Genomic DNA, 72,089 nt, shown 5'->3' with positions numbered 1-72,089 from the left:
TAGATACTTTAAGAGGTACTTGTTTATGCCAAATTAACTCAGAATTTTGATGAAGATGGGGCTGTTCTTGCACTGTCAATAAGTCATACACACCACGGACTGAGTACCCACCAATCCGGTCCGGTAACCAAAGCCACCTGTCAGAAGAAGATTCCTACAAAGTAACTGTAAGTAAAAGCTCCCTACACTCCTCTACCAAATCTTCCTCCCACGCCTACAAACGATGACGCCACTGCCATGCCTCCCCACCAACCTCCACACCTAAGTCGAATATGTTCATCACCGTGATTGGCTTGTTGACAGCCAAGTCATATAGGCGTCTAAAACGCACACACAACGGAACATTTCCACACCAACAATCACGCCAAAAATCAATATTGGCTCCATCCCGCACCCTCCTACTAACACACGACGCAAACCATCCCTCCCCACCCTCGCCTATCCCATCTCTAATCTTCACAATCTCCCGCCACCAAGAAGAACAACTCCGGCCCCCATCCTCCAAACCTCCACCCTCCACACCATACCTAGCCACTAACACCTTACGCCACAACCCTTCACTCTCTACTAACAACCTCCAACACCACTTTCCCAACAAAGTGACATTAAACTCCCTCAACCTCCTATCTCCCAACCCTTCATACTCCCTCCGCAAACATAGAGAAAACCACCTCATTAGCTATCAGAATTCCATCACGAATTTGTCTATTTTTTACAAAGGCAGATTGCACCTCAGACACAACACTGCCAATCACATGTCTCAACCTGTTTGCTAAAATTTTTGCCATAATTTTATAAAGACTACCCACCAATGAAATGGGCTGAAAATCATTCAAAGACTATGGACTCTCAACTTTAAGAATGAGAACAATGAACGTAGAATTTATACCTTTCGACAATTTTCCATTCCTGTGAAATTCTGAAGTAAACCGTAAAATATCATCTCTCATCTCATGCCAAAAAAATTTAATGTACCCAAAGTTGATTCCATCCGGTCCTGAAATGTCTTAGCTATGATATGAATTGATTGTATGGATAGAAAAGAGGCGTTGCTATGTGAATAGGACTCTTTGGCTTTGGTAAGTATTGCCAGTGAACAGTAGCAATGTAGCATATATAGAGGAACATATACATAAACGATTACTATATAAGTATATGCTATCTACGTAACCCATGAAGTATCTTATAAATACTTGATAAAATATTTTTTAAAAAATTTAAAAATTAATTCTGATACTTTTTAAATACGTACGCGCGTGAAAATCTGATACGGTTAAATTTGTATTATTTAAGTATTCCAGCTTCATAGAATGCTATTATAGTTTGCTGCTATATTCCCTTCATATGCTACTATAGTTGGCTGCTATATCCTTTTAGTTACACTTTATATGGTGGTGGTTTGGTTTTGTGTGCCTCGTGTAATGCGTGTCTTTTGTTTGTATGTGACAGGATTCTAGGTAGTATATCTTGCTACTCTTTTATGTCGGTGTATAGAAGTGCATTCGTATGGTGCCTACTTGTATGACATCAAAGTCACCAAACTCAGACATTTAAGTGGAACCCTTGAATGAAAAATATTTGTGCGAGTTTTAGGCTATGTTTGGTTTCAGAGAAACTATAAGGAAAGAAGAGGAAGGAGAGAAAGGTTGTAAAATATTCTCTTTTCCATAGTTTGGTTTGCTAAGGAAAGAAAGTTTTGAGGTGAGACCCACGCTCAAAACCTTTCTCCACCTCCAAGCACAGAAACATGAAAAAGACACCAATATCATGAGAAAAAGTCCAAAATAACTTTGATGTAATATATTATTTGCATTATGCCATTTTTTTTTAAGGCATATTAAGTATTAATGTTGTGCATCATGTCATGCATCCTAAGCAAGTTATGATTTTGACACATATGTACAAATTTCCTCTCCCAGCGTAAAAAATAAAATAAATTAAATTGTTATATTTAAATTAAAATAAATTTAAATGTATAGATAAAATATTTTATTTAAAATAGTAAAAAAAATCAAGGATGTAATTGTCTTTTCACAAATATACACATCATTCTTTCCTTCCACTTTCTATTCACTCTCTTTTGTACCAAACACCTAAAAAGATCTTCTCACTTTCTACTATCATTCTTTCCTTATACTTTCATTCCTTTAACTTTCTTTCCTTACACTTTCTTATGCAAACCAAACATACCCTTAGTGATTATAGTATATTTAGTTGACAAATGAATTATTAAAATAAATTATTTTGATGTGATAAAATGATTGGTTAGTAGAGAGAAAGAGAAAAGTTTATATTTGGAATAGCAATGGACAGCTAAAAACGCACGTCCATATTAAAGCTGGAATTTCCGACTTTGTAAAATTCACATTAAAGTGACGTTGGAAAGCGAGAATTGTGATAAAAACGTCAAACCAAACACCGCTAAAGTCATCAAATACAAAGGCACCCAATAGAACCCCTTGAGAATTCAATCCCTAGTATTTTTCATGATTGTTTGGTGTCTAGCACGCGATAGTGTAGATCCTTTGTGATCCTTCGTAGACGATAGATAACAAGTATCTTGAATTGAACGTTTTTACTACTTTGTAATAAATTTCGTTTACTTATTGAAAAATGTCTATTATATGTACAATAATCACGTGATATGATGAATATCTATCGTATCACTATATTATCATGTTAAAAAAATATATCACTTCTTGACCCAAAAAAAATAAATATCACTATTTTATCAAATTTTTATATGTACAATAATCACATGATAAAATAAATCATTTTCCTATCCTATCATGATTTTCCTTTGTAATTTCTATGTCGAGTATATGCTGAGTTAGAAATTATCCTGATGGGATTAAAAGATCATTCCTTATTTATTATCTTGATATTCTGCCATTTTTAAAATATTGTCATTTTTAAAATAATGATAGCATGTATTTTCTATTATAATTAACATATCATTTTTACAATATTTAATTAATTATGAGAGCAATTTTTTCATTTAATTATAATGATATCCTGTTTGTTATCATGTGCGCATCAAACACATGATAGTATTATGCGCATCAAACACATGATAGTATTAATGTTTATCATGTCCTTATCATATTCTATCTCTATCCAGCTTTATATCACATACTGCATCTATCACATCCCGACCATCAAACGGACCCTAAATTCAAATGATTGATATATGCTTCACAAAATAACAAATCCTTAAAAGAATTCGAGTTCGATTTTCGAGTTAAACAATTTTAGTCAGACTTTATTTACCTCTTTTCTTTTAAATAACACTGTTTTGCAGGATAACGTTACTAACAAATGGAGATGGCTGTTAGACCCTGTAAATGGTTATTCAGTGAAAATCTTCTATAGATATTTTACTTCCACAAGTCATATTTCAGACAGGTCTCTAGTTGATGATGTGTGGCATAAACATATTCCATCAAAGGTTTCTGTGTTGGTGTGGCGCCTCCTTCGCAACAGGCTTCCTACTAAAGACAACCTGGTGCATCGGGGGTTTCTTCTCTCAACAGATGTGGCGTGTGTAAGCGGGTGTGTTGACATTGAATCTGCTACACACCTCTTTTTACATTGCAATGTTTTTGGTTCACTTTGGTCTCTTGTGAGGAATTGGCTTGGTATTTCATCAGTGCCTTTTGGTGAGCTTCGAACACATTTTATTCAATTTACCAAAATGTCTGGCATGCCAAGAGTTTCTCATTTATACTTCAGGATAATATGGTTTGCAACTATTTGGGTGATTTGGAAAAAAAGGAACAACCGTATATTCAAAAATTCGGTAACCGTTCCTTTTGTTCTCATTGATAAAATTAAGCTTCATTCATTCCTTTGGTTGAAATCTAAACAGGTGGATTTCGTTTATAGTTACATAGATTGGTGGAAAAATCCGTTGCTTTGCATGGGTTTTCTTTTGTAATTGTTTTATTTTCTGGATGGTGTTTTTTGTCACCAATAGCTGTAACTCTGTAAATATTTGTGGTGTTTCTTTCTTTTGCGCGCCTTGTGCGAGGGAAAACACATTGTGGTAATATATCTCATTTTGATTTCTTCAAAAAAATATATTAATCTATAATATTTTTAAGGATCTGATAACTTTTTATTAAATAAATGTATTGTATTTCCTATTCCTATAAAAAAGATCAATTTAGATATTTACTTAATAAAACATTAAAGAGATTTATGGAAACAATATATTTTTTAATTACTGAAAAAGAAAAATTAACGAGATTTATGGAAACAATATATTATTTTAATCACCCTCACAAATTTTTTAATAACAACCTGCAAGCCACGGTAAGCAAACTACACAAAAGAAGAACAAAACCCAAAAATGAATCAAAAATTGAAAAAAAATCAGACACAAAACTAACTCAGAATTTCGCTTTCAACTTCACAACGCAACGCTCTCTTCAATTTCATATTCTGGTTAGTTACTTTCTTTCTCTCTTCATTTCTTCAACAATTTCAAAACGCACAATCCCCTGTCGTTTTACTCACACTCTGCTTTAGTTTACACCACACTCATAAACAAAAAATATATACAGATCTGTTTTTTAGATTTATTATTATTTTAAAGAGTCTCGCGGCGAAACTACACACTCCGAGAAGTGGGGAATTGCGTGTTTAAATCCGCTCCCCAGTAAATTAAATGTAAATGTAGTCTTTTACCATCTGAGTTGTAACTCGTAGTTACGAAACTTAGTTTATGCTTAGAAAAGATAATATGAGGATTAACTGAGTCTCGTAAGTACAACTCAGATGGTAAAAGACTCTAGAGACATTTGATATACTGAGTGCGGATTCATAGTTCCCCGCTTCTCAACGTGTGCAATTTCAACTTACGGTGAATTATTTGTTAAGTAGATTTTAGATTGATATTAATAGTGAATAATTTTACTTGTTTAGATGTCAAAAGTTGTTGAGAAAAACCCTACTAGTAATATGAATGTGAATGATGGTGTTGCCGGAAACTGGTACACTTCAATTGTTCATCAAGTTTCAGTATATGGTGTTGCTGCTGGTTATTGTTTATCTGCGTCTTTGTTGTCAATTATCAACAAATGGGCTGTCATGAAATTCCCTTACCCGGGCGCGCTTACCGCGTTACAGTATTTCACTAGTGCTGCTGGAGTTTTGCTATGTGGATGGCTCAAGGTTGTCGAGCATGATAAGCTTGATTTGATGACAATGTGGCGGTTTTTACCGGCTGCTGTGATTTTTTATCTGTCGCTGTTTACTAATAGTGAGTTGCTGTTACATGCCAATGTGGATACTTTCATTGTGTTCCGATCGGCTGTTCCGATTTTCGTTGCTGTAGGGGAGTCGGTGTTCCTGCATCGGCCGTGGCCGTCTTTAAAGACGTGGGCTTCGTTGGGGACTATATTTGCTGGAAGTGTGCTATATGTTGCTACTGATTATCAGTTTACGTTTGCGGCATACATGTGGGCGGTGGCGTATTTGGTTAGTATGACGATAGATTTTGTTTACATAAAGCATGTGGTTACAACAATTGAGTTGAACACTTGGGGTCTTGTGTTGTACAATAATATCGAGGCTCTTTTGCTTTTTCCGCTGGAATTGTTGATAATGGGTGAGCTGAAGAAGATAAAGCATGAGATCACTGATGAGTCTGATTGGCATTCGTTTCCAGTGGTTTTGCCTGTGGCGTTGTCGTGCTTGTTCGGTGTTGCGATCTCTTTCTTTGGATTTTCGTGCCGGAGGGCTATTTCTGCTACTGGATTTACTGTTCTTGGTATAGTGAACAAGTTGTTGACAGTTATGATTAATTTGGTGATATGGGATAAGCACTCGACGTGGGTGGGTACAGTAGGACTTTTGATTTGTATGCTTGGGGGGGTTATGTATCAGCAATCAACAAGTAAACCGAAGGCTGCGATACAAGAAACTAGACAAGAAGATGAGGAACAACTGAAGTTGCTTGAAATGCAAGTAAATTCTGAGACCAACATTAGTGATATTGAAGTTAATAAATCAAGGGAAGGAAATTGAAATTGTTTTTATGTAACAAAATTTCTATACTTCCTTAAAAGTATATTTTTCACAGGTAACGATCCAAATTATATCATTTTTTCACAACAGTCAATCCATTATTGTTTACCAATGATATATCTCAGTGAATGTCATGCTCATCGAATTTCAGTATGCAGCGTTTTGTTTACTTTATATTGGCTGTTATGTTTTAAGTAAGAAACTAAACATAGACAAAAGGATTCCAATATGTTCGGATTGCGTTACTTTATAGAGTTCTATTTGACAGACAAAATGATTCTCAAATTGATCCTTTTGTATTTAAGCTTTTTAGCTGTGTTATTTTATTATTCCAATTTTCTTTTTTTTTTTTTTTTTGCTTGCTTGTGATGCTGTTGAAAGGATCGTTGTATTGTTATCTAGTGATATGGCTTTTTGATCAGTTGTTAGGATAAGTGTCTGTCGGATGAATCGGGATACATAATTTAGTGCTCTATCATATTGGCTATTTCGTAGGTGTATCACTAAATAAGGGGTGTCACTAATTTAATGCTCTATCATATTGGCTATTTCATTCCCATTTTAGGGTGTTGCTTTAGGGATACATAATTTTGTCCAGCTTTGAGACATATATACCCAATTCAGTACTTATACACAGTCAATCTCAGATCAGTTTGTAAGGTAGTCATGTCAACGAACTTAACATATTTTAATACAACCAGAAGAGGGGATTGAGATTAGAAGACTGAAAAGCTTTCTCTTCTCAACATTTTTTTCCTTGCTCCTCCGAAGTTTTCAATACTATTGTTGTCTTCAAATAGGCTTATCATAAGCTATCTTTAAGCTTTTGCTTATGATTTATTTGGCTAATGTCTCTGTTTTAAAACATAACTGTTGTGCACTTAATAGGAAAACAGAATATATGCTAAAATACTGTTGTGGTTGATTGGGTTTTATGAATTTCACATAAGAAAACAAGTTGTTGTTGGCTTAAAGACATTATTGTGAAGGGAAGTCTTGGCGCAACGGTTGGATATTTTGTCATGTGACTAAAGGTCACATGTTAGATTTGCAGAATCCATCTCTTCAATTGCCAAGTAGGACTGCTTACAGCAGACACGCAATCTGTGTGACTCGTTCCTGGCTAAGGTGGGTTCATGGTTTCAAGATGATTTACAACCCTTAGACCTTAAGTCTGGATTTCAAATCGTCCACAAATGGTATCTAGACATGGCATTATCAGGGTCCGAGGTTTTTTTTTATTAAGCAAATGTTAATGGTTAATTTGTTAGGGGAAATGGAAAATGTTAGCCGCAAGAATGAAACAATAGATCTCCTATATAGAACTTCTTTAGCATCTCAATTCATACCGCTAGGCAACTCTTTCGGGAACGACTGAGGTTTGTGCAGTTGGAGTACTTTGAATTGGACATTTACATCGTCCTTTGGTTTGCTTGCATCAGCTTTGAGCTTGCCGCTTGTGCAACGCTCTTTTTAATCCCCCGTAGTAGTGATAACTGGTGGGATGACATGAGTGCAACTGTTTTTGACTTAAGCACTGACTGGTTCCAATATTGTGCTATCAGTCTTTAATGTACTCAATTTTCTTCTTTGTTTCTAGGGTTGGTTCACTATTCTGTATTTGTCATATGAAATTAGGATTCAATTATATACAAATGTCAATTTGTTGTATGCACCAATTATCAAGAAATGGATTGAAACATGGGTAGAAAACAGAATATTTAGCTTGGCTACAGCTACACTCAAGTGGTTAAGTATGCCACAAGGCTTCCAAATTAGTTTTACAATTAATTTTCATCATAAGCGTTTAAAATCCCTGATTGGGACTAGTTTTACATTTTTTTTATTATTGATTGAATTGTAAATTTTACAAATTCACCTCATTTTAATTACTTGCCAGGTTTTGGAAATTAATGAAGAGTGCTCTTTTTTCTTCACAATAACTTCGTTTGTTACAGTAATTGTTGAACTTTATTGATCACTCTTGTTAGATCCCATGATAACATCCTTGACATTATCTTGAGTGATTTGTCAAGGGGTAAACGATGTTCACAATGACAAATGACTAGATTTTGACATCATTTTCATCTTTATCTGCTTGTCAATCAATCAAAACTATATATTGGAAGTTTCATTTTTATTTTATTTTTGGTACTAATAAATTAGTTTAATGATTACATTTTAACATATAGACTGTAGTAACTTTAGAATTAGATTATGCTCTTGACAAAAAAAATAAAAAAATAAATAGATTATGCCAAGTATTTAAAGATTATTGTTTGCACGAGCATGAACCACAATAATAATATGCACAAATAGGTAGTTAGCTATTTATAGTGGAAGCAAAGATATAGTTTTTAAATCTGTTCACTTAATGTTATTTTAGCAATTGCATGTGAAAATGAAAATGAAACAAAGTACTACTATAAACAAAGAAAAAGATAAGCAATCCGGTGGACAATGAATTGTGGGGGACAAGAAATATAAATAGAAATTAAAGCTTAAAACCATGCAAAAGTTAATACAGATTAAGCCAAATGTTCTTGTAATTAACTTTAGGCCGGCAATTTAGTTGTCAGTGTCTAAATGGAACTAACAAGTATGTTACTTTTTTGAAGTAAATGTTATTTATTCACTAAATGTTAAAGTTTTGTATTTAAGTTTGTTAGGAATGAATCACATGTAATTGCACACACATACTAATAAACAATACTCACGCTACTGCGTATAGTATTAAACTTAACTGAAATATCGACACGGTATGAAATTAAAACCGAACAACACTCAAACATTTTCTTTTCCCCACTTGGTTTAGTCACGTGGTATTGGTTTGAAATTTAAGAGTGTATTTTTCGTTAAAGTTTTAGATTCGATTCTTCAAAATAAAAGTTATATTTTAGTTTTTTTTTTAAATGATACTATGAATCTATGATACGAGAAATAAAATAATTAAATTAAATTCTTGTATGCACACGATCATGTGATTTATCCGCTCTTTTTTTTTTTTGTTTTATTATATTAAATGTATCTTTTGCGTGAAATCCATTTAAGAGGTTGATATTTCTAAAAAAAAATAATAATTCATAGCCACCGATAAGATATCAAGTTCTGAACCAAATGGTTAAGACATCTAAATATCTATATTTTTATAATTAAAATAAAATCTATACTTTTAGATTTAAAAATAAGTGACTAAAAACCCACTTGAGTGTCTATGATCACTGGCAGAGCCAGAATTATTATAAAGCATGTGCAAAAAAAAAATTGCAACATATTTATAGGGGTTTATATAAGAAATAATAAAAAAATTTAAAGAAATTGCCCAATTTATAAGGATTTATATAAGAAATTACATAAGAAATTGCAAAAAAATTGGGCCGAAGTCCGGGCAACTGCCCAGACTCGTCGGGCCTTAGAACCGCCCTTGTCTATGATGGTGTTGAGAATCGAACTTGGATCGTGCTCCTCTAAGACCTTAGATTTCATTTCTCCGGTGCAAATTTTAAACGAAGCCCGACTAGTTGATGGTGGAATTTGACCCCTCGAATTAGTCACTCGTGTCACATATTGTGTTTTTAAAAAAATTATTAAAATAAAAGTGACTAAAATCTCCTTGGTTTAGGAATTTGATAGCGGCAAAAGGATGCAATGACTGCATCATTACATAGTCTAAATCATCCTCAAAAATATAATCAGGTAAAGTGTCTCATTCAAGTAATTACCAAAATCATCCTCAAAATCATCAAACTTTTGGAACGTTACATCCATGCACCTAACAAAAAATGTTCAGTTTCAGTTTCCAATCCTCGAAAATGATTCCAAACCCAAAAATCACCATTGAATTAGATTGATTCCCTTCTCTACATGCATTTAGGATGAACCATTTATTCATTCTATCTACAACCTTATTACAAAGCCTTTGTTTTTTTATCTTTCTTTGAAGAAATCCAACAAAAAAAAAATATTGAATTTTGATCAAATCCATAATGACCCAGATGATGAAAAACTCAATTCCATGGCCAACAATTATGGTTGTAATATCATGGTACACTTCAAACATTGGTGTTCTTCTAATGAACAAGTACTTGTTAAGCAGCTATGGTTACAAGTTCCCGGTTTTCCTCACCATGTGTCACATGATGTTGTGTTCAGTTTTCAGTTACGTTGGAATTTCTGTTATGGATATTGTACCTTTGCAGAATGTGCAATCTAAGAATCAGTTGTTCAAGATCTGTGGTTTGAGTGTTGTGTTTTGTTTCTCCGTTGTTTGCGGGAACATGTCGTTGAATTATATTCCGGTGTCGTTTAATCAAGCTATTGGTGCTACTACACCTTTTTTCACCGCTGTTTTTGCTTATGTTGTGAGTAGAAAAAGAGAGGCTTGGGTTACTTATGCTACTCTTTTGCCTGTTGTTGCTGGTGTTGTCATTGCTAGTGGGGTAAATAATTTTCAATCTTCAATCTCTTTATAATTTTAAGAATTTTTGTTTTATCTTATGTTATTAGTTTTGGATTTGAATTGTTTTAGTGCATGATTGGATTGACACATAATTTGCGCGAAGTAATCGTGATAACATAATTTTGTCGTATTAGAGTGTAATTTGTCTCAAAATCTTGGACAATATTCCGTCATAATTATCGGAAATCCAAATAAGAGAATGAAAATGTCAAGTCCAATGGGTGATAAATAAGTCAATGCTAGTTTTGAATTTTGAATTGTTTTAGTGTATGATTGGATTGACGTTAAATTTGGCGAAATAACTGTGATAACATGATTTTGTCGTATTAGAGAGTAACTTTTCTCAAAATCATGGAGATATTCTGGTAATCCGTCATAATTTTTTAGAATCCAAACTAGATTTTGTCAAAATTATTGTGAAATGTTGACACATTTCATAATGGAAATTCGAACCTTAGGTTGGTCATGTTGTGGGACCAACCTCTTCCACTAGACCAAACACGCGCCAATCATTTTTTGTTATATTAGTTTTAGTGTTTTTGGGTGAATGTTAATCAAAAGTCAATTCAAATGAAATTAGTTTGTTGAAAATGATTGTATTGAAATTTAGCTCATTTAATCTTTAAGGAACTTGATTTGGTAAGTTTGATATGATTAAAAGTAAATGCTTGAATTACCTATATTCTAATTCCTTCAATAATCAAATTGTTTTTCATCAATCTCACATGCAACATTATTTCTGCAGGGTGAACCAAGTTTTCATCTATTTGGATTTATAATCTGTGTTGCATCAACAGCTGCCAGAGCATTTAAATCAGTGCTTCAAGATATTTTGTTGTCTTCGGAAGGGTAATGATCTTATTGAATTTGGATTCTTTGTAGATAGGAAATCGTAGTCAAGCAATCCAGACAGCCTGATCAAGAGTTGACGACTCACATTCCAACTTACTTTGCAATCTGATTTACAAAGTTGGAAAACGAGTAGTTAAATCTTGATCAAATAGTTCAGATTACGTGACTGCGGCAAATGTATGTTGTCATGATCCGTTGGCCGCACATAATCCGGATCCGATTCTATTTGTTTTGTCATTGTTATATACAAGATATTTGTCATAAAAGACTATGAAGCAGTGACACATACATGAACAATAGACACGTCACTGACAATGACACTTATACATCGAAACTAGTGGTAATTTGAGACAATAAATCAATTGAATGTAATCACATGTGCTGCTGTGTGTCCTTGTCTGTGTTGAACACCGACCATACCTTTAATCAGAAGTGTCGGTGAAACATTCTACAAGTGCAAATTGGTTGTGCAATTATCTACTTCCCTTTAAACTTACTTCAAATAATTTTGATACTTTTCAGAGAAAAGTTGAATTCTATGAACCTGTTGCTTTACATGGCACCTATAGCAATGTTGGTCTTACTCCCTGCAACATTGTTGATAGAGGGAAACGTGCTTAGAATCACTATGGAGCTTGCTAGTGAGGATATCAGAATTTTCTGGTATCTACTTTTGAGTTCCTCTCTTGCATATTTTGTGAACCTCACAAATTTTTTGGTGACCAAATATACAAGTGCACTTACCCTTCAGGTATGTCTCAATACCATAGATTACTTTACGTCTAATATACTGACTTATTCATTTTCCACACATTTCAACTTATTTCATTTCATGCATCGTATACACTAAACTATGAAACACGGACATCAGACACAACATTGACACATCAACATTGATAGATGAGAATGTGAAATATTCGACGTAACCACATGTATTGGTGTTGTGTCGGTGTCGGCCCTGATAAGTGTTGGCCACTAAACACTTACGGAAGCTTAATTAAGCAGATAAAAAGACATTTAATGGGATTATTTTTGTCAAATATTTTCAGGTGTTGGGAAATGCAAAGGGAGCAGTTGCCGTGGTGATCTCAATTTTGATATTTCAAAACCCTGTTTCAATGATAGGAATGCTTGGCTATGTTCTCACCATTATTGGAGTTATATTGTATAGTGAAACCAAGAAGAGATTTACTTAGAAACTAGTAAAATTAACATGATCACAATCGAAGAGGATTCTGTAATTTACATATGAGAGGACCACCACCCCACCCCCACCCCCAACTTATTTTTCCCTGGCTGTAGGTATATTGGCCGTAAACCTTTCTCTGTATCGTTCCAATTTTATAGATGTCCTCGAAGGGACATATTGACCGTTCGTTCCAATTTTATCAAATGTCCTCGAAGGGACATATTGACCGTAAACTTTTAGATGTGGGCTTGAGTTTCATTGATATTTCTTAGGTAGTCATTGTCAATTTGCTTTGATTTCTTCGATCACTTGCAATTGCTTCATCATAGAAGAAACTTTCAATATAAATCATGTGAACAAGTAACCTATTATTTGTGAAAATCTATGTACTCTTAAAAGAAAGAACATTTTTTTTATGAAAGAGCCTAACGATAAGAATCACATACACATTAAGTGTATAAACGATGAGTATTTCCTCCTTTTGATTCAGAATGCAGTAATGCACAACTTCCTTACATTTGCAGCTAGGGAATTATTTAAAGGAAATAAAAGAAGTGTCAATTTTTATATTATTTTTTTATGAAAAGTAGTAGTAAATTTGTAGGATTACCTGAGATAGATTTAAATCAAAATTTTCTCATAACCAATATCGACATGATACTGATAAGAATCACAAAGGAAGTTCTTGTGATTATCTTTTAAAGCATAAGCTTTCAATCATCAGCAATGCACAAGAGACATTGAGGTTAGGTAAGTCATCTAGTTTGATCTATAAGATAAAGAGTTGGAAGTCTTGGGTTCAAACTTGTCACCTAATTTACTAAATCAATATGAGCAACATATATGAGAGAAAGAGTTATATACCAGTTCATGACTACTTCGGCTCCGATTAGTAAAAAGTAATTGATAGATGATAAATTTACTCATAGAGTATAACATATAATTGATAATGTAGTACATTGAATTTGCGGTGTTTAGTAAAATCAAACTAATTTATAAATATAAAACGGCATATATTTATTTTATATTTATTTATTCAGTCAAAAAACTTATATTTAATTTTTTCAATTGAGATAAGAGAGGTAAAATTAAAAAACAAAATGATATGATATAAACATTAATCATATGAGCAAATACAATATTATCTGTAATTTTTAATCATATGATCCAATTGATGGATTTTCTATGAAAGAGATCAAATTGATCAATGTGAGTATAGTTTATGAACTTTTAGTTGATTTTAATAGTAATGAATTAAATTAAAGATAAAATAATACCTTTGATAACTAAATTGACTAGTTTAAAAATCCTAACTTGGCCGATGAAAATGTAAAAATTGCTAAGCTAAACACCGTAATTGGGGTTTAAACTCTAATTCCTTCACTTACATATACGTGTTAGAGTTTTCTTAAATTCAAAATTCGCTAGTGTCTTCAGAGAAGATAAATGTAAATACATTTGTAACATGAAGATCTTCCTTGTCTTAAATTAGGACCATCCCATTACCCTAAATTTTGTAATAAAAAATTACAAATTTGATTTGAGTCAATTAATTAATTAATATTGTAATATTGACTTAGATTGCTAATCGAACAAAGAACGTGTAAGTTGCTTCCATTAGGACGGTGCCTAATTGCCGCATAAGAAAACTTCCAAAACAATAATAATTGACCATTCCAATTCCAATTTCGAAATACACAGCGATCAAAGAAAAAGAAAAAAGAACAACCCAAATTCTCAACTCTCATTTCTCACACGCAACGCAACCTTTCGATTCCTTCTTCATTATTGTTGCCATGGTTGCAGATTCCAAATCCAACCTCTCATTTGGTCCAACCTTCGCTAGCAGTGCTTTCTCCGCATGTTTCGCTGAGGTATTATTTACATTGCTGCTTTATTGTGGTTGTCATGGATCTGGTCTCACTTGTATTTCAATGGAATGGATTTGCTAGTTCTAATTTCTTCTGTGATATCAGTTCAGCTGAAAATTTTATGATCAAGCGAACATTTTTGTGTAATTTAGTTGAATTATGTTTGTTTATTCAAAAGGGTTGCCAACAATTTGCGGATATGAGTGACTAAGATCCACTTTTGTGATTTGTAGTGACTAAAAAGTATTACAAAGACTAAGGGTGCCTTTGATTTGCAAAACAATAAGTATTGGACAGAACCTATGAAGCACGAATATGGACACAGGACACGACACGGACACTACTGACACACGACACCATTAATAATTTGAGAAAATCACATAATTAAGTGTAATTATATGTGTCGGTGTCATGTCGTGTCCACCGCCGGGACACGCCTAATCCGAGGAGTGTCCGTGCTTCATAGGACAGAACATTACATGACAAAACAAAATTGTCATGGAGGAAGATAGAGAAAGTATTTTTTATGTTGTAAAATAAAAAGGGTATTTTGGTTTTCTTGATTTGTCTATCCTCTGGACAAAAAGTTGTCTCATGTTTATTTTGTCTAGTCCCTTGCTACTTGTTTTGTTCTATCAAAAAACCAGTTTTTAAATCAAACAGGGTACAATAAAAGTTGTTTGGTACAATCCTTTGTTTTGTAGCAAATCAAACGCACCCTAAAAACATAGCAAAAAGTTAAATTTTATAGGGACTAAACTTATTGAACGCTTTTGTTTTTATAATGTTTTTGTGTGAAGCGCTCGTGAAGTAAGCTTTCTTTACCATATAAAAGTTAGATCCCGGGCCTAACACATTACTCCATTATTTTTACTTTTGGTTTATCTAGTTGTGATTAGTTAATGGTGGTCATTTACAATGGGTTTTGAGTGCTCTAGTCTGGTGTGATGAAATGAAAGGGTTGTAATTCGGGTTGTTTGTTGTTTCAATGAGGTGGATCAAGAGTTTTATTTACCATCCTTGTTGGTTTTTATTGTACATGTTGGAATTTAATTGTTGGACAGAAGATGTTTGACATGGAAATTGTAATGCTGTATGGGTGGTAGGATATTTTTCGGTGAATGGAAGGGAGCGATTGAGACAAAAATATCATTCACCTTATTTGGAAGATAATCAAAGGAACAAGGAACTCCCCCCCTTCCCTTCGTTCCCTTTATATTCCCCTTCATTTCCTATCATCCAAATACAGTATGCAATTATGCACATGCAGATCTAGCTTTTATTGATTGAACTTTGTTGGCATTAAAGTTATACGTGACAAAGTTGAATACTCTATCAAATTATCTTCTATTTAAACAGTTTCTACATTGTCATAGGTTTATTTAGTGACAATATTCCCTGGATATGCCGAATTTTTGTCCTGATTTGCTAACAATCGAGTTTGATTTCACTAGTCATATATTTATTACTGGTTACTTTTTGTGTTTCTCATGTCATGTTCATTTGTTAGTTCTCATACCGTTTTTATAAGTACTCACTTGGAGCCATATATTGAAGTTCTTGCTCAAACGTTCTTGTAATTGATATAGGTTTGTACCATACCTTTGGACACCGCCAAAGTTAGGCTTCAACTTCAAAAGCAAGCTGTAGCTGGTGATGTATCCTCCTTGCCTAAATATAAGGGTATGCTGGGAACAGTTGGAACAATTGCCAGGGAAGAAGGTCTTTCAGCACTCTGGAAGGGCATTGTGCCAGGGCTACATCGTCAATGTTTGTATGGAGGATTAAGAATTGGGTTGTATGAGCCTGTGAGATTCGAATCTTTATCACAAACTTGTTCACTTATTTGAGTTCATCTATATTGTATGATTATTTATCTATGAATCGCATGGTGATTAACAGGTTAAGACTTTCTACACGGGGAGTGACCATGTTGGCGATGTTCCACTGTCAAAGAAAATTCTAGCTGCATTTACGACAGGTATAGCTCAATTCTGGAAGTTGTTGTCGGAATAGTGTTTCTGTGCCACTGTGAGCTCTGATTTGAATTTATTTTAATATGTTGGGATTATGTACTTTTTCCTAACATGTATTTGTGTTTTCTCTACCTTGATACTCACTGCCTACAACTCTTCAATTTGTTACATCAACAGGTGCTGTGGCAATTATGGTGGCAAATCCAACTGATCTTGTCAAAGTAAGACTTCAAGCAGAAGGAAAATTACCTCCTGGTGTTCCCAGGCGCTACTCTGGATCTTTGAATGCTTATTCGTCAATCGTGAGACAGGTCTATACATTTAACCTAACATGATTTATGAAAGAGAAATATGTATTTCATTTTTTTTGGTTTTTAAAAATCTGCATTTAACACTCAGGAAGGAGTTCGAGCTCTATGGACAGGGCTTGGTCCCAACATAGCGAGAAATGGTATTATCAACGCTGCTGAACTAGCTAGCTATGATCAAGTGAAACAGGTAATTTATAGTATGCATTGTGATCTGCGTTGCATAGTATTTGTTTTGTAGACAAAGCTGAAATTTTTTTAATAACTAATGTTTTTATGCAGACTATTTTGAAAATTCCGGGATTCACCGACAATGTTGTAACTCATCTCTTTGCTGGCCTTGGAGCAGGGTTTTTCGCTGTCTGTATCGGCTCCCCGGTTGATGTGGTAATTTTTAAGTGTGTACTATATATACATCGTTGGCTTGGCTTGATCAACATATAATATGAATTTGTCTCTAGTTTCCCCTAATCAAACCATGATTAGATAAAAATTCCAGAATGATTACACAATGGTAGAATCAGTTTGCTCTTATAACTTATTAAAAAAAAAGATTGTCATTAACAACAGCTGATCTCTTTAAGGTCCATTAATGTGGATGTATAGAAATACTTTTTTACTGTTTCATTTTCATATTGGGTGAACAAGATGAAGTGAGCTTCTAGCTTGTTCATTCTTACCTTTCTACTAATAATTCTGATGTTCTATCTTCCTTTTGGTGAATATGCAGGTCAAGTCGAGAATGATGGGAGATTCTAGTTACAAAAGCACCCTTGATTGCTTTGTCAAAACCTTAAAGAATGATGTATGTTTTCTTCCACTGTTACTATTTTGCTCTGTTATAAACATTAACCGTCATATTTGGATTTGGTACAATCACTAACTTTATGTAGATCCTTTACTGTTAAGGTGGGTGCATAAAATTATTTTGACCATTTTATCATATCTAATTATATTTTTGGTTTTCCCCCCGAAGGTGTTAGCCCAATGGTGTGGGCTGGGACATCAAAGAAGTTTTAAGAATGGTCCAGGGTTCGACCTCTGCTGCTAACAATTTTCCCTTTCCTTTAACAGACTAACCATTAAAATTTGCCTTTAAGAAAAATTGTATCTAGTTGGTATAGTGCACAAGCTTAGCAGGTTGAACTTATATGTCACCTTTTATTCTATTTTATTTTATTTGTTTCGGTTGGTTTACGTGTATGAGAAAGTGGACATTTACACACCTTTTCTCTGTCATTTACCTTTAAATTGAGTTAAACAAGGGGCTATCTTATCAAAGGGTTGTCCTTTATCATAACTGATTGGCTGTGTAATTTGATGTTTCTCAGGGACCTTTGGCGTTTTATAAAGGGTTCCTCCCAAATTTTGGACGGCTAGGATCTTGGAACGTGATTATGTTTCTAACCCTAGAACAGGTACAATATGAATACTCTTCTACGTTTCTCTTCTGTTTTTCTCGTTCATGATAATGGCCTAGCCATATACTCCAAAAAATGCATTCTGGGTCTGTTTTGGCTAAGTAAACATACATACTTTCGCTATTGATTTGTGTTTGTAACTTTTCTCACATGTTTCTCTCATCTCATGCAGGCTAAAAAGTTCGCCAAAAGTTTACAGTCGTCATGAGCTCAATCAATTTCATGGAGTGGTTTCTATGGGGACATTTTGCAAATGCAAATGCAGTTGAAATTGTAGAAAATAAAGTCCTTTCTTCATTTTACTAACTAGGATGTAGTCAAACATTTTTTCAGAGGAGAAAAACATGAAAGTTCAACAAATGAAAATATTTCATAGATACTTCTAGCTTACAATTGCAATCTCTTTTGTAGGATTGCATGCTCTTTCAATGTAATAATTCTCTTCAGATTTTACTACGAACGTTCTTGGTCGACATGATATGAGATTCTTTTCAAGTTTGTTGTTGTCAAGTCTCAACCAATGCATCCATTATAAATACATTTAAACATGAGACCTTGATCAGGTTCAATTTTGTTTTTCAACAGCAATAGGTAATATTATAGTCACTTAGGATATTATCTTCTTTTGATAGGAAAATTGATATCAGATTTTAGCAAAAAAAAATTAAAACATCCAAATCAGATAAGTGAAAGAATTAAAAGCATCCACAATAGAGCTTTTATATTTTAATGCTTAAGTGGGATCAAATAACTTGTTTTATAATTTTTTTAATATTAATACCTAATAAACATCAAATCTCTTCTACTGAACACCTACAAAAAAATAAATAAATAAATAAATAAACAGTTTGCTAAAAGAATCCTACCAAGTTTAGAGAAAAGACTTTATTTTCAAACATCAGATGAAGCTCATGACACTAATTCAATCAAAAATGTTAACCCAACATCAGCATTCCCTAGTTACGGCAGCCACGGATACGATACGACTCATTTAACAGATGGATTGAATCAAACCCCAAAACGGGCGAATTAATCTACCGAAAAAACGAGGGTTTGGGATCAGTACGTCACATGCTTCAACTTCATAAATAGTTATCGTTGTTACCATGCATATAAGCTACAACAGTGATAAAATAGCACAAAATGCAACTTATTAAACCATCTCTAGATACATGTCCATGAACTTAAAAACTGGGTGAAGCGAAAATTGACCATTAAGGAAGGAAATTTTTATTAAGGAACCAAAAACAAAGGAAGGAAATTTTTACAGATCTGGATAGTCCAAATTAGAGGATGCAATAATGTACAATATATCACTACTCTTATGATTAGCCATAAAAGAAATTTCAACCGTGGACAAAACCTGATCGGTGTTTAATCGTCTCAAAATCAAAAACTAATCAAACTACTCAATAAGCAAATCTACAAACACTAGAAGAAGAAAAAAAATCATCCAATATTCCAAAACAGTCATCCTCCCAATTTTGTCTGTTTTAAAGAGGGTGTCATTGGTCCTAAAGACCCATTGGCAATGTGTCCTATAAACTTAAACTCAATGGTGTGCTTAATATTATCGACCAAATCAAATGTCTACAATTACAAGCACAAAAATTACAAAGCACAATCAACAATTTAACCTAACCAATAAACACATAACCGACTATTTCACTCAATCTATAAAAATAGTACCGATTCTCTACACCACAAATCTAAGCGAAATTCAAGACACGAAACATCCAACAGAGTCACATATATCACATAAAATCTCGATCCATTGACAAAAAAATATTCAAATACCATAACCATATGTCATAAACATAATCCAAAAGAGTAACATAAATCAACTTGATCAAGATTATCCAAAACAGCAACTGACAAACAAAATAAAAGTTCAATAGTTCCTCATTGCCCTTGTGTGGCCCTTGTGGAGATCCCGAAACGCTCACATCATTTTGGAGAAGGGACGTATCTGCTACGGTTGGTGGATATTGTTAAATTTTCCTCTTGAAATTGGTTTTTATGAAAACATTATGGTCACACTTGTTCCTTCTATGATTGGGATCATGAACACATTCTATGTTGACACTGTTAGTGACTTATGGTAGATTTGTCTTGGATTGGTTGACTGATGGGTTATGTTCCTAGTCTTGCTCTTGTTGGGCTGTGGTTAGGGCTGGAAATGTATCGAATCGTGTCGAACTTGTCTAAGCTCGACTCAACTCTTTAAGAAATAGTTCGGCTCGAAACTCGACTCGAATTCGATACGAACTATTTTTTTGGCTTAAGTTCGACTCATTAAAAGTTCATGAACAACTCAGTTCGACTCGTTAGCTTCGGTTAGTTAGCTTGAAACACATAATTCAAATTATTTTCTTTTGTTGTAAAAAAAGAGATAATTTTTTAGATCTTTTCACCATTTAATTTAATTATTTTTAAAAGGCAAATATTAAATATACAAATCTATAGAATTCCCTAAAACCCCTTCCAAACCACAAATTGGTTCAAGAAACCGAGTGCTCACGTAATAGTGGTAACTTAAAAAAAATTAAACTACTTTGTTCAAGTTGGAAAAATGGAATGTGTATGTCACTTTAATGACAGTGCAAAAACATCGTAGAAGGATGCAAAACAAGCGCTTATTTTACTTTGACCTTTGTAAGCTTACAAGACCTCCGATGTGGGACTTGTTTTGTGCTAACTCTCTATGTTGCCCCTTGAAATTTGCCACATGTTGCAAATATATATTTGTAATCGAGTCGATTCATGAATTAAATGAGCTGAACTTTCAAATGAGTTAAATTATATATAGTTGAAGCTCAGCCATTTATTTAACGAATTTAATTTTCAGCTCAAATTCAACCCATTTGGTTCATGAACCAAGTTCGACGAACTAAAAGTCGAGTCGAACTCTAAACTTTAGCCTGTGGTTGAGGGTTCTTGATAGGAGTTTAGTTGGTTTTCCGTTGGTGTTTTAGTTCTTACTTTTGGTTTTCTGTGGGTGGGATTCTATGTTTTTTATTATTGCTTGACTTTATTACTTCTTGTACACTAATTTCTATGTGGTTGTACTCTTTTTTTTTTTATTTTTTATTTTTGACATAACTATGTGGTTGTACTCTTAACTCTTGCATGAGATTTCACCTTTTTATTTATAATATATGTATTTTACATTAAAAAAATGTAGTTTTTTTGTTTAATTTCTTTTTGATACTGCTTATTGTTGATTCATTATAATATTTTCATATTGTCTCATCTCAGTGAGGACTGAAACATAATTAACAATGGATTTGATAAGACTTGGTTTGAATTAATGGTTTCAAGATGAGGATTATGTGAAATTAGTATTGAGGAGCAGGAGGAGGAATAAATATTTAGTGCATGCATAAAATCTAAATGATAACAAATGAAACATTTTAACATAAGATATATCATACAATTATCTTGTTAAAGCAAGAACTCATTTATATCATTAGTATGTTTCAGATCTGTACACAGAAGCCTTTACGACACCTAATATTAATCCTAATATTAATCCTCGGAGGTTTTGGACAATCTTTATCTTTTTCACAACGAACGTCAAAATACGTAATTCCAGAAGAATTACATACTATTATGCCAAGAAATATGGAATAAAATAGAATCAGAACATAAACCAACTTTAAAGTTTCAACCATATTTTTTTTTCTTTCTATTTACATCTAAATAATAGTAAATGACTTGATCTCTTTATAATGTATAAAGTTTATGGTCTTATAAAAATAATTAAATGATTTAAGCATTATAAAATTTTAAAAACCCTTCATAACATTAGAATCATCACTAATTATCTCATAAATATATCAATAAGTTATTTTAGAATCATATAATAAGCTTAATAATCATAATAATTAAATATAATTTAGCTAACTTTTCATTATCTTTTCCTTCACTAATTTTTTACCCTTTCGTGATAGTAAAGGTATGTATGAATATATTACACCATTGGAGTGAGAACATTATTATGAACGTGTAAAATGTAAATTTAAAATTTCATTGCATAATTTATTCTACTTTTTTATTCACGTCAATTATGCGAATCAGAATATTTACAAAGTAAATTGATATTGATTTTAAAACAAAATTGTTAAAATAATTATTATTTATTATGGAATCATTCTTGGTTGTCATGGGTGGCTCTGAAAACCTAAGTCGTTGGGAAGGACCATCCTAGGCTAAATTACGTGCAAAAATTGGGCTTTTCTTTCTCCACTTTTAACAAATATTAACTGATCTGCTACGGTTGGTGGATATTGTTAAATTTTCCTCTTGAAAGTGGTTTTTATGAAAACATTGTGGTCACCCTTGTTCCTTCTATAATTGGGATCATGAACACATTCTATGTTGACACCGTTAGTGACTTATGGTAGATTTGTCTTGGATTGGTTGACTGATGGGTTATGTTCCTAGTCTTGCTCTTGTTCGGTTGTGGTTAGGGCTGGAAATGTATCGAATCGTGTCGAACTTGTCTGAGCTCGACTCAACTCTTTAAGAAATAGTTCGGCTCGAAACTCGACTCGAATTCGATATGAACTATTTTTTGGCTTAAGTTCGACTCATTAAAAGTTCATGAACAACTCAGTTCGACTCGTTAGGTTCGGTTAGTTAGCTTGAAACTCATAATTCAAATTATTTTCTTTTGTTGTAAAAAAAGAGATATTTTTTTAGATCTTTTCACCATTTAATTTAATTATTTTTAAAAGGCAAATATTAGATATACAAATCTATAGAATTCCCAAAAACCCCTTCCAAACCACAAATTGGTTCAAGAAACCGAGTGCTCACGTAATAGTGGTAACTTAAAAAAAATTAAACTACTTTGTTCAAGTGAAAAATGGAATGTGTATGTCACTTTAATGACAGTGAAAACACATCGTAGAAGGATGCAACACAAGAGCTTATTTTACTTTGACCTTTGTTAGCTTACAAGACCTTCGATGTGGGACTTGTTTTGTGCTAACTCTCTATGTTGCCCCTTGAAATTTGCCACATGTTGCAAATATATATTTGTAATCGAGTCGATTCATGAACTAAATGAGCTTAACTTTCAAATGAGTTAAATTATATATAGTTGAAGCTCATTCATTTATTTAACGAATTTAATTTTCAGCTCAAACTCAACTTATTTGGTTCATGAACCAAGTTCGACGAACTAAAAGTCGAGTCGAACTCTAAACTTTAGCCTGTGGTTGAGGGTTCTTGATAGGAGTTTAGTTGGTTTTCCGTTGGTGTTTTAGTTCTTACTTTTGTTTTTCTGTGGGTGGGATTCTATGTTTTTTATTATTGCTTGACTTTAGTACTTCTTGTACATTAATTTCTATGTGGTTGTACTCTTGCATGAGATTTCACCTTTTTATTTATAATATATGTATTTTACATTAAAAAAATGTAGTTTTTTTGTTTAATTTCTTTTTGATACTGCTTATTGTTGATTCATTATAATATTTTCATATTGTCTCATCTCAGTGAGGACTGAAACATAATTAACAATGGATTTGATAAGACTTGGTTTGAATTAATGGTTTCAAGATGAGGATTATGTGAAATTAGTATTGAGGAGCAGGAGGAGGAATAAATATTTAGTGCATGCATAAAATCTAAATGATAACAAATGAAACATTTTAACATAAGATATATCATACAATTATCTTGTTAAAGCAAGAACTCATTTATATCATTAGTATGTTTCAGATCTGTACACAGAAGCCTTTACGACACCTAATATTAATCCTAATATTAATCCTCGGAGGTTTTGGACAATCTTTATCTTTTTCACAACGAACGTCAAAATACGTAATTCCAGAAGAATTACATACTATTATGCCAAGAAATATGGAATAAAATAGAATCAGAACATAAACCAACTTTAAAGTTTCAACCATATTTTTTTTTCTTTCTATTTGCATCTAAATAATAGTAAATGACTTGATCTCTTTATAATGTATAAAGTTTATGGTCTTATAAAAATAATTAAATGATTTAAGCATTATAAAATTTTAAAAACCCTTCATAACATTAGAATCATCACTAATTATCTCATAAATATATCAATAAGTTATTTTAGAATCATATAATAAGCTTAATAATCATAATAATTAAATATAATTTAGCTAACTTTTCATTATCTTTTCCTTCACTAATTTTTTACCCTTTCGTGATAGTAAAGGTATGTATGAATATATTACACCATTGGAGTGAGAACATTATTATGAACGTGTAAAATGTAAATTTAAAATTTCATTGCATAATTTATTCTACTTTTTTATTCACGTCAATTATGCGAATCAGAATATTTACAAAGTAAATTGATATTGATTTTAAAACAAAATTGTTAAAATAATTATTATTTATTATGGAATCATTCTTGGTTGTCATGGGTGGCTCTGAAAACCTAAGTCGTTGGGAAGGACCATCCTAGGCTAAATTACGTGCAAAAATTGGGCTTTTCTTTCTCCACTTTTAACAAATATTAACTGATCTGCTACGGTTGGTGGATATTGTTAAATTTTCCTCTTGAAAGTGGTTTTTATGAAAACATTGTGGTCACCCTTGTTCCTTCTATAATTGGGATCATGAACACATTCTATGTTGACACCGTTAGTGACTTATGGTAGATTTGTCTTGGATTGGTTGACTGATGGGTTATGTTCCTAGTCTTGCTCTTGTTCGGTTGTGGTTAGGGCTGGAAATGTATCGAATCGTGTCGAACTTGTCTGAGCTCGACTCAACTCTTTAAGAAATAGTTCGGCTCGAAACTCGACTCGAATTCGATATGAACTATTTTTTGGCTTAAGTTCGACTCATTAAAAGTTCATGAACAACTCAGTTCGACTCGTTAGGTTCGGTTAGTTAGCTTGAAACTCATAATTCAAATTATTTTCTTTTGTTGTAAAAAAAGAGATATTTTTTTAGATCTTTTCACCATTTAATTTAATTATTTTTAAAAGGCAAATATTAGATATACAAATCTATAGAATTCCCAAAAACCCCTTCCAAACCACAAATTGGTTCAAGAAACCGAGTGCTCACGTAATAGTGGTAACTTAAAAAAAATTAAACTACTTTGTTCAAGTGAAAAATGGAATGTGTATGTCACTTTAATGACAGTGAAAACACATCGTAGAAGGATGCAACACAAGAGCTTATTTTACTTTGACCTTTGTTAGCTTACAAGACCTTCGATGTGGGACTTGTTTTGTGCTAACTCTCTATGTTGCCCCTTGAAATTTGCCACATGTTGCAAATATATATTTGTAATCGAGTCGATTCATGAACTAAATGAGCTTAACTTTCAAATGAGTTAAATTATATATAGTTGAAGCTCATTCATTTATTTAACGAATTTAATTTTCAGCTCAAACTCAACTTATTTGGTTCATGAACCAAGTTCGACGAACTAAAAGTCGAGTCGAACTCTAAACTTTAGCCTGTGGTTGAGGGTTCTTGATAGGAGTTTAGTTGGTTTTCCGTTGGTGTTTTAGTTCTTACTTTTGTTTTTCTGTGGGTGGGATTCTATGTTTTTTATTATTGCTTGACTTTAGTACTTCTTGTACATTAATTTCTATGTGGTTGTACTCTTGCATGAGATTTCACCTTTTTATTTATAATATATGTATTTTACATTAAAAAAATGTAGTTTTTTTGTTTAATTTCTTTTTGATACTGCTTATTGTTGATTCATTATAATATTTTCATATTGTCTCATCTCAGTGAGGACTGAAACATAATTAACAATGGATTTGATAAGACTTGGTTTGAATTAATGGTTTCAAGATGAGGATTATGTGAAATTAGTATTGAGGAGCAGGAGGAGGAATAAATATTTAGTGCATGCATAAAATCTAAATGATAACAAATGAAACATTTTAACATAAGATATATCATACAATTATCTTGTTAAAGCAAGAACTCATTTATATCATTAGTATGTTTCAGATCTGTACACAGAAGCCTTTACGACACCTAATATTAATCCTAATATTAATCCTCGGAGGTTTTGGACAATCTTTATCTTTTTCACAACGAACGTCAAAATACGTAATTCCAGAAGAATTACATACTATTATGCCAAGAAATATGGAATAAAATAGAATCAGAACATAAACCAACTTTAAAGTTTCAACCATATTTTTTTTTCTTTCTATTTGCATCTAAATAATAGTAAATGACTTGATCTCTTTATAATGTATAAAGTTTATGGTCTTATAAAAATAATTAAATGATTTAAGCATTATAAAATTTTAAAAACCCTTCATAACATTAGAATCATCACTAATTATCTCATAAATATATCAATAAGTTATTTTAGAATCATATAATAAGCTTAATAATCATAATAATTAAATATAATTTAGCTAACTTTTCATTATCTTTTCCTTCACTAATTTTTTACCCTTTCGTGATAGTAAAGGTATGTATGAATATATTACACCATTGGAGTGAGAACATTATTATGAACGTGTAAAATGTAAATTTAAAATTTCATTGCATAATTTATTCTACTTTTTTATTCACGTCAATTATGCGAATCAGAATATTTACAAAGTAAATTGATATTGATTTTAAAACAAAATTGTTAAAATAATTATTATTTATTATGGAATCATTCTTGGTTGTCATGGGTGGCTCTGAAAACCTAAGTCGTTGGGAAGGACCATCCTAGGCTAAATTACGTGCAAAAATTGGGCTTTTCTTTCTCCACTTTTAACAAATATTAACTGATCTGCTACGGTTGGTGGATATTGTTAAATTTTCCTCTTGAAAGTGGTTTTTATGAAAACATTGTGGTCACCCTTGTTCCTTCTATAATTGGGATCATGAACACATTCTATGTTGACACCGTTAGTGACTTATGGTAGATTTGTCTTGGATTGGTTGACTGATGGGTTATGTTCCTAGTCTTGCTCTTGTTCGGTTGTGGTTAGGGCTGGAAATGTATCGAATCGTGTCGAACTTGTCTGAGCTCGACTCAACTCTTTAAGAAATAGTTCGGCTCGAAACTCGACTCGAATTCGATATGAACTATTTTTTGGCTTAAGTTCGACTCATTAAAAGTTCATGAACAACTCAGTTCGACTCGTTAGGTTCGGTTAGTTAGCTTGAAACTCATAATTCAAATTATTTTCTTTTGTTGTAAAAAAAGAGATATTTTTTTAGATCTTTTCACCATTTAATTTAATTATTTTTAAAAGGCAAATATTAGATATACAAATCTATAGAATTCCCAAAAACCCCTTCCAAACCACAAATTGGTTCAAGAAACCGAGTGCTCACGTAATAGTGGTAACTTAAAAAAAATTAAACTACTTTGTTCAAGTGAAAAATGGAATGTGTATGTCACTTTAATGACAGTGAAAACACATCGTAGAAGGATGCAACACAAGAGCTTATTTTACTTTGACCTTTGTTAGCTTACAAGACCTTCGATGTGGGACTTGTTTTGTGCTAACTCTCTATGTTGCCCCTTGAAATTTGCCACATGTTGCAAATATATATTTGTAATCGAGTCGATTCATGAACTAAATGAGCTTAACTTTCAAATGAGTTAAATTATATATAGTTGAAGCTCATTCATTTATTTAACGAATTTAATTTTCAGCTCAAACTCAACTTATTTGGTTCATGAACCAAGTTCGACGAACTAAAAGTCGAGTCGAACTCTAAACTTTAGCCTGTGGTTGAGGGTTCTTGATAGGAGTTTAGTTGGTTTTCCGTTGGTGTTTTAGTTCTTACTTTTGTTTTTCTGTGGGTGGGATTCTATGTTTTTTATTATTGCTTGACTTTAGTACTTCTTGTACATTAATTTCTATGTGGTTGTACTCTTGCATGAGATTTCACCTTTTTATTTATAATATATGTATTTTACATTAAAAAAATGTAGTTTTTTTGTTTAATTTCTTTTTGATACTGCTTATTGTTGATTCATTATAATATTTTCATATTGTCTCATCTCAGTGAGGACTGAAACATAATTAACAATGGATTTGATAAGACTTGGTTTGAATTAATGGTTTCAAGATGAGGATTATGTGAAATTAGTATTGAGGAGCAGGAGGAGGAATAAATATTTAGTGCATGCATAAAATCTAAATGATAACAAATGAAACATTTTAACATAAGATATATCATACAATTATCTTGTTAAAGCAAGAACTCATTTATATCATTAGTATGTTTCAGATCTGTACACAGAAGCCTTTACGACACCTAATATTAATCCTAATATTAATCCTCGGAGGTTTTGGACAATCTTTATCTTTTTCACAACGAACGTCAAAATACGTAATTCCAGAAGAATTACATACTATTATGCCAAGAAATATGGAATAAAATAGAATCAGAACATAAACCAACTTTAAAGTTTCAACCATATTTTTTTTTCTTTCTATTTGCATCTAAATAATAGTAAATGACTTGATCTCTTTATAATGTATAAAGTTTATGGTCTTATAAAAATAATTAAATGATTTAAGCATTATAAAATTTTAAAAACCCTTCATAACATTAGAATCATCACTAATTATCTCATAAATATATCAATAAGTTATTTTAGAATCATATAATAAGCTTAATAATCATAATAATTAAATATAATTTAGCTAACTTTTCATTATCTTTTCCTTCACTAATTTTTTACCCTTTCGTGATAGTAAAGGTATGTATGAATATATTACACCATTGGAGTGAGAACATTATTATGAACGTGTAAAATGTAAATTTAAAATTTCATTGCATAATTTATTCTACTTTTTTATTCACGTCAATTATGCGAATCAGAATATTTACAAAGTAAATTGGTATTGATTTTAAAACAAAATTGTTAAAATAATTATTATTTATTATGGAATCATTCTTGGTTGTCATGGGTGGCTCTGAAAACCTAAGTCGTTGGGAAGGACCATCCTAGGCTAAATTACGTGCAAAAATTGGGCTTTTCTTTCTCCACTTTTAACAAATATTAACTGATCTGCTACGGTTGGTGGATATTGTTAAATTTTCCTCTTGAAAGTGGTTTTTATGAAAACATTGTGGTCACCCTTGTTCCTTCTATAATTGGGATCATGAACACATTCTATGTTGACACCGTTAGTGACTTATGGTAGATTTGTCTTGGATTGGTTGACTGATGGGTTATGTTCCTAGTCTTGCTCTTGTTCGGTTGTGGTTAGGGCTGGAAATGTATCGAATCGTGTCGAACTTGTCTGAGCTCGACTCAACTCTTTAAGAAATAGTTCGGCTCGAAACTCGACTCGAATTCGATATGAACTATTTTTTGGCTTAAGTTCGACTCATTAAAAGTTCATGAACAACTCAGTTCGACTCGTTAGGTTCGGTTAAATTCAACTCATTTGGTTCATTAACCAAGTTCGACGAACTAAAAGTCGAGTCGAACTCTAAACTTTAGCCTGTGGTTGAGGGTTCTTGATAGGAGTTTAGTTGGTTTTCCGTTGGTGTTTTAGTTCTTACTTTTGTTTTTCTGTGGGTGGGATTCTATGTTTTTTATTATTGCTTGACTTTAGTACTTCTTGTACACTAATTTCTATGTGATTGTACTCTTTTTTTTTTTTGACATAACTATGTGGTTGTACTCTTGCATGAGATTTCACCTTTTTATTTATAATATATGTATTTTACATTAAAAAAATGTAGTTTTTTTGTTTAATTTCTTTTTGATACTGCTTATTGTTGATTCATTATAATATTTTCATATTGTCTCATCTCAGTGAGGCGTGACACATAATTAACAATGGATTTGATAAGACTTGGTTTGAATTAATGGTTTCAAGATGAGGATTATGTGAAATTAATATTGAGGAGCAGGAGGAGGAATAAATATTTAGTGCATGCATAAAATCTAAATGATAACAAATGAAACATTTTAACATAAGATATATCATACAATTATCTTGCTAGAGCAAGAGCTCATTTATATCATTAGTATGTTTCAGATCTGTACACAGAAGCCTTTACGAAATTAGAGAAGAATTACATACTATTATGCCAAGAAATATGGAATAAAATAGAATCAGAACATAAACTAACTTTAAAGTTTCGACCATATTTTTTTTCTTTCTATTTGCATGTAAATAATAGTAAATGACTTGATCTCTTTATAATGTATAAAGTTTATGGTCTTATAAAAATAATTAAATGATTTAAGCATTATAAAATTTTTAAAACCCTTCATAACATTAGATTTATCACTAATTATCTCTTAAATATATCAATAAGTTATTTTAGAATCATATTATAAGCTTAATAATCATAATAATTAAATATAATTTAGCTAACTTTTCATTATCTTTTCCTTCACTAATTTTTTACCCTTTCGTGATAGTAAAGGCATGTATGAATATATTACACCATTCGAGTGAGAACATTATTATGAACGTGTAAAATGTAGATTTAAAATTTCATTGCATAATTTATTTTACTTTTTTATTCACGTCAATTATGCGAATCATAATATTTACAAAGTAAATTGGATTGATTTTAAAACAAAATTGTTAAAATAATTATTATTTATTATGAAATCATTCTTGGTTGTCATGGGTGGCTCTGAAAACCTAAGTCGTTGGGAAGGACCATCCTAGGCTAAATTTCGTGCAAAAATTGGGCTTTTCTTTCTCCACTTTTAACAAATATTAACATATCTGCTACGGTTGGTGGATATTGTTAAATTTTCCTCTTGAAAGTGGTTTTTATGAAAACATTATGGTCAGGGTTAGGATCATCTCCATTTATATGTTTCTCCATTTCTTCAATTTGGAGAGATAAAGACACATAAAATTTTGAAAAAAGTAAAATATAATTAATGATGGTGGGACCCACTTAGTGGTAGGACCCACCATCTATTTTTTGTTTCTATCTCTCTCCAACTTGTAAAACTCCATATATTTTGCCAAATTGAGAGGATCTTCACCCCTAAAAAAAGAGATAATTGTTTAGATCTTTTCACCATTTAATTTAATTATTTTTTAAAAGGAAAATATTAAATATACATACAAATCTATAGAATTCCCTAAAACCACTTCCAAACCACAAATTGGTTCAAGAAACCGAGTGCTCACGTAATAGTGGTAACTTAAAAAAAATTAAACTACTTTGTTCAAGTGAAAAATGGAATGTGTATGTCACTTTAATGACAGTGAAAAAACATCGTAGAAGGATGCAACACAAGCGCTTATTTTACGTTGACCTTTGTAAGCTTACAAGACCTTCCATGTGGGACTTGTTTTGTGCTAACTCTCTATGTTGCCCCTTGAAATTTGCCACATGTTGCAAATATATATTTGTAATCAAGTCGGTTCATGAACTAAGTGAGTTGAACTTTCAAATGAGTTAAACTATATATAGTTGAAGCTCAGCCATTTATTTAACGAATTTAATTTTCAGCTCAAACTCAACTCATTTGGTTCATGAACCAAGTTCGACGAACTAAAAGTCGAGTCGAACTCTAAACTTTAGCCTGTGGTTGAGGGTTCTTGATAGGAGTTTAGTTGGTTTTCCGTTGGTGTTTTAGTTCTTACTTTTGTTTTTCTGTGTGGGATTCTATGTTTTTTATTATTACTTGACTTTAGTACTTCTTGTACTCTAATTTCTATGTGGTTGTACTCTTTTTTTTTTTTTTTGACTTAACTATGTGGTTGTACTCTTGCATGAGATTTCACCATTTTATTTATAATATACGTATTTTACATTAAAAAAATGTTGTTTTTTTTGTTTAATTTCTTTTTGATACTGCTTATTGTTGATTCATGATATTATTTTCATATTGTCTCATCTCAGTGAGGCGTGAAACATAATTAACAATGGATTTGATAAGACTTGGTTCGAATTAATGGTTTCAAGATGAGGATTATGTGAAATTAGTATTGAGGAGCAGGAGGAGGAATAAATATTTAGTGCATGCATAAAATCTAAATGTTAACAAATGAAATATTTTAACATAAGATATATCATACAATTATCTTGCTAGAGCAAGAACTCATTTATATCATTAGTATGTTTCAGATCCGTACACAGAAGCCTTTACGACACCTAATATTAAACCTCAGAGGTTTTGGACAATCTTTATCTTTTTCCCAAGGAACGTCAAAATATTTAATTAGAGAAGTATTACATACTATTATGCCAAGAAATATGGAATAAAATAGATTCAGAACATAAACCAACTTTAAAGTTTCAACCATATTTTTTTTCTTTCTATTTGCATCTAAATAATAGTAAATGACTTGATCTCTTTATAATGTATAAAGTTTATGGTCTTATAAAAATAATTAAATGATTTAAGCATTATAAAATTTTAAAAACCCTCCATAACATTAGAATCATCACTAATTATCTCTTAAATATATCAATAAGTTATTTTAGAATCATATAATAAGCTTAATAATCATAATAATTAAATATAATTTAGCTAACTTTTCATTATCTTTTCCTTCAGTAATTTTTTACCCTTTCGTGATAGTAAAGGCATGTATGAATATATTACACCATTGGAGTTAGAACATTATTATGAACGTGTAAAATGTAGATTTAAAATTTCATTGCATAATTTATTCTACTTTTTTATTCACGTCAATTATGCGAATCAGAATATTTACAAAGTAAATTGGTATTGATTTTAAAACAAAATTGTTAAAATAATTACTATTTATTATGGAATCATTCTTGGTTGTCATGGGTGGCTCTGAAAACCTAAGTCGTTGGGAAGGACCATCCTAGGCTAAATTACGTGCAAAAATTGGGCTTTTCTTTCCCCACTTTTAACAAATATTAACATACCTTTTTTTTTTTAAGAGGCTAAAATGGAATATATTACTAAATCAAAGAGGCCTTCCTAATACAAGGTTTACTAAGGAAAGACCAACCAAGTCATAACAATATTTACAGAGATCCGGAACTAGAAAATAAAAGCAACACAAGAAAATAACAATTAGCTATACCCAGTATGGTAAACAGACTCAGCCATCAACCATGATAATTGAGAGGGAGAGAAGCAAATTTTCCCTTCAACCACATGAATGTAAGCGGCTTAATTTTATCCAGCAATTATTGTCTGTGAAGAGCATGTTATTTATTTCTTTCCAAATTTCCCAAACGCTAGCAAACCAAATAACTTGTAAGATGGAGCACCGGATCTTTGAGTTACCATCGCTATTACTGAATTGGTAAAAGTGGCCCGTCACATGAAATGGGACAGCCGCAAAAATACCCAGCCATCTATAGGTACAATGCCAGATGGAACCAAAAAAAAATTACAATGCATTAACAAATGATTAGATGATTCAAACGAACCGCAAGCAGCCAGACACTCCCTTGAATTGGCGTCTATCACACTATGTCGAAATAGACTGTCCTTCGTAGGCAACCTGTCTTGAAACAACCGCCAATCAAATAGCACCACCTTTAGAGGAACATCCTTATGCCAGAGAGAAGAACCAGTCACCGGTCACACAATAGGAAGTTGAACTGTGAGGAAATTATAAAGACTACGAACAAAAAACTCATAAGATGTTTCCAAAGTCCATAACCATCTGTCATCTTTGTCAACCTGCAAAACCACATTAGTATGCAGAACCACAAGTTCACCCACTAGCTCCTCCTCCCACGCTAACAACCTACGCCTCCAACGCCACGCTTCACCATCCTCCCCCCAACCTAGGTGACACATATCGAAAACAGACTCCCCCTTAGTCACTGACAAGTCATATAACCTGCGAAACTTGACCCTAAACGACACCCCTCCGAGCCAGACATCCGACAAAAAAAGGGTGTGCTTCCCATTACCAACCGAGAGATTAACTATGTCGCTAAACCACTCCTTTCTATACAGAGTGTGAATGTCACGCTACCACAAAGAGGCATCACAACCACCTTCCTTCACCCGTCCATCCTCCTCAGCATACCTAGCTGACAACACCCTAAACCATAAACTCTCCTTCTCCACCAACAACCGCCAACACCATTTCCTTAGAAGAACAATATTAAACTCCTTAATTCTCCGTACCGCAAACCACCAACCTCCTTACTCCTGCAAACAGTGTTCCCCCCCCCCCCCCCCCCCCAAAAAAAAAATAAATTAAATAAAGACTCTAGAGAGTAGATGATCCCTGACAGAGCCTTGAAAAAAGAAAGAACATAAACAGTCAGTGACGACAGGACAGACTTCAGCAAGACCAGGACCACCCATAGATCAATTTTTTCGAATTCCAACAAGACACTCTAGATTTGATACGACTAATAATTGGTTCCCAAAACGAAAGCCGACGCACATTACCACCAATAGGGATGCCCAGATACACAAAGGAAATGGAACCAACTTTACAGTGCAACACCATCGCTGCTTCAGATAACCAAGAACTAGCAACATTCACACCAATCAACTGACTCTTAGCGAATTCACTTTTAAAACCGAGAAAGCTTTAAAAAGAAGAAGAATAGCCCTCATAGCGCGAATATTCGCCCAAGATTTGTCACATAATATTAAAGTGTCGTCAGCAAATTGAAGATGTGAAACAATTGTTGTATCGCCGATACCGGCTTTATTAACATACTAATATTGAATAGTTAAAAACAAATATCATGTCTTTAAAAATTTTCAAAATTTTAAAACTATATAATAATATTCTATCACATATTCTTATTTTATGTATAACTAGTTACAAACCCGTGCTTCGCACGGGTTGAATAACGTATTATTTAAAAAATTTAACTCCGAAGGAAAAACTTATAAATTACGAAAAATTGTTGTTCTTTATAAATGTGAAAATCAAAGCTGCGTAAACCAAAATTTTGCAACACAGAGCCTAAAGCACTACATAAAAAATAACATAACAACTATTGTTGTAACACCCCGTTTTCCCAACGTGAAAATTTCATTTATTTAATCAGAGTAATTCACCTAAACGGAATGTCACATTCTTTTCTTAAAATCATAAACTGTATAAATAACTATTTATCCTTTAAAATTCAATAACTAAAAAGTCTTTAATACTTCGCAGCGGAAATTATTCAATAATCAAAACAGTCTTTGGCACTAAAGCCTCTTTACAATTATGTCATAAAAATCCATTCTAAAAACATAGTCATAACTCTTCAGAAACAATACATAAGGAATAGAAAGCAATAACAAATTCCCATCCCATTACGTATCAGAGCACCTAAGACACTTGAGCCACCACTCCTACTAATCAGTAATACCTGCAAGTTACTCATACGAAGAGCAACATTTTCAAGCAGAAGGGGTGAGATTTCACAAAACAATAATATCAAGCATATAATTCAATAATTATATTTAACAACACAAATAACTTCATCTATTAGTAATAATAATTCTTCATGTAATAATTCTTAATAACTCAACCAACTTCTAATTATCATTTAACACATATTAACCAAATCGTAACAAACATAGATCATCACATCATAGTCATAGTTCATATATAGCATAACAACATCATTAATTCATAATAATAATTATTCATCAAACATCTCATTATCAATTCATTAATAAAAGACAACTTATCAATTTAACATAAACATCATCAAGTACACTTAACAACTCATAGATATCATCATGTAATCATCATCACTAATAACTTTAAAACAACACAATAGAATCATCTCTTATTAATAGTAATAATTATCTACATCATAACATAAACATCTTCTTATAATAATATAACAACAACGTAACATGATATTCACTTAATAATAATAATAATTATATATACATCATCTCGTCATAATATAATAATATAACAACAACATAGCATGATATTCACTTAATAATAATAATAATTATATATACATCATCGCGTCATAATATAATAATATAACAACAACATAGCATGATATTCACTTAATAATAATAATAATTATATATACATCATCGCGTCATAATATAATAATATAACAACAACATAGCATGATATTCACTTAATAATAATAATAATAATTATATATACATCATCTCTTCATAATATAATAATATAACAACAACATATTCATCTTCTTGTATTAATATAACAACAACATATTCATCATCTTATGAAAATATAATCAACACATACTAACACCAAAATCAACATCATAAATCTTCAACATAAACATCTTAAACAATATCATCTTAAACATCATAGCATCTTTGATAAACAATTACCAAGTAATCACAACATTCGATCATCATCAATAACATAACATAATATTCATTTAATAATATTAATCATATATAGAACAACATATTCATCACTTAATAGTAACAATTATACACAACATCATAACAACTTAACAATATCATAATCATTATCTTAAACAACGTAGCAACATAACAATATCATAATCAACATGTTAAACAACATAGCAATATTTTAGTCAACATCATATAATTCACATCGTATAATCTTCGTAGGTACTTCTTTAACAACACATGGGTAGAACACAACTCGACAAACTCATGGATGATAATTCATCGACAACTTAACAACTCATGGATGATAATTCATCAACAACGACCTTGACTCGACATATGCGACAATGCAACTTAGACACTTATATGCATGTGGTACCAATCGTCATCATAAGTATTAATATACTTTTATCGTGCGGAGGACAAAGCTCCTAAAACGTGCGGAGGACAAAGCTCCTAATCGTGGTGAGGACAAAGCTCAATGAAATGCTATGCATGGACTCTTAACAACAAAACACCGTAATCAACATATCATCATGCATCCAATAATTTGGAGCTAAACGTCATCATTTCATAATATATATATATACATCATGCACTTAGTTAAATAACAGCAGTAGCACAGTCAAATCACACAACAATAGAGAGATATCAATATATCAATTTGCAATCCACAACATAACAATATTAATGTGAAGCACCAACAACTTAAACATCAAACATCTTCCACATAAGGCATATAAATATTTCACATAACCAACAACAGCAACATAGGCGACACATAAACATCTCAGGATATAACAATATCAAATGATAATCAACAACAACTCATGTAACTTAGTTAAATAACAATAACAGCATAATCAGATTATATCAACAACTTAATACCAATTCATTTTCAACAACTTCCTGATCATTCAATAATAATTCAAGTAATGCAATCAATCAATAAATCACATTATAAACACTTAGCATTTCAATATAGCTTCACAATTCACAATCATTATCTTTAATAGGTCACACTATGTACCTAAAGTTCATTTCTAACCAATCCAAGCAACTCAAGTCTCACAATGCACTAAAAACACTCAATTCTGGAAGTGCTCGCGAGGCGAGAGCATCTGCTCGCCGTGGCGAGTACAAGCCAACTTTTCAACTAAGGTTGTTCTAGGTTCAATCTCGTTCTAAATCATTCTCTAATCAATAGTAGGCACCTAAGGGTACTCAAAGGCATCTAAGGTTCAACTCAAAAGGTCGAAACACAAAATCTAACATGCTCTCTGCCTTAGCTCGCTATGGCGAGTAAGGTTGCTCGCAATGGCGAGCAATACCAAAACACTCGCGAGGCGAAGGGGAAGGCTCGCGTGGCGAGCGATGAAGATCATCACTCGCGAGGCGAGGATCATAGCTCGCCGTGGCGAGCGATGAATCTAGGCTCGGACATGATGCACTTTCTACACGAAAATCATCATCTAACAAGGTTCTAAGCCTAATTTCAATTCCAGAATTCATCTAAATCATTATCTAAGGTCTAAGGACAGTTTCTACATCTTTTTAACAAATTTCCACCGTTTAATCATCAATTCTATCAATTTGACCTAATTTCCGATTCTTCTTAAACTCATCCTAATTCATGTTAAACTTAACCATTGATTCACATACTTGATAGAATTGCAAAGTTAGTCTCACCCTTACCTTAAAGTGAAGAAAATCGCAGCCTCTAGGTCTTCTCCCTCTTCTCTTGACTTTTCTCCCTTTTCTCCAAAAGCAGTCGTACGTACGTTATGTTTTTCTAAACTAGGTCTCTCCTATTTATATAAATCTTTAACCTACTTATTTTTCTCTTAAATCCAAATATTAATATTCTATTCTAATATATACATATATATAAAATATTTCTATAACAATAATAAATAACAAATATATCTCTATAACATATATATATTTCCATAACAAATCATTTATATTTCCATAGCAAATGACATATATTTCTACAACAAATCATGTATATATTTTTATAACAAATGACATATATTTCTACAACAAATCATGTATATATTTTTATAACAAATGACATATATTTCTACAACAAATCATACATATTTCTATAACAGATTATATATATTTCTACAACAAATCATACATATTTCTATGATAAATAACATTTATTTCTATAACAAATCATGTATATATTTCTATAACGAATCATATATATTTCTGAACCAAATAACACATATATTTCTAAATCAAATAACATATATATTATATTAATAAATATATAACATATATCATAACAAAATATCACTCATCAAAATAAATCATATAAATCACACAAATCATATAAGTATATTCTAAACTCATTTAAAATAATCAAATAATTAGAGAGGGCGTTACAATTGTAATCTCTTATTCCTTAAAGTTAACTTGAACGCAAATTTTTTCCCTAGATTTAACCTAACTTCTTTGCTTAACTTTACTGTATTAACCTTATTTAATTTAATCAAAATGTTAACGTTAATTGTTAGGGAAATCAAAATAAACAAATCGCTTCTAATTTTTCTCCTTAATTTTACTAAACAAATTATATTAACCCTAGGTTTAATTTATGCAAAATGTCATCTCTTATCTCTTATATTTAAAAACGTTAACCCGTGACGTAATATTAACTCTAGATTTAACCTAATTTTTTCGTGTGACTTTACTATATTAACCCTAGATTTAATTTATGCAAAATGTCATCTCTTATTTTTAAATGTTAACCCGTGACGCAATATTAACCCTAAATTTAACCTAATTTTTTCGTGTGACTTTACTATATTAACCCTAGATTTAATTTATGCAAAATGTCATCTCTTATTTCTAAATGTTAATCCGTGACGCAATATTAACCCTAGATTTAACCTATTTTTTCGTGTGACTTTACTATATTAACCCTAGATTTAATTTATGCAAAAATGTTATCTCTAATTTTAACCTAATTTTTCCCTCCACACTTTTGCATTTAATGTTTACTTAAAGTAAAATAAAATGATGTTCCCAATTATATGCTGTTTTTTTTGGAATCAATGAAGGCTTAATTTAAGTTGGATTTGAACAATAGTAGAACTAAACTATAATTTCACTCTTAACCAAATTAGCTTGTGATTATTTGTTAGTCTTCTACGAAATTACTCTAACTAATTGGAATTTCTCTCCCAAAGCTATCATAATCTTTGTTTTCTTTGACAAAATCTTATTATGTTTTCTTTCTACAATTTTGAAGAAAAGACATCTACAATTTTACTTTTATTAAAATCAAAATATTATAAAATTAATCATACGCATTATGCAACGCCAAAAAAATTATACGCAGTAGTGTAACAAAAAACCAGACACACATAAAATATTACTCTAAACACTAATGTGTGTGTGTGTGTATTTGTGAGGTTGAAGAAAGAAAATAAAAATATTTGATATCATTAAATGACAGCGTGAATAAAAATATTTGTGAGGTTGTGATGATTAAACGATATTATAATTAAATATATAAATGATAAAAAGATAATAAAATTCCTTTGAAAAAAAGGTAATAAAATTAAACGTGACCTCCTTTAAAAAAATTAAATGCAGCAGTTAAAAAAAATTAAATGGAAGAAAAAAACATATTGAAATATAATATTAAAAAATAAAAGAAAAGGTTCCCAACGTGAATTGAAAGAGATACTTGTGGAATAAATTGTCGAGAAGTATTTTTTTGAAGTAGCATTCAACAACTTTTGGCCAAAGCTCATTCCATTCAATTTTATGCATTAAAAAAAGTACATTTTTTAGTAAGTACTTAATTGATATTGTATTTGGCCTATCTTCTCCTTAAAAATGTAGAGAAGTTGAAAAAAAATACCGGGTCAAATGGTATTTTATCCGCCCACAACGACATTGTAGAAGCAACTGAATTTGGGAGAAAAAATTGAAAAATAGTTAAAAATAAAAAATTGTAAAATAGTTAAAAGTTTTTAAAAATAGAAAAATTGGAAAATAGATAAAAAAAAATTGGTGAGGTAGCACGCAACCAAGCAACACTAAAAAAATTATATGCATTAGCGTAACAAAAAAAACAAACAGACGGACATAAAATATTACTCTAAACGTTAATGTGTGTGTGTATTCGCAAGGTTGAAGAAAGGAAATAAAAATATTTAGAATCATTAAATGACAACATGAGTAAAAATATTTGTGAGGTTGTGATGATTAAACGATATTGAAATTAAATATATAAGTGATAAAAATATAATAAAATTTCTTTGAAAAAAAGATAAAATTAAATTGAACCTCCTTAAAAAATTAAATGGAACGGTTGAAAAAAATAAAGTTAAATGGAAAAAATATATTGAAATATAATATTAAAAAATAAAGAAAAGATTCTCAGCGTGAGTTGAAAAGAGGTGTTTGTGAAATAAACTGTTGAGAAGTAATTTTTTAAAGTAACATTCAACAGCTTCTGGGCAAAGCTCATTCCATTCAATTTTCTGCGTTCAAAAAATGTTCTTTTTTTAGCAAGTACTTAATTGATATTGTGTTTGGTCTAACTTCTCCTTAAAAATGTAGAGAAGTTTGAAAAAAGTCGGATCAAACGATACCTTAATCTCCCACAACGGCAATGTAGAAGCAACTGAATTTGAGAGAAAAAAAATTGAAAAATAGTTAAAAATATAAAATTGGAAAATAATTAAAAGTTATTAAAAATTTAAAAATAATTAAAAAAAAAATTGGCTAGGATATTTGTGAGGTTGTGATGATTAAACGATATTGAAATTAAATATATGTGCGTTAAAAAGATAATACAATTTTTTTGAAAAAAGGATAAAATTAAATGGAACCTCTTTAATAAATGAAATGGAACGGTTGAAAAAATAAAGTTAAATGGAAGAAAAAAAAAATATTGAAATATAATATTAAAAAATAAATAAAAGGTTTCCAGCGTGAGTTGAAAAGAGGTGTGTGAAATAAATTGTCAAGAAATAGTTTTCTAAAGTAACATTCAACAGCTTCTGGTCAAAGCTCATTCCATTCAATTTTATGCGTTCAAAAAATGTTTTTTTTTAGTAAGTACTTAATTGATATTGTGTTTGGCCTAACTTCTCCTTAAAAATTTAGAGAAGTTTGAAAAAAGTCGGGTCAAACGATACCTTAATCTCCCACAACGGCAATGTAGAAGCAACTGAATTTGGGAGAAAAAAATTTAAAAATAGTTAAAAATATAAAAATTAGAAAATAAAAAAAAATTGGTTAGGGGCAAAAATGGAAATTCATAAGCCAACCTTAAAAAAAAAAACTCAACAATTTTGTAATTTACCAAATTGCCCCTTATAGGGGCAAAATGGTAAATTCAAGGGACATTAATTAATTTTTATACTAGTATATAGATATGGTAGTCATAACATTTGTACATATCTATTCTTGAAGCAATGCCTAAATTATTTGTAGTTATATGTATACATGAATCTCAACATAATATATCATGATTCAACTATTGGATTGATTTATTACTTCTTCTAGAAAGAGTTATTGAAAGTGTAAGTATGATAAGTCTGATACTTGATGTAAATAGATCTTTGCTCACACACACGCGGAAATGTATGTGTATCAATTATTGTGATGTATACAAGAGTAACGATAATCTTTTGGACATATTACAAGATCATCTTTAACCATCATTCGTCTAAGAAATTCAATTTGGGTTGAAAAGACCGCACATTTATGCAAACCATCTCATTCATCTCTGGGTTGTATCCATAGCACAATATTAACAAAGTTCGTTTGTTAATAAAAAACACAAATAACAAATTCATAGAGCATGCGATATAGTCTTTGGCGTTCAATATTCTAAATATATGATTGAAAAAGAGTTGCTTTGGTTAACAATTTATAAAAAGGATTGAAAATATGATTAAAAAGTTGTGATGGGATAAGATGATGTCATCAATTTATTCAATGTGTTTCTTTGATCGATTATATGCTTTATAAAATTCAATTATGTTTCCACATGTCCCTCATCATATGTTTTCATGTATGGGTTCATCATGGTTGAGTAATAGAGTTTGTTGAAGGCTAGGTAGGAAAATATATGATTTGGAAGGGTTTGGATATAGTGAGTATGGGTGTTAAACCGATGATGGAGGAAGGAGTAATAAGTGTGCGGATTCTAGTTGAAGAAGATGTTGGATTAATAGGTACCTAGGTGCTAGTGGAAGAAGTTGTTATTGGGCATACCACCAAACCTTCCAATAATATAGGTAGTTTTAGTATGGTGTGTGAATGTTTTTGTCCTAATTTTTAATTCTCTTGGTGAGCTATGTGCATTGTTAAGGACATCTTGAGTTTATATTTAATTTATTTAATATGTATGATTCTTATACCCTTAGAAAGTTATTTTAATTATATCCTAGTTTCTTTTTTTCTTTTTTATTTTTGAATGATATATGTTAGTTGTTATGTTATTTTTTTTTCTCTTTTCTAGAACTTCAACTCAAGACCTTTAACTCTATGACTCTTAACTAATTTTTGTCTTTTTTTCTCAGGGTACCACAGTTTTTACAAACTTTACAAACGTTTGTCCTTCTTTCATAGACTTTGTTTTATTTTTAAAGTTTTTTTATGGCACTTTACCATATGATGTTTGCAGCTATGTTTTTGGATTCATTTAACAAGCATTCAAAGACAATTTAGACGAGTTTCTCATGGATTTGGAGATATTTTGTATTGTTTTGGAGATATTATGTAATTCGATAAAGCAAGACATTTCATGGAAGTTATGGAAATTAAATAATGAAGATCAACAAAGGTTTCAAAAGGCTTAGAGGGCAATATAATTTGGAGAAATTCTGTCCCAACGAAATGTCGAGGAAGAAAAACGACAAAGTTCACCAACGAGGCTCGCATCGGTTCAGCCAACATCGCTAAAAAGTGCTTATAAACCTTTTAACATTAAGATGGTGGATCCAAAAGTGCTTATGACAACCAACATGATTATTTATACACATTTTCTTCTTCTTGTTTTTGAATTTCAAGCCTAATTTCATATATAGATATTTTATCAACAATATTATAAATCAAGTAATCGATCAATTTTGTTTGAATCAAGACAGAATAACACACCTATGAGCTTTAGTTTTGAGAGCAATTAATTTGGACAAACCAACTTAACATTAAACATCCATACAAACACTTTTTGATTGAGTTTGATGAAATTAGGATAATGGTGCAAATATTTTATTACTTAAATGACCAATTTATAACCAAAAAAAATTAAAGGACTAACTTTTTATATTCATGTAACTTAAAGGACTGCAATTGGTATTTGGCCTTTTGTTTTTCTTTGGTCATGTATTCGATTATACCATGAGTAACTAAACACCTTAAGATTAGAGTTCTAAGATGTACCTCTATTTATTTGTTAAAAATTTATTAATGCAATTTATTTATTTAGTTATGATCTAGTTATATTTAGTTTTCATATGTTTTGCACTTGATGCTTTTACGAACTAAGTGACACCCCTAGATTTTGAAATGATCGTAGGTTAGAGTTTATTTATTGGCATCTTGCTTTAACCGGAATACATACAATTTTTTCTCAAGAATCTTTAGTTTAGTAGCGTTACTGAGAGTATGTTGGTTAAGTTCTAAGATATTTCTGTCAGTGTTATTCTCGGCTTAAGAGCAATTTGATATTTTGCGACTCTTGCGTATGTGCGAGGATAAGTCCCTTAAAATCTATGAGTACCAGCATGAAATTATAGAGTCAATTACATGTGGGAGGATAAGTCCATAGTTTTTATAGCTTAGGTTATATTTGGTATAGATCAATCTAACATCTAGAGGGACGAGAATCTTCGTCACATGAGGTTAACCATTGTTTATATAGTCCTAAGGTCATAATTTGTAGGAATTATGTATTAATCCAACAAAGAGGTAGAAGAGATTCAAATATTTCTAATCGCCGCTGAAACTCTGAATAAAGAACCCTATTTATTTTTCATTGCAAACCAACAAATCTTGCAAGCTCCTCCATTTACTATTTTAAATTATAAGTTTAGTAAATTGTCGAGTCCAAAAGAACAATCCACATGGATATGATGATCTTACTACTAAATTACTTGAAAAATTTGGTGCAATTGCCAAATTTGTCATGATCCTTCAAAATTTGTTTTGAATGGAGTATGGTTTTTGAATTCAGACAAAATGGTTTTAATATTAAAATAGTAAAAAAGATTAAAAATTAACCTTTTTTTTTAGCTTTTCTGTATGTTCATTATACATTGTAAATAGATGAAATTATATCTTATTGGTTTCATGCAAAATGATCAAGTCATACACTAAAAGTGGACAGAGTCTTCTATTTCAGTTTTGGCGATGATGAATTTGTGTTATTTTCAATGTAGTTTACTAATTTCAATGAATGAATATATTTTTTTGTTGAAAAAATGCAAGATAAAATTACTTTTTAACATAACTATTAAAGTGATTATTATAGGTGATAGGTTGAAAAAAGGCGTGATGTGTCAGGATTGCAGGCCATGGTGATACCTCTAAATTTACGAGATAAAGAGACACTAAAAATAAAGATCTTTGCTTCCTGAGTTCATTTCCATCATTTTAGATTTTAAAATCAAAACTTAAAGGTCCATGAAGTTAGGGAAAACCATAAGAATAATAAGAAGTAGAAGAAAAAAATAACAAATATTTAGCGCATGCAGAAAAGCTAAATGATAACAAGTGGAATATTCTAGAATTCTCTTGCTAGAGCAAGAACTGATTTATTTCATTAGTATATTTCAGACCAGTACACAATGGCCTTTACGACACCTACCAGTAGCCATTGGAATGTTTGGACAATCTTTATCTGTTTTACAACGACTGTCTCTAAACGTAATAAAAGAAGAATTACATGCGATTATGCTAAGGAATATGAAAAGAAATAGAACTAAAACATAAACCATCTTAAGAGTTTTAGCCATATTTTTTCCTACTTGCATCTAAACATTAGTAAATGACTTGATCTCTTTATAGTGTATAAAGTTCATGATCTTATAAAAATAATTAAATAGTTTAAGCATTATGAAATTTTAAAAACCCTTCGTAACATTAGAATCATTACTAAAAGCATCTTAAATGTATTAATAATTTGTTTTAGAAACATATAATAAACTTAGTAATTATAATAATTGAATATAATTTAACTAACTTTTCATTGCTTTTTCCTTTTAAAAATTTCATTACTTGTTTAGCCTTTCGTGATAGTAAAGGAAAAAATATTTTTATGCCATGATAAAGTTATGTAAGAATATAATACACCATTGGAGTGAGAACATATCTATGAATATGTAGAATTTATATTTAAAATTTCATTGCATAATTTATTCTACATTCTTATTCACTTAAATTATGTGAATCATAATATTTACAAAGTAAAGTGGTATTGAATTTAAAGCAATATTGTTTTCAAAATGATTAGTATTTATTATCGAATCATTCTTGTTTGTTATGGGTAGCTCTGAAAACCTTAGTGGTTGGGAAGAACCATTCTAGGTCAAATTACATAGGGCTTTTCTTTGCTCTCTTTTAAAATATTAAAAAACTACCATTGAATATTTAAAAACAAAGATCAAGTCTATAAAAATTCACAAAATTTTAAAATGCAAAATTACACTTTTAATTCCTTAACTTAATTTCAGATAACAGCTTGGTACTTTATCTTTTTTTCATTTCAATTTGGTCCTTTTTGTCCATTTTCAAACTTCAAATCTTATATTCTTATGCAAACATAGACGAGGATCATAGATTTGAAGACTGAAAGACCATAAGAAAATAAAATCATGAATTTTAAGCTTAAAAATTCATATGAAAATGGACAAAAAGGACCAAATTGAAATGAAAAAAAGATAAAGGACCAAACTGTTACCTGAAATTAAATTAAGGGACTAAAAATGTAATTTTGTCATTTTAAAATTATATGTACATATCTATTATTGAAGCGTTGCCTAAATAATTTGAAGTTATGTATACATGAATTTCAACATAATATATGATGATTCAACTGTTAGATTGATTTATTATTTTTTCTAAAATGAGTTATTGATTGTGTAAGTATGCTAAGTATGATAATTTGTGTCAATATTGTGTGTGTGTATCAATTATTGCAATGTCTACGTGAGTAACAATAATCTTTTGGACATATTGAATCATCATTTTTATAAGAAATTCAATTTGGGTTTCAAATACCACATATGTATGCACACCATCTCATTCATCTCAAATTCTTTGATGGAAAAAATAAAATTACAAACCCCTATGAATTATTGGGTTGTATCCTTAGAGCAACATTAACTATGTTGGTTTGTTATCAAAAACTAATATCAAATTTATAGAGACTGCGGTATAGTTTGCCTTTCAAATTTTTTGCAAAACTATAAATTTATTATTGAAAGAGTAGTTTTGTTTAACAATTTATAAAAAGGGTTGAAAATATGATTAAAAAGTTGTGCTCGGATAAGATGTCGTCATCTATTCATTCAATGCGTTCCCTTGATTGATTATATGCTTTCTAAAATTCAATTATATTTCTACATGTCTCTCATCATACGTTTTATCATTTAACTTTCAATGCAACTAAAATAGTTAATTGATTCAATTATATTTCTTTTTTTTCCTAAAGAACTTAACAATAAAACTCTCACACACAATGTGCTGCAAAAGTGAAGAATTGAAGGGTCAAACATATGTCACAACATATCAAATGTTTTGCAAAATTGTACCATCTAAGTAGTTTTTTGAGACCAAAACTTATAAGTTATCCATTAAAATATTAAACTATATTTCAATTATAAACTATCAAAAGGTTTCTCTTTTATAAATTATGTTAGTTTTACATGCTATAAAATGTTTTGGACTTTGTCAATTTTCTTCCTTATCTTTTTCTCTTTTAGCTTTCTCGCTCTTTTTTTTCATTTCGTTGATCCATTCATTCATTCCGAACCCCCCGATTCTTTACATTCTAGAAGATCTTTTTAGACTATTTTCAATTTTCTTACTAAACTTATTATCATTTCTCCAAAATTTTGAAGTTATTTCGTATTGGACACTGGTAATTCAAATTATCACAAACCCTTAAATATTCATAATTCTATTATATTTTTCCATACCTTTTAATTTCCTCATAAAATATGAAATTCCAAAATATACACATTCATTTCATTTATTAGTCTATGATAAAAAAAAAAATCACAAGTTACAACTTAGAAACAAAAGCAAAAGATGACAAATTCCAAAAAAATAAATAAATAAATTCATGAAAACAAACCATAGTTTGGAACCACCTTAAAAATGGGAGAAAGGATGCTGATAGCCGGATCGCACACCAAAAAATGTTTCCACTCTATTGTGCACGGAAAGTCTAGGGAAAGCACTGTTTTGAACAAAATTACAAAAAAAAAAAACTATAAATCCTCACTACTAGAAAATTCAGTTTTAGCGACGGAATTTTGTGAGGGTTTAATTTCCGTCGCAAATTGTGGCGGATTTTGTGAGGGGTACTCTTTTGATGTCATTAGCGACGGGTTTTACGAGGGTCTGTGTCGTCGCTACGTATCCGTCATAAATTCCGTCAGAAATGTGACATTACATAGTTTTGTGAGGGATTTAGCGAGGGTTTTATTCCATATATAACTATTCCGTTACATATTCCGTCGGAGATTCCCCAAATAGTTTGCGACGCCCTTGAATGCCGTCTCAATGAATTTAGCGTTTTTTAATTAAATGATGAAAAATATGAATTAATTGGAAACTTATGGGTGAGATGAGACTTGAACCCGCGACCTTAGAACTACAATCAATGCAATTTACCACCAGGCCATGACAACTCATTTGTTATTTCTCTTAATTGTTTTTAATTAGTACTAAGTTATTTTAGATTTTTTTAATTGATTTTTATTAGTACTAAGTTATTTTAGGTTTTTTTTTTTGTTGAAAATCTTTCCTTTTCTTCTACACATGACCTCACTAGTTTGCATTTTTTTCCTTCATTTTTACTTATTTTTTATTCAAATCTAAATTTGGTTTAAATGTATTTTTGGTCTTCCTATTTACATATTTTTGAAGTTTTAATACCCTTATTTTAAAAACCAATATTTTGATCCTCTATTAAGAAAGTCAACGGATATTTTTGGTCCCCCAACAACTTCATTGATGTGACGCTGACTTGGCACAATGATTTAAAAAATATATTTTTATTTTACTTATATATTACAATATTAGTATTCATTATAAAAATTTCTTCAACAACCAACAACCACATACACATTTAGGGGTTGAGTTTTAAGAGTGCTGATGATGGATTGTGATTAATCTTGTGTTAGTGTTGAATGTTGACGGTAAAGATGGAGGCAATTATTTTAATTAATTTATAATATAAAAATAAAATAAATAATAATATTAATCAATAATAATGACATGGAAAATATTTTTTATACCTCATTAACGAGGATGTGACATCATCAAAATTTGTGGGGAATAAAAAAAAATTGTTGACTTCCTTAATATAGGGATCAAAAAGTTGATTTTTAAAATAGGGGATTAAAACTTAAAAAATGTTCGACCAAAAAAAAAACTTCAAAAATGTGTGTACAAAAAACCCTTAAAAAGAAAATTATATCCGTTACACCATTATTATAAAAAAATTAAAATAAAAGAAAAAATAAATAGGAATAGTTGGACAACTTGCACCATTTTCTACCCATCCCAACCTTTCTTCAATTATTATTATTTTTTAACAAGCAATGTAAAATTTGTAATGTTAATTTTTCCATTTTCAAATTATTATCAAATGTCGTAGAAATTTAAGTTCATACGAATAAATAAATATTTTATAATTTTTTTTAAGGATTGTAATTAAATATTATGAGGTAATTTATAATTTAATTAATAAATTATTTTTGTTTAATAATGCAAAGTTAGTGGGGCATATTTAAGTATTTTTCATTTGAATCCTTATTAGTGTATTGCCATTGGAGTCATTAAGTTCTTAATAGGTACTTTTTTTAATAGATTATAAATAAGTGACGTGTAACGTGGGGTCCATTTAAGGAGTCCCTATTAAGGAACTACCATTATGGATGCTCTAAAGGATTGAATGTGAAAAATGTGAATGTGAATTTACTCGTGAATTTATGTTTCAATATCACTTTATTATTACTGTACAAGTATCATGCTTTGTAATTTTTTTATCTGAATTAGATTGTGATGGTGAATGTGAAAAATACCATAAAAGAAGAAGAAAAACACACATTGACTTCTATACACAAATTCCACTGAATAACGTGACAGTCCAAGATAAATTTTATAGAAAATGTAAAATGTAAGCATATCTTCAACTTCTAGCATGCCTAGATGAGCTAATCTTCCTCTATTTTTGATAGTGTCTGGTTTTTCTGTACATGACTAGCATGTTCTAGCAACTTGTCATGAAAAGTAGTACTCCCTCCGTCCCTAAATAAATGACCTAGTTGACTCTGACACACATATCAATGTATATGTTTTATCTTTGATATCTTCAATTCTCTATTAAAAAAAATTATAAAAATTTAATATTTTAAAAATACTCATCGAGACGAATCCAACAACATCTTACATGATATTATTTATCTTTGTGAATTAGTATAAAAGTGTGGTCAAAGTATGTCAAGTCAAAAATGTATATTGTCAACTGGGTCATTTATTAAGGGACGGAGGGAGTAACATTCATGGCATTTTCCATCAGAAAGATCTATCAAACCTAACTCAACTTTTGAATTCAGCTATCATCATCTTGTGTTTATGAAAATCAAGTAAAATTGGTTCATTTTGAAATCATTTATGTTATTTCAATGAAATTGAAACCAGCTATTGTTATGAAATTTGAATGTTATTAGAATTGATGTAACATTGAAACCATGTATTATTAGTTGATTTTGAAATTATGTTGATTTTGAAACTGTTATAATAGGAAAAGTTAAGATGAAAAGTCGGGATGCGTAAAACATCACTTTGAATATAATGATCGGTTTTTAGTATTATTTTGTTGAAATTTTTTATGAACGACACCGAAATGGGTTGTATTGGATATTATATAATTTATATATTTTACTCCCTCCGTCCCTAATTATAAGACCCTTTTGAGAAAAAAATTTGTCCCTTTTTATAAGACCCCTTTGTTATTTCCAACTACATTAATTATTTCTTTACATACATGCCCCTATTTATTATACATCTTTTTCTTCAATCATCAATAAGTAACATATGAAAAACATAAACTAACTCTCTTTCTTAAGGATAAAATTGTAAAAACAATAGTGATTACAGACAACTTTAATACAAATATCTACTTTCTTAATTCCCGTGATTTTAGCAAAATGGTCTTATAATTAGGGACGGAGGGAGTAGTTTATTTTTATAGCTGCCGTTTCTTGGAAGAAAAAAAAAAAGAAAGTAATTAAGTATGAGAATTATTAATGATAATGGATATACTAGAACTTACTGGACACACACGCGGGGAAAAAAAAAAAAATAACACACATAACTTTCCCTTTCCTTTCTCCTATCACTCCCGTTAGCTCTCTGTCCCTCATTCCTCTTCTTCCATTTCTTTTTCCTTCCTTTCCCAAATCAACCAATTTTATCACCAAATCAATCATCCTTAAGAATAATTGATCATCTAAGTAAAGCAACTTCATATTCAAGCTCTATTGGTATAAATTTGGGGGTTAGGGTTTGTGCTTTGAAGTAGAAGGAGAATACCCATATTGTGAGAGTTGCTCATTGAGACTCTTTGAGGTATATTTATCGACTTACAATTCTCAATTAGTGTTTATTTACACATGAAGATTCGTTTAGAAATTATTTTGTAGGTTAGAATGAATAATGTAGGGATTTTATGGTTAACTCTAGTTAGAGAAGTGGTAGAATGAGTTTCTAATTCATGAGAAAATATTATTGATGTTCAGATTCGGTGGAAATTGCTCCGGTGGTCATTCGGAAAGGCATCACTAGGAATTGAGTTCTTTCGTCATATATGTGAAACAATTTTGGGTTGTAAGGATTCATAGATATGTGAATAGGGATTAATTTTGCTATATATTTGGAACTAAAACTTCATTTCAGTTTTTTTTTTTTTTTTCAAATGCATTCTTATAGTTTTGGTTTGGTAAGTTATATGACATTTAATAGGTTGAAAATGTGGCTTTGGTTCTCAAGAACTCCTAATTTAAATGGACTTCATGGGGGCTTAAACAAGGTAAAATTTGTAGTTATTATTCAATTAATTGTGTAATTGATAGACTCAATCATAAGTCCATACAAGGTAAAGCTAAAATTGATTGATTTACTTTCATACTTTGTTTTGGTTTGTGAGGATAAAGATTCAAATGATTGAAGTTGCAGTACAAGGTCCTATAAAAAGTCTGATGCAAATATGGACTTGATGACATCTACATGGATTGATTACTGGTAAATTAATCTTTTTGTAGTTGTTTTTAATTTTGATGAAGTTGCAGTACAATGCTTTTTATTCTATAGCTGATTTGGAATGATTATTGCAGTACAATGCTTTTTATTCTATAGCTGATTTGGTTCTAGAGTTTCACTTGATGACATCAAAGACCATTGATAAGTTGTTGTCGGTTTTTTAGGGTATTAGGCCTTTTAATTTTGTAGAGAAGCATTGATTTTTAAAGCACTGGTTATAAAGAAGCATAGACTTTTTTTTTTTTTATGGAATCAAAACTTTTAGGCTAGATGTCATGCTGATTTTAACACGCTTTTTTGGTGATATTAACATGCTTGAAGCATAAACATGAAGAATGGACTACATGTCATGCTGATTTAATAAATTTTCGGGCTTAAATATATCCTAAGAAAATGAAGAAAAGTAAATTACACCAACTATAGAAAAGCAAGGTTATGGCTAAGCAATATGTAATTCTCAAAAAGAAGATAAACTACTGCAATACTAAACATAAAATATTTTTATGTTGTACTAGACTCTAGACAATGTCATTGATTCAAAGTTGAAACTTTGATTCAAAGTTACTCTTTATTTCAAATCTAAAATCAAAATAAAATGGGTTTCAATAAAATTTAGGAAGAAGTTTTCTTAACATCTTCCTAATCACATGTTGAAACTCGTGATGGGAAGATTCTTCTCCTTCTTCTGGAAATTTGTTCAAATCAAATTCGCAATCTGCTTCATCGTTTAAATCAAAATCCTTTAGCACTCTTGGTAATTTTTTTTTTCTTCTTTGTTGCCATTTTTTTCTTGTATCTTTTTAAACCCAGCTTCAACCATATCTTGAAACTTTTTCAACTCAAATTGATACTCTTCTTCGGTTAAATCATGATCCATTAGAACTCTTGATGAAACTTCTCCTTCTTCGTTGCAAATTTTTTCTTGTATCTTGTCAAATGAATCTTCAACTATTTCTCTTTGTCCTTCACTTTTTTCAAACGAATCTTCCACTCTTTCTTCTTTTTGAATATTCATAGAGTCTTTTATTTTTGCCATCAGATTTGTTATTCTAATTTGCACTTAAATTTTTAACAACATTACAGTCTTATTTATATAATTTCTACTCTCACTATTATATGTAACAAAAGTTTGTTATAAAATCCCTCAAAAAAAAAAAGTTTGTTATAAAAAAAAAAACTTGGATTTTTTCATATACGACGGTTTCATTATTGTAGGTAACAAATTACGTTAATCTTTTAACAATAATATAACAAATATAAAATTTATTCAAATTACGTTATTATTATTATTATTATTATTTATATTTATTTGTATTATTATTATTATTATTATATAAATAACATAACACCACTTTCTCCCTCGCATCGTTCATGTTCATTCTTATTATAACAAACAGATACATAACAAAACTCTAAAGTTTTTCCTCATTCACCCATCAACCAGCAATCGCTCATACCAAAATCCATTCATCCTTCATCAATCTAACTCCCAAACAGGTCCCCCGATCGGTTCCTAATCTAATTTCCCCTCTCTAATTTCCAAATTCATTTGCCCTAAATCTTCACTTCATCAATCTAATTCCCAAAACCTTCAATCATCAGGTCACTTCGATCAGATCATCGCTAATCTTACTTTGCTGCTGCAAACAGGTTCCTAAATCCTTCACTTTGCTCGGGCCGTTGCTCGCTTAGCTCATCTCACTTGGCTGCTGCAAACAGGTTCCAAACTCTTTTTTCTCCTTCTCTAGTTTTTATGTTGTAAACTATGCTAACTGAATTGGGTATGCACAATTTGAATGCCTATATGTTAAGGTTTTGATTTGGGCTGTTTTATAGATTTATATGTTTTAGTTAGTGAAGATTTTTTGGTCTGTAAATCTTTTACAGTTGAATCCCCTTTTTATTAATTAGGGAGAACAGATTTTGGATAGATAATTTTGTTTTTGTTTTGAGTTTAATTAGAATACTGACAGTGAAAAAAATAAATCACGTTCAACCAATTAAAATCATTTTTAAGTGCTATAAAAAGGAAAAATCAAATAAAATCTAGACTAATAAATGTCCAATTTTAGTTTTTTTTTTTAAACTCTTTTTTCTCCTTCTCTTTTGTTTTTGTTTTTAATGAGTAATTAGGGAGAATGGTTGGTCTTCTTTTTTTTTTTTCATAGTATTTTTACTATGCTTTAGGTTATGTTCTTTGACATAATGAGTAATTAGATGATGATTTTCAACAATGCATTGTTGACACTAATGGTGTAGAAGAAGAAGTAGTACCAATCTCTGTCTTGGACCAACTTGGTTTAGAGATAGAAGAACAATATGACGAGTTTGAGGAGGAGGAGGAGGAGGATTATGAAGAAGTAGAAGTAGAAGTAGAAGTAGAAGAAGAAATAGAAGTGGAAGAAGAAGAAGATGATGAATTTAGAAGAGGAAAAAGAAGGAGAGCAATATGACTAGTCTTTTTTCTATTGTTATGTTAAATTTTTTCAACAAATCCTTATGTGTAATTCTTATGCATATTAATGGAAAATGCTAATTGTGCTTATGTTTTAATTTTGTGTGCCTTTTAACTTGTTTATGCCCATGTCTAATTTTGTGCGCCTTTTAACTTCTTTTTTTTTTATGTACAGTAGTTAATTATCTAGTTTTATATGTATATAGATAGATGGAAGACAATGATATTACAAGGGGCAGTGGAAGAGGTGCTGGTATAAGCATCAACAAAGTTAAGGGAAATAAGGGAGGTAAGCATAAAACTACTTTGTCGCATTCTTCTAGATTACAAGCACCTAGGCCTGCAGACACCCAACAATCCCTATCTACAAAGCAACCTACACATCATCCCATATCTCAAACACATACTAACTTCCCACCTTTCCTCTCTACTTCAAGTCCACAAATGTCTACTGTCCATGCTCCCACTTCTCAAATACCTACAAATACCCAACAACCCCACTCTACAATGAAACCTACACATCATCTTACATCTAAAGCACCTTCAAATATCCAACAATCGCTATCTACAAAGCAGCCTACACATCATCTCATATCTCAAACACATACAAACTTTCCACCTTTCCTCTCTACTTCAAGTCCACAAATGTCTACTGTCCATGCTCCCACTTCTCAAATACCTACAAATACCCAACAACCCCACTCTACAATGAAACCTACACATCATCTTACATCTAAAGCACCTTCAAATATCCAACAATCGCTATCTACAAAGCAGCCTACACATCATCTCATATCTCAAACACATACAAATTTCCCACCTTTCCTCTCTACTTCAAGTCCACAAATGTCTACTGTCCATGCTCCCACTTCTCAAATACCTACAAATACCCAACAACCCCACTCTACAAGGAAACCTACACATCATCTTACATCTAACACACCTTCAAATATCCAACTTCCACAACCTACAAGGCAACTGAAACATCATCCCATATCTCAAACATTTACAAATTTCCCACCTTTGCTCTCTACTCCAAGTCCACAAATGTCTACAATTCATACTCCCACCTCTCAAATACCTACAAATATCCAATCTCCCCACTCTACTCCTAGTCCACCACATCTTTCTAATACACATAGACCATATGATGTTGTATCTGGTGGTGATCCACATGCATCATCATCATCATGTGATGATTCGTATCCGATAGCTGGGAGTACAGATCCTACTGATAGGCGTATATGGATCCGTCCGGGACCACAGTTAACGTAAGATTTTTTTTAAGATTTTCCGTTTAATTCTATAATAACTTGTATCCTTGTATTTTACTACTTGTTTAATTTTATTTTTATAGGTTTGAGCCTGCTGTTAAGCCCCCACGTGACATTACAAAGATTATAAAACGTTTGTTTCAAGGGACTTGGGCAACTTATGGAGAGTTAATGAAAAAAGACACGGCTCTTGCGGACTTGTGGTATAACGAGTTTCAGGTACTGTCCTTCTCTTCCTCCAACTTATGTTTATCGTCCTCGTTGTTAGATTTGTCGCTCAGTCCATTTGTTATTTGGAATTGTCGGTTGAAGTTATCTTAGTCCATTTTTTATTTGGAATTGCTGGTATATATTCTATTCCACCGCACTGCCTACCATCATTTTTGGCTCCCTCCCAACTTTGGAGGGTATGGATTGGAATCTGTTACTAGTCTCTTATCAAAATTATAAAATGAAATGTTAGACCAATTAACATATATACAACCCTAATTGTTCAACTGTCGTCGGTACTTTTCTAATTGTCGGTACTTTTCTAATTGTTCAACTGACTTTAATAGTGTCCGGCGGTGGTTAACTGTTGCTGGGTCAACGACAGTTGGAGAAAAAACAATTTCAAAAGTGAAAAGAGCGAATTTTAATGAACATATATGATAGAGCAGAGCTAATAAAACAGAATAAATCAATAGAAACAAGAGAATAGTGGTGAATATTAATAACTCACAAAAGAGTTACAAGTTCCAGAGCAAAGCTCCTAGCGTGTTGTCCGGTTTATCCTATATTAATTACATTGCTTGTATTGCAGAGGATATATAAGTGGCTTCCTGAGCATGATCAAGACATAAAGAAGACTTATCATCATAAGGCATCTGATGGGTACCAAAATACAATGTATCGGGTACGAAGAGGAATTGACAAAGGCGAATGGATCCCTGCTCTATTGCGTGAAAAATTGGAACAAAATTGGGAAGATAGTAAATGGAAGGACAAAGCAGCAGTTAATAAGCGAAATAGAAGATCCTCTAATGGTCCATTGCACACTTGTGGGTCAATTCCAACAATTGAACATTCTAAAAGATTAGTAAGTAAACAAATTATATTTGCAGTAAAGCATAGTGATTTAAATTAATAATAATACTAATCTATTTATTTTGTACTATAGAAAACTGACTCAAACATGACTCCAAGTTGTTGGGAAGTGTATCTAAAGACACACAAAATGAAAGGTGATCCATCAAAGTGGGTATCCTCCAAATCTCAAATGGTTGCGGTAAGTTACAATTCGATGATATTATCATTTCCAGCCCTTTGTCAAATGAACATAAAACAATTGAAAATTATCTAGAATTAGTTATATCCTTTTGTGGACTTGGTATGCTGGTGGCAAGTCAAGGTAATTGGAAAAACTTTAAAATTAGTATTTATAATTGTCCTCATGTGTATTGATGCATGCTGCTACACTATAACTCTGCCATCATGTGCTATAATTGTTTTTAGTTATTTAATCATGTATATTGTTGTATATTACATGCTTTTGTGCCATAATTTTTAATGTTATGCATGCTTATTATTGTTCATCAGGTTCTGACATCTGAACATTATAATCTTATGTTTCTTCACTTGGAAAGAAGTCATGATAACATGGTTATTAGTTAAAAACTAGTTTTATTTTGTTTAACTTGTTATTGGTTGGTTTGTATATGAATTTAATTGTAGTAATTGATTTAATTTTATATTTTTGTACGTAAGAATTAAGACAAACTCTAATTTTGTAGGATGAATATGAAAGACGGATTTTTGAAAGGAACTCACAACAAACAGAGGGGGATGATGTGTCTAATGACCATCAGTCAGACAACTTCATCTTCTTGGACGTAGTTGGAGGAGTCGACAAGAAAGGACGTATTTATGGTTTGGGGACAGAGGCAGGAAAATACAAGCCTTCTTCATCCAGGTCATCTGATGGCATCTCACCATCTGAATATGAGCATATGAGGACTGCAATATCTAAAATGTCAGCTGAAAACATGGAACTCAAGGAGCGGTTAAAGACTAATGAGGAATTGATTCGTGCATTACAGGAGGAGTCACGTTTAGCTCGAGAGCAGGCACAACAGTCACAGGAGGATTCACGATTGCTCCGAGAGCAGTTCCAGAAATTAATGGAGTCTTTTACACAAGGCCATTCGCATCTACCTCCTTATCAACCTCATCGTTCGAGTTAGGATTAACATCTGTGTCCACCTACTTGATTATTTATCATATTATTTTGAAAATTTAATTATAACTTTTAGTTTAAAGTAAATGTTCTAATACTATTTAATAATTATTTCAATATATTTTGATACAAAAGATAAGTAGTGTGATACTTGTGAACGCAATCAAAAAGGTTTTTAATCAAATATTAATGTAATTTTTATCACATTTTATCATATTAATGTATTTTATCTTATGATTTTTCATCACCTTGTTTTATATTCCAAAATTGTTTTGAGAAATAATTGAGAAATTTCCTAAACTAATTTTAAGGAAAAAAAAAAAAAAAACTTATTTGTGACGGAAAATCGGAAAGTCACAAAATTTTTATCTTGCAGTATTGCGTCGGATACCACTGCGACGCTAATCAAATTCTCAGATATTTTGCGACGGGCTTGTTCCCTCAGTTATTTGCAACGGTTTCCTCCCTCAGTAATTTGTGACGGATATTTTTAACGTCGGTATTTTGTGACGGAAAACTGGGTGACATATATCCATAATGGGGGAGGCTTAGCGACGGAATTTTGTTGTTTGCGACCATATCTGAGCCGCCGCAATGAGTGACGGAGTTGATATTCCGTCGGTCAATTTTTCCGACCCCCATTATTACGACGGATTTTCGAAGCGTCGCAAAACCCGTCACAAAGTTGTTTGCTACGGAATTTTTAATCATTTGCGACGGAAAACTGCCGTCGCTAAATCTGAGTTTTTTAGTAGTGCCTTTTGAATGTGATATTAAAATATATTAAATAAAATAAAAATTATAATATAATATTGAAAGTAAATTATGACGGTGTGTTCTATCGAAATAAAAAAAGTGGTATGGTTATATATTTATCAAGAAAAACATAATTTCTACTTTCTTTCTATTCACTTTCTTTCCTCTAACAATCATTCTTTACACTTTCTTTCCTTCAACTTTCTTTTACTATCCAAACAAAACCTAAAGGCTTAATCAACAAGTACAAAACTAGACTTCTTACTAAAGTGTTTCATAAAACAACAAAAATTTGATTTCAATGACACATTCTCTCCAATCATTAAACTAGTCCCTATAAGGATCATTATTGCTTTAATACTCACATGCAAGTAGGATTTACTTCAACATTACTTCAATGAACCCGTTGAAAAATGAGGTTTTAGAGGTACAAATAACGCTTTGAAGTTTCTTAATTATCACCGATTTTGCAATTTAAATAAGATTATACTCCCTCCGTCCCTTAATAAATGACCTAGTTGACAATATGCATTATTGACTTGATATACTTTGACCATACTTTTCTACTAATTCATAAAGATAAATAATATCATGTAAGATGTTGTTGGATTCGTCTCGATGAGTATTTTTAAAATATTAAATTTTTATAATTTTTTTTAATAGAGAATTGAAGATATCAAAGATAAAACATATGCATTGGTATGTGTGTCAGAGTCAACTAGATCATTTATTTAGGGACGGAGGGAGTATATGGTCTCAAACAAAACAAGTCCATCTAGCTTAATTTAATAGAATCAAGACAATTTTCCATCAGCTTTATTTATTTCTAGCAAATTTATCTTTCCTGTTTTCTTACTCCCGTCAATCCATTATCATGTATCTTATAGTGGACTAATGAGAATAAGGGAACAAAAAAGAGTCTCATCTGCTAGAAAGAAAGCCAAGGTGATAAAACGTTGTCTTGTGTTTTTTAAATAAATCCAATGAGCTTGTTCCGGACCATATATATATGTCCTTGTTTAAATTGCAAACGTATCATATTTTAGAAATCTTCAAAGTGGTCTCGCACCAGATAAACTATTATTCAATAAAACTGTTAAGGAAAGAGTTATTGCCATCAAGTTGAAGAAATCCCTACTTGTGAGGCGAGTGAGATCTAAAGTCAGTGGCAGAATTAGAAGAAAAAAAAAAAAAAAAACTCGGATGAACCACTAAAATTAATTATAATATATGTAAACATAAATTAAAGTTGTAATAAGTATTAAGTACGAAGTTGAAATGACGGAGTTTGACTAAAAAGTTAGGGTGTATACTTAAAAAATGACCAATTTAACAACTAATACTACCCCCGTCCCTAATTATAAGACCCTTTGCTATTTCCAACTACATTAATTATTTTTTTTACATATATGCCCCTATTTATTATACATCTTTTTCTTCAATCAACAATAAATAACATGTTGAAAATATAAACCAACTCTATCTCTTAAAGATTGTTAAAAAAAAACTCTATCTCTTAAAGGATAAAATTGTAAAAACAATAGTAATTACAAACATATTTAATACAAATATCCACTATCTTAATTCCCGTTATTTTTTTAAAAGGGCCCTATAATTAGGGACGGAGGTAGTATAAATTATGAAACTTTTTTTGTACATTATGACTGTTAACTGAGAGAATTTTCAGTTGACATGACAATATGCAAAGTATAAGCATCACAAAAATCACGTATGTCACTTTTGAAACCGCGGAAAACTATAACCGTTGAAAATTTGTTTAAAGACTCGTAAAATAGACCTATAATTGAATTATTTAAATTTTTCGGGAATTTGAATCAACCGAAACCTAAAACCGATGCAAAATTGTATAAAGTCTTGCAAAGTAGACATATGATCGTTAATTTTTTTATTTTTTCGGATGGGCTGTGGCGCACCCTAGCCGTGGCGCACCATTGTCGTCTTCAATCGATCTTATGTATGTTAAGGATCACATTTGTTTTATTTTTATATAAAAAATCAAAATATTATGAATAAATGAGGTTGAAACACGCGCTGCAGGATGTCAAATGTTTTGCAACATTATACTACCTCTGTCCTTAATTATAGGACCCTTTTGAAAAATAATGGGAATTAAGAAAATTGAAAGGGGTAATAAATTTGTTTGTAATTATTATTGTTTTTACAATTTATCATTTAAAAGCGAGGGTTAGTGTATTGTTTTACTATTTTTTGTAAGGAGTATTGTTTTACTATTGTTAACCATACATTTGCATGCATTATCAGTCTTGCTTCGAGGCCGAAGAACAAGATTCCATGTTTTATCTTTCTACAAAGCAGTAAACTCTTTAGGCATACATTGAGCTAGATAGGGTTCTTAAAGGCAGGACTCACGCTTTTTGGTTCACCATGATTGAGTAACAAAGTTGGTTGAATGGAAGGTAGGAAAATACATGATTTGGAAGGGTTTGGATATAGTGAGTATGTGTGTTGGACTGGTGGTGGAGGAAGAAGTAATAAGTGTGTGGATTCTAGATGAAGAAAATGTTGGACTGATAGGTGTGTAGGTACTGGTGGAAGAAGTTGCTGGGACACTAGTAGAAGCAGATGCAATACTACTTGGGAGAATGAGAGCTAAATAGGGATAATAGGAATTGTAACACCCCCAATGAGAAAAAAATCCAACATTTAGCACAATAAATAAAAACACATTCAACATCAATTTATCCGTTCAACATCATGAATTCATTGCTTCAATAGATTCAACAAAAAATTGTTGATATTGGCTTCAAATTTGTGGTCTGAAAGAACAGAGAAATCATGACACGATTTTGGCATCGTGACACGATTTCGTGGTGCCGTGAAGCAAGTTTGCAGGACGCCAAATCGTGACACGATCTTGGGAAATCGTGACACGATTCAGAAACTTGCTGGTTAAGTATCACTGATAAGGACTGGTCAACCTGGGGACCGTTGCAGATCGTGACACGATCTAGGGAAATCGTGGCACGATTTCTTCAGGGGAGGACTAGTATATATTGTGTTCTTGTGTTTTTTGAAGACAACCTTAAGAGAGCTTAAGAGAGAAAACTTGGAGATCAAAGAGGGGATCCTATGGGGTGTGTGCCTTTGATGAGAGTGTTTCTTAGGTTGGGAAAAACATTGTAATCACCTTGGGATTAAGGGTTTATAGTGTGAGAGTGGGAAAATACCAAAGGGTAGATCTAGGGTTTGTTCATGTGTAAAGCTTGAAAGCTAGAGTCTTGTAACCTTTTGTAACACTTTCTCATATTGGATTGGAGAGCTGCTCTCTCCCCCAGATTAGGCCATATTGGCTGAACTGGGTCAACAATCTTGTTCAGTGTTTTTTTTGTTCTTTCCTTTACCGTTTATCTTGTTTGCTTTGTTAGCTCTTTGTGTGGTTTTACTATACACTAGCTTAGGGCTGTTTTGTTGTTGTTAGCTTGGAGACCATTTGTTCTCATTGATTACCACCATCACTTGCTCCACACATCATTGTATTTTCATTGGTGTGAAGGTTTCTTTGGAACCGGATTCACAACAAAAATATCAAAATCCTTAACCGAAATTCGAAATTCACAATCTGAAAACCTAAATTTTAGTGTGTTTGAATTGAACCATGACACTCTTCACTCAAAATTATTACACAATTAAACAAATAAACCACCTTGAGTCATTCTTTGCATAGAACACAAAAGTCATATGCCAAAAGAGCCAAAAATCACAAAAATAAAAGAATTTTGCGATTGTTTTCATTGAATTTGTGTTATATACAGAAGTGTCAAAAGAAGGCAGAGAAAAAAAAAATCAAAAGGGTGTTTTGGAATATTGGGGATTTGAATTCGTTCCCCCTTCATTTTTGTCTACGAGTTAGGTAATGAAATAATAGGGGGTTTTAACTGAACGACCCTTTTGAATTGTTGTCATGGATTTAGAATTTAGGTTTTTCCATTTTGCTAAAATTTGAAGGAATCTCTGGTTGTTTGGGAGGGGGAGTGAGACGAAGAGGGAAGGTTTGAGTTGAGGAAGAAGGGTGAAAAGGGAAGAAGAAGCAGAAGCAGAATTTTATCTAGTGCAAATTAATTAGTTTGGTTTGATTCTACGTGTTTCAGTTGGATATTTTTGAATTTATGGATTTGGGTTTGAAGATGATAAATTTCTGGATTTTTGATGATGGTGGATGAAGTTGTTGAAGAGGTGAGGGAAGAAGATCGAAGAATTGTTATTTTTAAATTTAAATTTTTCTACTTCTCGTTTTTTGGTTTTGGTCCCTCTACAAATTTCATTTTTGGTTTTGGTCCCTCTCCATGTGTGACTTATAATCCAGTTTGTCACGTCAGCATTGTCTGCCACGTTACCCACTGCCACAACATCCCCCGTCAACGGCATGTACGTTTTTGTAACAGAAGCTAACTTAGGGATGAAAAGCAACACATTAATAGCTTATCGGTACGATTTTGAAAAAAGAAAGGGAATGAAAACAAAAAATACGTCAAATTATAGAGAAACTTACATATTTAAGCCATTCTTATGTTATTTTTTCTCCTTATTATGACTTGAATCCTGAACCTCCAACTCCTTAACCCTAATTTAAACTACCCAATCCCCGCAATTATATATCACTTTCATGTTCAACTCAAGTTTAATTTGTCCATTTCCCTTGTCTAAATTAGTGAGAAATCTGAAACTTCAGTCGTGAATTTCCAACTTAAAAGGATATATTATGACTCTCATGCCACCGATCTTAGGTCCGGTAAGGATCACACTTACTTCATTGTTATTTAAAAAATTGAAACATTAAGAATAAATGAGATTAATTCACTAAGTTGTCTTCAACCATTTCCAACCAACTCTCACATCGTCGATTTTAGGTCCGATAAGGATAATCTTTTATTTATTTATTTTTAAATACAGTCAAAATATTAAGAGTGTGTTTGAATTGAGGGTTTAGGAGGGGAAGGGAGGGGAGAGTTTGTTTTACTTTTTTTAAATTACGGACTATATAACATGTTTCTCTAAAATAAATTAAGTGTAATTGAAGTATTATATGATCATTTATCATGTTAATATGTTAACTCTTCAAAAAATATTTTATAGGGTCCGTAATTTAAAAATGAAATCTAAACCCTCCCATCTCTTTCCCTCCTAAACCCTCCATCCAAACACACCCTAAAGATGATTGAGGTTAGCTCACTAAGTCCATTAATTGAGCTTATCACTAATTTGTATCCATATAATAATTTAAACTCATAAAATACAAAAATTTTAAATAAGGAAAAAATTGTTTATATTTTTTACATGCTTAGCTATTTTTTATACAAGCCAATTTTACTTTTGGGTAGGTTTTTTATTTTGCAATTTTGGACAAACATGGACCACTACTTGCACATGCTTGTACCTTTTGGTCTCCCATTTTTCTGCAACTAGCAATACACACAAAGGGATTCAATGTTGAAGGAGGAGTAAATAAAGCACTTTAAAAGGAGGTTCAAACTAGTTTGCTTGATACCTTCAACACTTTCTACATAAATAAAACATTTATCACTTTTCATTTATCACTAGTTTGTAATGTTTTACTACTTCTCCATCTGTTTCAATGCAAGAAATTTTCAGTTCTCCAATCAACCCACTTAATAATGTTTAAATGTTTGCGAATTACATGTATAAACAAGAGTTTAACAACAAAACTCTTATATATTTTTAATCATTTACATTATAAATCAATCATTTCGAACCCCCTGTTCTTTACATTCTAGAAGATGTTTTAGACTATTTTCAATTTTCTTACTAAACTCGTTATCATCATTTCTATAAACTTTTGAAGTTATTTCGTATTGGTAATTCAAATCATCACAAACCCTCAAATATTCATAATTTTATTATATTTTGCCATACCTTTTAATTTCCTCATAAAACATGAAATTCTAAAATATACACACATTCATTTCATTAATTAGTCTATGATAAAAAAAAAATCACAAGTTACAACTTGCAAAAACAAAATATGTAACATTCTAAAAAAAATATTCATAAAAACAAACTGCAATCAAGGTTAGAAAATGAGTGTTTTCTTCTTCTTCTTTTTTTGTAGAAAACGAGTGTTTCATGTAAAGGAAAATCTTAAAGGCTTAATTAATCAACAAGTAAAAATCTAGACTTCTTACTAAAGGGATTCATAAACAATAAAAATTTGATTTCCATGACACATTCACTCCGATCATTAAACTAGTCACTAATAAGGATCATTATTGCTTTAATACTCACTTGCAAGTGGAATTTACTTCAATGAACCCGTTGAAAAAGAGGTTTAAGTGGTACAACTAAGACTTTTAAGTTTTTTTTTTAATGATATATTGTTGCAATTTAAACAAGCTTATACATGGTCTCAAACAAGTCCATCGAGCTTGATTAAGAAGGTTCAAGACAATTTTCCACCACCTTTTTTTTTTTTTTTTTTTTTGTTCTAGCAAATTCGATCTTTCTTGTTTTCTTATTCGCATCGCTCCATTATCATGTATCTTACAATGGACTAATGAGAATAAGGAACCAAAAAGAGTCAGTTGCTAGAAATAAAATCAAGCTGATAAAGTGTTGGTTTTAGTCTTTTAAACAGGTAGACCGAACTTGTTTGCGTCCATATATACGCCCTTGTTTAAACAGCAAACCAATGATATTTCAGAAATCTTCAAAGTCTTGGTCTCGCACTAGATGAACTTAATCTTCAATAAAATCGTTAAGGAAGAAGTTATTGATATAAAGTTCAAGAAAACCCTACTTAGTATATTCTTCGTGCTTCATATATGTAGTTGTTAGAAAAAGGATTGACACTATTGAAAGTTTTGGATCCATTTCTTACGGTACCACACAAGCGCTTATTTCAAAGGATGTGAGTTCAAATTTTCCTATCCTTCCTTGCTTTCTTCCCCTTTCACCTTCCACATCCTGTCTCATATGAAATCCCTACTTTATTCACTGATCCTATTGATTCCTAATAAACATCGTAGAAGGATGCAACACAAGCGCTTATTTTACTTTGACCTTTGTAAGCTTACAAGACCTCCGATGTGGGACTTGTTTTGTGCTAACTCTCTATGTTGCCCCTTGAAATTTGCCACATGATGCAAATATATATTTGTAATCGAGTCGATTCATGAACTAAATGAGTGAAACTATATATAGTTGAAGCTCAGCCATTTATTTAACGAATTTAATTTTTAGCTCAAACTCAACTCATTTGGTTCATTAACCAAGTTCGACGAACTAAAAGTCGAGTCGAACTCTAAACTTTAGCCTGTGGTTGAGGGTTCTTTATAGGAGTTTAGTTGGTTTTCCGTTGGTGTTTTAGTTCTTACTATTGTTTTTCTGCGGGTGGAATTCTATGTTTTTTATTATTGCTTGACTTTAGTACTTCTTGTACTCTAATTTCTATATGGTTGTACTCTTTTTTTTTTTTTTTGACTTAACTATGTGGTTGTACTCTTGCATGAGATTTCACCTTTTTATTTATAATATATGTATTTTACATTAAAAAAATGTAGTTTTTTTGTTTAATTTCTTTTTGATACTGCTTATTGTTGATTCATGATAATATTTTCTTATTGTCTCATCTCAGTGAGGCGTGAAACATAATTAACAATGGATTTGATAAGACTTGGTTTGAATTAATGGTTTCAAGATGAGGATTATGTGAAATTAGTATTGAGGAGGAGGAGGAATAAATATTTAGTGCATGCATAAAATCTAAATGATAACAAATGAAACATTTTAACATAAGATATATCATACAATTATATTGCTAGAGCAAGAACTCATTTATATCATTAGTATGTTTCAGATCCGTACACAATAGCCTTTACGACACCTAATATTAAACCTCGGAGGTGCTGGACAATCTTTATCTTTTTCACAAGGAACGTCATAATACATAATTGTAGAAGAATTACATACTATTATGCCAAGAAATATGGAATAAAATATAATCAGAACATAAACCAACTTTAAAGTTTCAACCATATTTTTTTTTCTTTCTATTTGCATGTAAATAATAGTAAATGACTTGATCTCTTTATAATGTATAAAGTTTATGGTCTTATAAAAATAATTAAATAATTTAAGCATTATAAATTTTTAAAAACCCTTCATAACATTAGAATCATCACTAATTATTTCTTAAATATATCAATAAGTTATTTTAGAATCATATAATAAGCTTAATAATCATAATAATTAAATATAATTTGGCTAACTTTTCATTATCTTTTCCTTCACTAATATTTTACTCTTTCGTGATAGTAAAGGCATGTATGAATATATTACACCATTGGAGTGAGAACATTATTATGAGCATGTAAAATGTAGATTTAAAATTTCATTGCATAATTTATTCTACTTTTTTATTCACGTCAATTATGCGAATCAGAATATTTACAAAGTAAATTGGTATTGATTTTAAAACAAAATTGTTAAAATAATTATTATTTATTATGGAATCATTCTTGGTTGTCATGGGTGGCTCTGAAAACCTAAGTCGTTGGGAAGGACCATCCTAGGCTAAATTACGTGCAAAAATTGGGCTTTTCTTTCCCCACTTTTAACAAATATTAACATACCTTTTTTTTTTAAGAGGTTAAAATGGAATATATTACTAAATCAAAGAGGCCTTTCTAATACAAGGTTTACTAAGGAAAAACCAACCAAGTCATAACAATATTTACAGAGATCCGGAACTAGAAAATAAAAGCAACACAAGAAAATAACAATTAGCTATACCCAGTATGGTAAACAGACTAAGCCATCAACCATGATAATTGAGAGGGAGAGAAGCAAATTTTCCCTTCAACCACATGAATGTAAGCGGCTTAATTTTATCCAGCAATTATTGTCTGTGAAGAGCATGTTATTTATTTCTTTCCAAATTTCCCAAACGCTAGCAAACCAAATAACTTGTAAGATGGAGCACCGGATCTTTGACTTACCACCGCTATTACTGAATTGGTAAAAGTGGCCCGTCACATGAAATGGGACAGCCGCAAAAATACCCAGCCATCTATAGATACAATGCCAGATGGAACCAAAAAAAATTACAATGCATTAACATATGATTAGATGATTCAAACGAACCGCAAGCAGCCACACACTCCCTTGAATTGGCGTCTATCACACTATGTCGAAATAGACTGTCCTTCGTAGGCAACCTGTCTTGAAACAACCGCCAATCAAACAGCACCACCTTCAGAGGAACATCCTTATGCCAGAGAGAAGAACCTGTCACCGGTCACGTAATAGGAAGTTGAACTGTGAGGAAATTATAAAGACTACGACCAGAAAACTCATAAGATGTTTCCAAAGTCCATAACCATCTGTCATCTTTGTCAACCTGCAAAACCACATTAGTATGCAGAACCACAAGTTCCCCCACTAGCTCCTCCTCGCACGCTAACAACCTACGCCTCCAACGCCACGCTTCACCATCCTCCACCCCAACCTAGGTGACACATATCGATAACAGACTCCCCCTTAGTCCAAGTCATATAACCTGTGGAACTTGACCCTAAACGACACCCCTCCGAGCTAGACATCCGACAAAAAAAGGGTGTGCTTCCCATTACCAACTGAGAGACTGACTATGTCGCTAAACCACTCCTCTCTATACAGAGTGTGAATGTCACGCTACCACAAAGAGGCATCACAACCACCTTCCTTCACCCATCCATCCTCCTCACCATAGCTAGCTGACAACACCCTAAACCATAAACTCTCCTTCTCCACCAACAACCGCCAACACCATTTCCTTAGAAGAACAATATTAAACTCCTTAATTCTCCATACCCGCAAACCACCAACCTCCTTACTCCTGCAAACAGTGTTCCAATCCACCCATGGAGCCTTGAAAAAAGAAAGAACATAAACAGTCAGTGACGACATGACAGACTTCAGCAAGACCAGACGACCACCCATAAATCAATTTTTTCAAATTCCAACAAGACACTCTAGATTTGATACGGCTAAGAATTGGTTCCCTAAACGAAAGCCGACACACATTACCACCAATAGGGATGCCCATATACACAAAGGAAATGGAACCAACTTTACAGTTCAACACCATCGCTGCTTCAGATAACCAAGAACTAGCAACATTCACACCAATCAACTGACTCTTAGCGAATTCACTTTTAAAACCGAGAAAGCTTTAAAACAACTTTATGTTATTTCATCTTGCTTAGAAACAACTTATTTTTTATAAGCACTTCTGCTGTGCATAGAACATAGTGAATTGTTCTAACAATTGATATTGAGAGTCTGGGTTTGAATCTTAGGGAAACACGAGTGAAAAGTGAGGGGAATCATCATTGGGAATCACAGAGTGAAATGTGTGTATTGATTTCTCTGTTTTCTTGAGAATTAAGCAAGATGAACACAAACGGTTTTGGATCAAACATCTTAGTTCTTGATGGCAAGAACTGGGAGCGATGGAGCGCTTTGATGAGATCGTTGTTTGGCGCGCAAGATGTGAGCGATCTTGTGCAAAATGGTTTTGAAGAACCTCCTGCAAATTCCACTGATGTGCAGAGAGCATTACAAAGAAAACAAGAAGAAAGATTGTAAAGCTCTGTTCTACATTCAACAAAATATTGATAATCAACATTTTGAGAAGATTTCAAAAGCAACTAGATCCAAAGAAGCATGGGATATTCTGGAGAATTATCATAATGGGGGAGAAAAGGTGAAACAAGTCAAGCTGCAATCATATAGAAGGAAGTATAAAATGATGCAAATGGAAGAAGATCAGAAGGTGAGTGATTACTTCTCAAAGATGATTGAAATTGTGAATTTGATGAAGAATTGTGGTGAAAACATCTCTGATCAGATGATAGTTGAGAAAGTCTTGAGATCTTTAAGTCAAAATTTTGACTTCATAGTGGTAGCAATGCAACAAGCAAAGGATGTGAAGACTACGAAGGTTGAAGAATTGCAGAGTTCTCTTGAAGCACATGAACTATTGGTGATTGATAGAAGTTCAGAAAGATTAGTTCAGCAAGCTCTTCATGTTCAAACAACCAATTAGAAAGAGGGAAATTTCAAGAATTTCAAGAAGGGAAGAGGTAAAACAAACTGGTCCAATAATGCAAAATCCAAACCTGAGAACAAAACTGAATCTTCTAAAAGAGGAAGTTTTGGAAAAAAATCAGAACAAAAGGAGGGATTTTGACAAGAGTAAAGTTCAGTGTTATAATTGTGAAAAATTTGGCAATTTTGCTGATGAATGCTGATTCGAGAAAGATCAGAAGACTGAAGAAGCCAATATTGCTCATGAAGGTGACCTTGATGCAGTGTTTTCAATGGATGCTACATGTGAAGATAGGATGAAAGGTGAAGAATGGTACCTTGATTCTGGGTGTTCTAATCATATGACAACTCATAGAGAGTGGTTAACAAATTTTGATGCTAGTAAGAAAACAAGTATCAAGTTGGCTGACAACAGGAAACTTGCATCAGAAGGCAGTGGTAATATAGTGATGAGGAGCAATTTTGGTGGTAAAGTGATAATTGAAGATGTGTTTTATGTTCCAGATATGAAGTGTAATCTGATGAGCATAGGTCAATTAGTGGAGAAAGGATTCTCAGTTTCAATGGAAGGTGATTCATTGAAACTGTTTGATCCAAAGAAGAATCTGGTGTTGAAATCTACTTTGTCAGAAAATAGAACCTATAGATGCAACATATCAAGTGATAAGATGTTGTGTATGTCTACAACTATCAGTGAAGATGTTGAAGCATTGTGGCATTTGAGGTATGGTCACCTAAATTTTAGAAGTCTTAGTGAATTGAACTCTAAAGATTTAGTCCATGGCTTACCAGAGTTGAATATGAAGAAATCCATATGTTAAATATGTGTGAAGAGTAAGCAAAGTAGATTACCATTTGTATCTGATGCACCTAAAAGAGCAAGTGAAGCACTGCAAGTTGTTCATTCAGATATTTGTGGGCCTTTTGAAGTACCTTCTCTTGGTGGCAGTAAGTATTTCATTAGTTTTATTGATGAATTCACAAGAATGATTTGGATGTATACTATTAAGCTTAAAAGTGAAGCTTTAGAAATATTCAAAAGATTCAAAATCTCAGTAGAAAAGGAAAGTGATAAATCTATAAAGATTCTGAGGACAGATGGTGGAGGTGAGATACATCAAAGGAATTTGAAGCTTTCTGCACAAGTCAAGGAGTTGTTCATGAAGTAACTGCTCCATATACACCTCAACATATAGGACTTGCAGAAAGAAGAAACAAGACCCTGCTAAACATGACAAGGAGCAGGCTTAAGCAGAAGAATTTGCCACACAAGTTTTGGGGTGAAGCAGTTACTACTGTTGCTTACATCCTAAAAAAATGTCCCACTAAGAAGCTAAAGTTGAAGGTACCAGAAGAAGCTTGGCGTGGAAGGAAGCCCAGGGTTAAACACTTCAAAGTGTTTGGTTCCTTATGCTATAAGCATGTACTAGATGCTAGAAGATAAAAGTGAAATTATGATACTCATAGGGTATCATCCTACTGGTGCATACAAACTATATAACCCTATAACTCAGAAAGTTCATATCAGTAGTGATGTGATAGTGAATGAAACTGAGAAGTGGAAAAGTGAAACTGAGTATAGCAGTGAGATCAAGCAAAGCTACATATACCCTGATTCAAGTGATGAATCAGAAGGTGAAGAGGATCATGAAGTGACTGCAGATGATCAAGAGGAAATCATAGTACCAGCAAGACCTATTAGAAACAAATAGGTACCTGCAAGATTAAATGATTGTGAAGTAACTTCTGATGATGTAGTGAATGAAGAAGGTGATCTCATTCATTTTGCATTATTAGCATATGTTGAACCAATTAATTACAAAGAAGCATTGAAGACTAATGTTTGGAAAAGTGCTATGGTAGAGAAATCAAACTTGGGAGCTAGTTAACTTGCCAGACAAGAAAAAAGAAGATTGATGTCAAATGGGTATTCAAACTGAAATTGAACTCTGATGGACAAGTTTCTAAGCACAAAGCAAGATTGGTGGGTAGAGGATTTCTTCAGAAGCAAGGCATAGAGTATAATGAAGTGTTTGCTCCAGTTGCTAGAATTGAAACTGTGAGGTTAGTAACTGCTATTGCTTGTCAGAATGAATGGTCACTCTACCATTTAGATGTAAAGTCAGCATTTCTAAATGGTCCACTAGAAGAGGTAGTGTTTGTGTCACAACCACCAGGTTTTGAAATTGCTGGGAAGGAAAACATGGTGTATAAACCGCATAAAGCACTGTATGGATTAAAAGAGGCTCCCAGAGCATGGAACAAGAAAATTAATCAAGTTTTAATTCAAATAGGCTTTAGAAAGTGTTTAGTTGAGTTTGGAGTATATGTTCAGAAGCTTAGTGATGGAGGAATTGTTATAATTTGTCTGTATGTTGATGATTTACTCATCACTGGTAGCTCAACATCATAGATTGAGAGGGTTAAAGAGAAACTGA

General features: G+C 31.7%; 4 protein-coding genes across 5 annotated transcripts; all 4 read left to right on the top strand.

Annotated features, from left to right (window-relative positions):
- Positions 1–4,309: 4,309 nt before the first annotated feature.
- Positions 4,310–6,315, top strand: LOC11415303 (GDP-mannose transporter GONST3). The gene is made up of 2 exons (XM_003604739.4): positions 4,310–4,446; positions 4,927–6,315. The coding sequence occupies exon 2, from the start codon at positions 4,927–4,929 to the stop codon at positions 6,028–6,030; it is 1,104 nt and encodes a 367-aa protein (XP_003604787.3). The 5' UTR covers positions 4,310–4,446; the 3' UTR covers positions 6,031–6,315.
- Positions 6,316–9,742: 3,427 nt separating this feature from the next.
- LOC11422753 (probable sugar phosphate/phosphate translocator At3g11320) lies at positions 9,743–12,826 on the top strand. The gene is made up of 4 exons (XM_003604738.4): positions 9,743–10,469; positions 11,235–11,338; positions 11,864–12,092; positions 12,391–12,826. The coding sequence occupies exons 1-4, from the start codon at positions 10,017–10,019 to the stop codon at positions 12,535–12,537; spliced, it is 933 nt and encodes a 310-aa protein (XP_003604786.1). The 5' UTR covers positions 9,743–10,016; the 3' UTR covers positions 12,538–12,826.
- Positions 12,827–14,190: 1,364 nt separating this feature from the next.
- Positions 14,191–18,616, top strand: LOC11428066 (mitochondrial uncoupling protein 1). Its single transcript, XM_003604737.4, has 9 exons — positions 14,191–14,404; positions 15,991–16,209; positions 16,304–16,382; positions 16,555–16,688; positions 16,777–16,875; positions 16,968–17,072; positions 17,416–17,490; positions 18,017–18,103; positions 18,279–18,616. Exons 1-9 carry the CDS (start codon positions 14,327–14,329, stop codon positions 18,312–18,314), a joined length of 912 nt encoding a protein of 303 aa, XP_003604785.1. The 5' UTR covers positions 14,191–14,326; the 3' UTR covers positions 18,315–18,616.
- Positions 18,617–50,905: 32,289 nt separating this feature from the next.
- Positions 50,906–57,944, top strand: LOC112421272 (uncharacterized). 2 transcript variants are annotated; one of them, XM_039833548.1, is made up of 9 exons: positions 50,906–51,176; positions 51,347–51,636; positions 51,761–51,848; positions 53,517–53,585; positions 54,528–55,592; positions 55,679–55,814; positions 56,398–56,673; positions 56,755–56,862; positions 57,368–57,944. In XM_039833548.1, exons 5-9 carry the CDS (start codon positions 54,532–54,534, stop codon positions 57,815–57,817), a joined length of 2,031 nt encoding a protein of 676 aa, XP_039689482.1. In that variant the 5' UTR covers positions 50,906–51,176; positions 51,347–51,636; positions 51,761–51,848; positions 53,517–53,585; positions 54,528–54,531; the 3' UTR covers positions 57,818–57,944. The 2 variants fall into 2 exon arrangements, with proteins under 2 accessions (XP_039689482.1, XP_039689483.1); XM_039833549.1 differs by lacking the exons at positions 50,906–51,176; positions 51,347–51,636 and having other exon boundaries at positions 51,754–51,848.
- The last annotated feature ends 14,145 nt before the right edge of the window (positions 57,945–72,089 follow it).

The sequence above is a fragment of the Medicago truncatula genome, chromosome 4 (assembly GCF_003473485.1).
Source record: "Medicago truncatula cultivar Jemalong A17 chromosome 4, MtrunA17r5.0-ANR, whole genome shotgun sequence".
Taxonomy (NCBI): Eukaryota; Viridiplantae; Streptophyta; class Magnoliopsida; order Fabales; family Fabaceae; genus Medicago; species Medicago truncatula.
The sequence above is the reverse complement of the archived record's forward strand: the minus strand, read 5'-3'. Positions and strand labels throughout refer to the sequence as shown.

Bases quoted from the DNA above. Each gene is read 5' to 3' on its own strand.
- LOC112421272 (XM_039833548.1), top strand. From the start codon at position 54,532: ATGGAAGACAATGATATTACAAGGGGCAGTGGAAGAGGTGCTGGTATA. The intron at 55,593-55,678 runs GTAAGATTTTTT...TTATTTTTATAG, and splicing joins CGTCCGGGACCACAGTTAAC to GTTTGAGCCTGCTGTTAAGC. The intron at 56,674-56,754 runs GTAAGTAAACAA...TTTGTACTATAG, and splicing joins TTGAACATTCTAAAAGATTA to AAAACTGACTCAAACATGAC.
- LOC11422753 (XM_003604738.4), top strand. From the start codon at position 10,017: ATGACCCAGATGATGAAAAACTCAATTCCATGGCCAACAATTATGGTT. The intron at 10,470-11,234 runs GTAAATAATTTT...TTATTTCTGCAG, and splicing joins GTGTTGTCATTGCTAGTGGG to GGTGAACCAAGTTTTCATCT. The intron at 12,093-12,390 runs GTATGTCTCAAT...AAATATTTTCAG, and splicing joins CAAGTGCACTTACCCTTCAG to GTGTTGGGAAATGCAAAGGG.
- LOC11428066 (XM_003604737.4), top strand. From the start codon at position 14,327: ATGGTTGCAGATTCCAAATCCAACCTCTCATTTGGTCCAACCTTCGCT. The intron at 16,383-16,554 runs GTATAGCTCAAT...TTACATCAACAG, and splicing joins TCTAGCTGCATTTACGACAG to GTGCTGTGGCAATTATGGTG. The intron at 17,073-17,415 runs GTAATTTTTAAG...GTGAATATGCAG, and splicing joins TCGGCTCCCCGGTTGATGTG to GTCAAGTCGAGAATGATGGG.
- LOC11415303 (XM_003604739.4), top strand. From the start codon at position 4,927: ATGTCAAAAGTTGTTGAGAAAAACCCTACTAGTAATATGAATGTGAAT.